This window comes from Excalfactoria chinensis, chromosome 1, assembly GCF_039878825.1.
Source record: "Excalfactoria chinensis isolate bCotChi1 chromosome 1, bCotChi1.hap2, whole genome shotgun sequence".
NCBI classification, from domain to species: Eukaryota; Metazoa; Chordata; class Aves; order Galliformes; family Phasianidae; genus Excalfactoria; species Excalfactoria chinensis.
Genome location: NC_092825.1, coordinates 35,918,207 through 35,989,472, shown reverse-complemented (window position 1 = coordinate 35,989,472; position 71,266 = coordinate 35,918,207). Strand labels below are relative to the sequence as shown.

Genomic DNA, 71,266 nt, shown 5'->3' with positions numbered 1-71,266 from the left:
GTAATGATTCACCCAGGGGATGAGCATCCAGCAACAAGCTATGAGGACAGCGAAGATCTCCGGTTGGTCCTGGGCTATCTCCAGGCCTATAACAGAGGTGTGTCCAGGCAATGACCCCAAGCAGTCAGTGAGCTGAGCAGGAAAATCAGACAGGGACAGAGGTGTCCACATGGCTGTTTTCTCCAAGTGTGCACACTGACATTGATATAGGCTGAATGCTCCGCTCCCCCTATGCTCTTCCTCAGCAGTTATTTCTCAGCAGGCAAGCTCAGCTGCCAAATGAGAATGAATGAACGTTACCCTGAGTGGAATACTTTCGGGCCCTTAAAAGCCTGCTCCTGCCGCTTTCACTTACACAAAGGCAGCGGGATTAGTTGTGTGTCTGAGGGCTGTCAGAGCAGTGCTGGGCCCCTCCTGTTGTGGCAGCGTTGGAAAAGCAGGCACTGAGTAATTAGTGCTAGGACCAGATCTCAAAGAGGGAACGCAAATGAATTGCCTGGAGGATAGGTTAGCCTGCACAGTGTGCTTTGGTAAAGGGCTGTAGGAGAATGGAAGGGGTAGTTGTGAGGGCTGCATGAACGTAAAGTAGAATGGGTAAGGAAGAACAAGGCTGTGAGGAGCTGGCATGGAAGAGCTGTGCTGTGCAGGCAAGCATGCTGTGTGTGCGAGATGGGGAAGTGCCAGCACACGCACTCTGTTCCTTTTTGTCACATCATTTATTCATCAGTAAGTGCTGTTCAGCATCTGCCTCCTAGCTTTGTGGGAATTACCTTATAGCACCTCTGGACTGCTTAAGTAACACTCGTTTCTGCTGGAAGGGTGGCAAGGAACCGTGCTGTGGGGAAGGCTCACGCTGTCCCCCGCCATGCTGCTCCTGCTCCGCACCATCCATCTCCAAAGACACATCCCTCCCAGTGCTGCTGCTGCCGCCGCTGCAGGATGATGTCCCCCAGGAGCAACCCGCCTTATGGCCTTCATGGGAGAGCCCTGGGCTTGCTGACATCCCTGGCAGTGCTGCCAGCTCCTCAGCCACGAGCATCCTCCTTCACCTCCCTTGCTTCTGAGGCTGCGCTGTACCTGGTCACGTTCAGCCAGCCTGCCCCAGCAGAAACCTCTGGGAGATTCCTCTTGTCAAGCTCTTATTCCTCATTTTGTATTTTTCTCTATTCATGAAACGAAAACACCAGCAAAATCAGCTTCCTTGGCAAAGGAGGAGGGAAAAGGAAGAAAGGCCAATGGGGAAACTGACTTGTTTGGTCTGGAGAAGAGAAGGCTCTGCGGAGACTTCACTGAGATCCTCCAGTGCTTGAAGGAAGCTAATATAGAGGAGGGAGCCTGACTTTTACACATTCAGATGGGGATAGGACAAGGAACTAAAAGCAGGGAGATTTAGGAAATACATTCCTTGGTTGAAATGCTCATGAATAAAGCTTATAGTGTGGTATTAATCACAGGAAATTGTCTAATATCCGTGCAACTTTCATTCAATTACCAACCATGACGTTTCAAAATCTACGTTCTTGTGTGGTTTTTCCGACCTCAGTTGATCTGAATCACTGTCAGCAGCAGGGAAGGGAAACAGTAAAATGGAGGAGCTTCTGTGGTGGAGCTCTCCTGCTTCAAAATATGCAAAAAGGAATAAAACACTGGAACATTTGCAAAGCAGCTTTCATAGAGTGAGCTGGTCTCCACCAGGAAAGAGCTTCTAGCTTAGGAAGGGCTCAGGACCCACAAGCGAATGGGGACGTATGGAACAGACTGTGATCAAAAGCCTTCTAGTTCTGTGAAATAACTCCCCCAGAAGAGAAATGGTTTGTATTCAACCTCACATTCTATCAGTGTCGCTGCAGTCTGAACACTCAGGTCCTCCTGGCAAAATGGGGTGGAGCTGCCAGGAGTGGATAAATCCCTGCACTCTCCTGCATGTCCCTGGGCTTTCTGGAGCTGGCTGTGTGACCGGGCCATCCCAGAGGCCTGCTTCAGTGGCCAGCTGCCCCTCCTGGAGACATCCCTTCCTGGAGATCACACCTGTCAACTCTGCCCTTGGAGTCAGAAAATAAACTGGAAATGCAGTGGCAGCAGATAACTTCTGCAAACTACAGAGCTGGCAGATATGTCAAAAGCATTTTGTTATTGAATTTTCACTTGAAATCAATGATCCAAATGGAACTTAACTTGCTCCTTATTAAGGGCTAAGGGCAAATTTAATATTTAGGTCTTCATTTGCCCACGAGTTGGACAGAGTTTATGATTAATAACTGTAGCACTTTCCTGCATCCTGCATTATTAAAACCCCAAATCTGAAGGAACAAATACGGATGGGACTTGTTCACATCTCCTCTTCCAGCTCCCGGGCAGGATCTCTGCACCCTCGTATCCCTGCATCACTGCATACAACATCACCATACTTCTCGGCATCTCCGCATTTTTGCATCTCAGCAGTTCTACCCCAACCTCTGTTCCTAGCACCCTGCCCTGGTCCCTGCCACCCACCTGGTTCCAGAGGTGCCATCTGAGCCTAAGCCTGCACCCTTGGTAGCACAAACCCATGCTGCCTGTCCTGCCTATGCCTGCACAGAGAGGACTCACATAGCCACATGACAAAACATGAACTGAGAAGGGCACACTGCACATGATCTAGCCTTGGGCAAAGCCCAGGCAGGTCCCTTGCTGTGGACGAAACCAGTCCCAGCAAGGCTGGGTTCATTCTCCTATCACAGGATCACAGAATGGCTGAGGTTGGAAGGGCCCTCTGGAGATCTCGTTCTTCCTGGACTCCCTCCTCTGCCTCCTGGTCCTCCCTCTCCTTCACTACTGACACCTATCAAAGAGGGGAGGCAGTCATCGCCTTCTCTGCCTTTGATGTCTGGAGAGAGGCTGAGGGAACCTAACAGGAAGCCAGCATTACTGCAGCCACAGGTGGTGTTTTTCCTTGTCAGAGTCCTTCAAAACAGAAGATAAGGCTGTGGAGCAGCTGAGCAAAGTGGCAACTCACTGGAAAGCCCTTTTCCTTGTGGCCAGTCCTCAGGCATACAGAGCACAATTTGAGCCCTGCCGCTTGCACAACCTGGAGCATCCATGGCTGCACCGCGTCCAGCCACAGAGAGCCACAACCCCACAGAGAGGTGTGAAGCAACCACTCCCGCCTCCTGGCTTCACCTCTGCTGTCAGCAAGGGGCCAGGGCTGGAAATCCAGCCACACCAAAGGAGGGCACCCAGCTGGCATTGGTCAGCTCACCCTGAAGCAGGTGGCCAGGAGCTTTCCCCAGCAGAAGGGGCAGGTGGAGGACATGGCTGCCACACCCCCACTGTGGCCCCAGTCAAAACACCTTGCCTTTATCAGCTGAGGGAAAACAAGCAGCTGGTGCAGCCTTTCCCACAACATGTGTTTAATGGAAAGGCACGGATTCGATCTCTGTAACATATTTTCTTGTAGCTCCTTTGAACAACAAAATACCTCCAAAAAACCTCCTGTTTAGGACTGACAGCTTTCCATCTGCATAGCAGAAGGAATGTGCCATCTCAGCCACTCACTGGTAACCGCTGCAACAATGTTTTGCAGACCCATGTCTCATCATACAACACTGCATTCCTGGCATTACTGCAGCCCACCACATCTCTATCAGCAGGGAGCCACTAATTGCGCTTCCCTTTTCAAAATGTTACCAACGCTACCGTAACTGGATGGAACTTGATGGTCCTTGGGGTCCCTTCCAACACAAGCCATTCTATGATTCCATGGTCTTATCACGGTTGGATGTTTTCTCTCCCCACATTTAGCCTTTAGGCCATACACGGCACATGCACCCTCAGTAGCGGGTTGGGGTGGGACACATCTGGCCCTGGGGTTACGTGACACAGCAGAGCAGACCTGGCAGCTCGCAGCTCCCAGGAGGGCTGGTCCTTCACAGGCAGACCCTCCTGAAGTTCAGTTCCCTTGGCAGGATGTTGGGGAGAGATGAATCATGCCCTAGGAACATCTCCACTGCTTCAGATGATTTCCACCCCTGGTTTGCCTGTCTGGCAAATTCTACAAAGAAAACAACAGTGTCACAGCCTCCATCACCACTTGCTGTCTCAGCAGAGCTTGCTGGCCTTCTTTTTGCAGTCTTTGTGTAAACCCTCTGTTCATTCCCCACAGTTTTGTGCTGCAGGGATGTTCTGAGAAATCAAAGAGTGCAACACTGAAACTGCTTCAGAAAAGCTGCTCCCGGCTGTCCTGTGACCCTTCTCTGTGGAGTACAGTTAAACCCTCTGTGCAGTTTTACATTTCTGGGGTGCCTAGGCTCTGATGTGTCCTTCTCCAAGTGCCCTGTATCCCCAGCTGGAGTGTTGGGGGGCTGCTTTTTCTCTTGATATCACAGGGCATTTAAAAGCCACTTGAACAGGATCTCTGCCTGCACCAGACAAGGCGCAGCTCCCCATGTGTGGTACCTCTCTGCCATCCTTGCTCTCCCAGCCCTCTCTCTCTACTCCACGTATTTTCCTCGTTAGCTTAACTAGAGCTGCTATATGGGAGAGCCTACTGTGTGCAGAAGAGCAATAGATTAAATATGAATTGGTTTCTACAGCGGAATGGTTTCTTTTTTGGAATATTTTCCCCTTGAGAAGCCCCAGTTTCTGCTGTTTCTGCAAACCTGCAGCAGGGGCAAACCCAGGGCACCAGGATCTGCTGGAATGCCTCCTCACAGGCTGCCTGTACCTGGAAGTTCCTGCCAGAGACATACGAGAGCCAATGTGTTTTCCCTCACACAGCAGGTCACTGGGTATTTGCCATCACTTCAATGAAAAAAAAAACCAACATGAAATAATATCTGGAAGGGCACTGGGGGCAGAAATGGCTCTTGTTGGCTACAGAAACTTATTTTGCCAACAGCCAGGTTCTCCTGTGTTAAAGAGATGCGGAGCTAAAAATAAGCACGCAGCCCATTAACCTTCAAGTACCTTGCAGCAATTGCCTGGGGAAAAAAGACAGGAGAGCTGGGTAGAGCCTGAAACAATAATTAACTGTGAATAGAGGCTGGAAGAAAAACCAAGGATGATGTGGGAATTACAGAAAATGTCTTTTCCCAGAGGGGCTCTGCTCATCACCTTCGGGAGCTCAGGTGTATCTCCCCAACAGAAACTTGCAGCAGGAATGGTTTCTTCAGAGCAAAACATTTGTAGGAGGGAAGAGTCCTCCTTTGCCGTTCTGATCTGTGTGGGTAATGGCCTGTGCTTTGGCTGGCAGCTGGCTTTCTGTGCTCTTAGCCTGACAAGACACCTGCAATGTATTGCAGAAGGAATACCTCCATTGCAGCAGGAATGGTGACCTGAAGCCCTCTCAAGAGCACGGAGAAGACATTTGAGCTTAATGTGGCCTGAACCACTATTCCGTGCTGCACTCAATCACAAAAACATGGGGAAAAAAAAGCTTTTTTTTTTTTTTTTTTTTTCCATGTGAAAAGGTTTTCTTACCCATCTGTGTCCCTCAAGGAGAGAAAAAGGGCTGTGCACTTTGTGGCTGGGGTAATCCACTGTGTCCCAGGCTGCACACAGCTGTGGGGCATCTGGTGCATGGCTTTGGTCACTGCCCAACCCTTGCCATGATGCTGGTGCCCATACCCAGGCTCTGGACAAGAACAAAGAGCTAACTGCTGTCTTTGGCTGAACAAGATGTGCTGCTGCTGCTCCTCCCACCCTATGCTCAGTATAGAGGGGGTGTGGGACTCAACCCTGAACCCCTATGTCCTCTGTGCTACTTGCAAGCCAGCAGCACTAATAGTACCCAAGGATCGTGCTCCCAGATAACAAGTTGCATCTGCAAAGGGCTTGCAAGCTCCCAGCAGGAAGGTGCATGGAGGTGTGGCATTGTCTTCTGCATCCAGAGCCCACACAGCCCAGAAACACCGGAATCTGTCACACTTCATTCTACTCAACCCAGGTCTTAAATGCGTTAAGCAGAAACTGGAATTTCTAATTAAAAAATAGCAAAATAGCTCTTTGTAAATGAAGAACAAGTCGCTTCTTCTTCTTTTCTTTTTTTTTTTTTTTTTTTTTTTTTTTAAAAATTAAAATGAAATTCTAATTGCATCTGTGCAACTCAAGGCAATTTTCAAGTAATCAGGGAGTTTTTGTTCCCCATTCTGTGGAGCCCTCGCGATTCAGCATCTCTCTTTTAAATGCATCTGGCATCCAGTGCAAAATAATTCATGGCTATGATCATTTCATTAAAGGTGCTCAGGAGGATTTACCGTCAGCATTACTGAAAGGAGTCTCTTGTAAGATCAAATTTCCTACAAGTCCCACAGCTACTTCCACATTCTTCTGACAACTGGAGTGCCCTGTGACTCAATAAAGCACACAGAAAAGCCTGGTCTCTTAACTTAAGAAGTGTAACCACTGTTTCTAATGTCTCTCTTGGAAGAGAGAATCAGCCCAGGACCGCTGCACCTCTCAGGAGTACAACAGCTCTGTTCTTTCACCTCCTGTGTCACCAGAGGGACGTTGTTCAGTCCTGTCAGAACAACAGTGACCTTCTATTTGCTGTGGATGAGTGACTCTCCAGCAAAACAAGCTCGTCTCCATCTTTTGACACTTCCCCACCACATTCAGGTGGCTCAGGGCTGCCGGAGGGGAACAGGCCCCAGGCCTGCCCAGTGCTCCCAGCCTTGTCATGGCCGCTCAGCACAGCTTTCCCTTGCAGCATGGAGCGGTGCTCCCACTGCTAGATCCTGGTTTTCTTGCTTTTCTTTGCCTTCATTTCACAAGCACGTGTTTTCACCACCCTGAAAGCCTAGGAGCATCAAACAAGTGACATACCCAGACTGAAATGCCGGCATCCCGGTGTCTGTGAAAAGATCCCTATTTTTGTTCATCTTGTTGGAAGTGATCAGTCGCTGAACATTAAAAGACATGAGTTTTGAGTTGAGTGTAGACCTTCATTTCCCAGGATGCAATGCCCCTTCATTTAACATAGGTATGGGAGAAGCTTTACTTGGAGGAAGCTCCCTTCCAATAACAGTAGTGAGGTTCTTTGTACTTTATTAGAAGCATCTGGCCTAGGGAGGGGGCATTATTTCAGAGGGAATACCAGTTCCAACTAATCCTCTGCTTCCTGCTACTCTCTGCTCTTTTATACTCCACATTCTGATTGCTTCCTTTTTATGACAAATCAAGCGTTTATGGTAGATGCTTTTCCCCACTAGGTCTTTCAGTCTCTTTTTCCATCCATCCATCCTTCACCCCAAGCCTCAAACCATAGAAAAGGTCCATCCCACCCCACTGCAGCCCCCATCCCATCGCATCCTATCCCATTTGTTCTGTGCAGCAGCTTCCTGGTGATAACACTGAGGCAGATCCCAGGATAACCCAGCCTCAACTTGGCTATCAGTAAACATCAGCTGGGCTTCAGGACAGGAAGGCAGATATATGGCTGCCTGTGGAAATACTGCTGCAGGCCAGCTGGTGAGCCTGGTCACCACAATCACACTGAGATCACCACCATAGCTGTGTCCACTGTAGTGACATGAGAGCGGGGCTGTTGGGCAGGCAGCACAAGAACGCCGCGAGGGGCTCCATTGGTTTCCACACTTCATGACATCCATTATTTATGCTTTTCTGGGACTACTTCAGGTAATCTTTGAAATATTTCTGCAGCGACTATTTGTTAAATTATGCATGGTGTTTACTTCCATTCTTCTGCAGCTCTGCTGCCTTTCATGAATATGAAAAACAGGAATCCAGAGAGCTGCCTTTCTTTTGATAACAAAATTTTCCAGAGCGATCTGCCCAATTGCACAAACCCATGTCCGTGCATGTCAGCAGGATGTCTCCAGCAGCGGGGGGTTACCTATGCCAAAAGGGGACTACCTGCTCTGACTGGGGGGGGGATGAAAGGAGGGCACTGCCATCAGTCCATGACTGTAGCATGGGAGGCACGAAGCCTGTGCTGCCCGCGGAGGCTGTGCATGCTTGTACACCCTTTTGCATCAAGCGATAGTGTAACTGAAACAGTGGTGAAACCTCAAAGCAATGGCAAGTCTCCAGGAGAAAGAGGCTCCTGGGAGTCAAAGCTGATGTACAGACCACGATGCTTCAGCACTGCCTTGCTAATTTAAGAGACAAAGCTGGCATTTCAGCCCAGATAGAGGAAGGGGTGTGCTCACAGCCAGAAATGGGGATCTGCCATGAACACACCCTTCAGTTTGCCAATAAAAAATAGTGCAGGCACATCTTCAATCCTTCTCCAGTCCCCAGAAGGCTGGCTGGATGCTCCCAGATTTGCTTACTATGGGGAATTTACCTGTAGGTGAGAACCTGACTTCCAGTTCACTGAGGGGCAACATCACTTCAGGAGTGCCCATGGGTAGTGCACCTTCCATCAGAATCAGGATTTTCATCCCTTATAAGAGACAGATGAAACAGCAACCGGATTTCCTGTAGCTTGTGTGGATCCAGGACCAATGGAAATCCAATCCTTTGGAGATGGATTGAGGATTGGATAGAGAAGAGCCACTAAGATGATCAGAGGGCTGGAGCACCTCTCCTGTGAAGAACGGTTGAGGAAGTTGGGCTTGTTTAGCTTGGAGAAGGCTCCAGGGAGACCTCATTGTGGCCTTCCAATATTTGAAGAAGCATGTAAATTGGAAGGACAGCTATTTATGAGGGTGGATAGTAATAGGACAAGGGGGAATGGTTTTAAACTGAGACAGGGGAGGTTTAGGTTAGAGATTAGGAGGAAGTTTTTCACACAGAGTGTGGTGATGCACTGGAACAGGTTGCCCAAGGAGGCTGTGGATGCCCCATCCCTGGAGGCATTCAAGGCCAGGCTGGATGCAGCTTTGGGCAGCCTGGTCTGGTGGCTGGTGACCCTGCACACAGTAGGGTTGTGAAACTACGTGATCATTGTGGTCCTTTTCAACCCAGATCATTTGATGATAAAGTGAGATCCAAAATCTGAGTCTGAGATGCTCATAAACTAAAATCCAGCTTGCTAATTTGGGTCAAAGCTAAAAATCTCTTTATTATTATTATTATTATTACTATTAACTCTCAGTTTTCTATAAACAAATGTACAAACCGAGCAAGCAATGAAAAGCCTTGCTATAGTTTTGTTTGTTTGTTTTGAAAGAAATGCAGTTCCCCAAGAGCTTCCTGCAAAAATATTCAAATGAACAAGCATTTCAGTTGATATTTGCAGTTTGAAGATCCGAACACGATAAATTCACCCTTCAAACCTACTAAGTAACACCAAACAAAAATATAACTAAGCAAATAATTCCTCCCTCCAAAAAAGTAAATAGAATTTTTGAACTACTTCTTTATATACCAACCATGCAGGGGAATGTGCCTGTGGAGCAAAACCTTCCTGCAGTCAGCAGAGCAACATTTGCATGGCTGAGCTGCCGGCTGCAGGCTGGGAGCCACGGGAGCAGATGTGGCTGCCTGGTGCTGGTGTGAAACAGGCACTTCCAGGTCATGCTGTGTCACCTCCCAGAGCAGCTGGCTGAAATGGATCAGCTGGACTGCAGCTCCCCGAATACCTGCTCCTTTCAGCTGGTGGGGACAGGCTGTGATGGTGCATGTGAGGCAGAGCCTGGATGGGAAGAGGTGGCCCTTTGGCCTCAGTGCTCTGCTTTGGTGGTGGCCGTGCCAGGAGCAACACTCTAAAGGCAACATTCAAACTCAGTGTATTGATATTTATACAATATTTATTGTATTCATAATCCCTTTTATTGAGCAATTATGGCACCTGGAGATAGCCACTGTCTCACATTCCCCTTCTCCCTCCTGAAAGCAGGATCACCTCCCTCAACCCACTTTTGATGCAGCTCAGCATACAGTTGGCTTTCTGGGCCATGAAGGCACATTGCAGGCTCATGTCCAGCTTCCCATCCACCGGTACCCCCAAGTCCCTTTCAGCAGGGCTGTGCTCTATCCTTACATCCCCCAACCTGTACTGATAGTGGGAGCTGTCATATCACAGGTGCAATACCTTGCACTTGGGTTTGTTGAACCTCATGAGATTCTTGCGGTCCCAGTGCTCAAGCCTTTCTAGGTCTCTCTGGATGTCCTCCTGTCCCTCGCACTGGGATATTTTATGCAGCTTTACAACCCACCACTGTTAGCTGAAGGGAGTAGATCCACACCCAGTTTAGCTCCTCAATGGAAAGGAAGGATGCTGCACTTGCAATAAGCTTTCTAGTGACCTCTGCCAGAAGCCAGTGGTTCTCTTGCTAGAGAAACATTAGAAGAATCTGGAAGAGAAGTGAGCTACTGGCAAGGTGAAAATGGTACAAGGAAATGAGACTCAGCAGTGAAAGAGAAGAACAGTGAGCTGCTGGGGCCCGTTTGTCTTCTGCCCAGCAGCCTTGCATCAGGTTAACCCTCACAGTCTCCAATGAAGCATGTACAAGGGTGTAAAGAAGCTTCCAAGTATCTTCTTGCTTCTGTCTGTTCTAATCTGAGTATTTGCATTACAAAGCAAACACTTGGTTCTGCAATTTGAGCTCTACCTATGTACTTCCTGAAAGCAATTTAAGAACTGAATTTAAGAATCATCCAACAGGCACTGCCAGTACCCAGGAGGCACTGATATTTAAGCGTGTGAAGGCAAGATAGCTGCTCCCCTGTCAAACTGCAGGGATGGAATTAAAAGTTCAGGAAATCAGTCTTGGATAACAGAATCAAGAACTAAGTCCAACACATCCCCTCCCAACATCAGGAAAAACCTGATTTGCCTTGCAGGCACCAGGAAGATAATGAAGCACGAAGATGTCACCCCTTGGGCCGTTCTCATTTCTCATTCTCTTCCAGGAATATAAAAGTCCCATTAGGAGGAATGAAAATGATTGCCCACAGATTTGCCCTGATCCTTGGAAAGTTGCATCCCTGCTTCCATGGGCAGCCTAAGCGCTGCCAATGGGGTTGAGCTGCAGAAGCTGACAGGCAGGAGCGACCTGCAGCCAACATTTGTGCTGCTGCATAGAGGGCACCTGGAAAGACTGAGAAAAATTCAGCTATCAATGGCTGCCATAATCCTTCGTTGGCAGGAATGACAGACCAATGACCTAATAGGTCTTTTTCATCTGGAATATCTATGAACCTGAAAATGGCGCTGAATCGATTTCCTAAAATAACATCGTCATCATTGGGCTGCATCATTTCTTAAACCGGTACCTCAGAACCAGAGCATTTCCGTGCTAACTCAGCTTCTTTATTTGTGCCCTGAGCTCCTCTGAAATTGCCAGCATCTGAAAAACAAAAGCCCCTCAGGGTGAATGGCGACAGAGCTGAAGGTGCGGGGACCACTGACGGATTTCTGTCCAGTGTCATTAAAACATTAGATAGCATGCTGTGTATCGCTGTCCTCTATTATGAATATAATAACTGATGGATGATGAAGCAAAATGCTGCAGGCTTTTGATAAACACAAAGCAGGTCCTTGTTTACCCAAATGTAACCAGGGCCTGTGATCTCACTGCTCACTGAGGAACAGCCTCTGGCAGCCCTGCAGCAATCTGTGCTGGGGCAATGAGGATGCCTTGCTATGCAAAAGCAGGAAGGAGCATCGGGTTTCTTCCTTTGAAGGAACCATTCAGGTTTCACAGCAGTGGGGTTGTTAGAATAATCAGGAAAACAAGCTAATTTCCAGGCCTTAGTGTGGGGAAGAGATGGACAGCAGGAAACGGGGCAGTGAAAAGCAAGCTCTGATACAACATGATGACAAAGCCTTTCTGGCACAGGGCCTTCTGAAAATAGCACTAAGGCTGGCTGGGGGACACCAGACTCTCCAGTCTTGTTCACCCATATAGTTATCTCTTGACTCAGAGTCCCGTGGAAGCAGAAGCATGTGCTGTCCTCAGGTTTCATCTCCCAGCCCACAACACCACACACTGGGCTCAGCTGCCTGTGGGATCTGCCATCGGCTGTGGGCCACAGGGCCTCATGCTCAACACAGCTCAGCAAGAAGGCTCCTCCTGGTGCTCTGGACTCAGCCAAGAACTTAATATGTTACATAGGATGGGCTCACATGTTCATGGCATGGCCCAGCAAAGGGTTTTCTCCAGCATGGAAGAGAGCACCATGTCAAGGAGTGAAGAGTTCAGGTGGGAGCCTGCTGAGCTGCAAGCACAGCTGGGATACTATGGGAGGAGAGGCAAAGCAGCTGCACTGCCAGAGCAAGGTCTGGATCATTTCATTCATTTGAGCCCTTTTCAGCATTGATGAGATCACACACACTTCAGCTATAGAGGAAGGGCATTTTATCAAACTACGTTTTTTTAATGCAAACTAATCAATAAATGATGTTTTGATAGTAACTTCTCTACATTTCTAAGCAGGTAGCATCCCTGCGGTCTGATGTTAGCAGAGCCATTGACGTGATTTGCAGCCTTGTGCTCAGCCCAAAACCCATCTGTCATCCTGCCTGTAATTTAGTCTTGCTCTGAAGATGAAACATCTTCTCAAAATTCATCACGGTTAGTGAAATGGAAATAGCCACATTTCTATTCAGCCTCTTTTAATACTTTGGCTTTTCCCCCTATTCTGAGAGCATAATAACCACTAGGAAAAGCTGTTTCAACAAACAACTCCTGATTCTCCGGTGTTCAGTTAGGACAGACCTCTGCTATTTCTTTCTCTTCTCCCTCTTGTGACCAGATGAAGCACTTGATTTTAGTATGGTTTTCTAGAGATTTGAGGTTTCTGTTCAGCACATTCAGCCCTACTAAAATCAGACACTTAGATGGGAATGATTTTACTGAAAGTTTCTTTGTGATTGAGAAAAATAAGATAAAACCAGTGCTTACTCAAGAAAGGATCCTCCCTTTGCTCTCACTCCTGGGAACACTATAAAATAACAACAGTGTAATCCTACTTATAGGCCCACATATTGTTTACTAGCCTTGGTGAAGCTCTGCGCGTTCAGCAGGGATTTGAAGCCAAAGTAGGCACAGATTTTGCTGGATTGGGGCAGGAGAACATGCCTCCTCTCCTTTCATCTATCCGTTTTTACCTGCGGTTTTCTTGCTAAGCTCTGCAAACCATCAGCACTTGGTTCACCGTCTCATCTCCCCCTCTCCACTGCCCACTGCCTGCCCTTGCATGGACCCTTTGCCTCCACCTTCATCCCCCATCAGCTGCCTCCTGCAAGTTTCATCTCTGCTCTTCCTCTGGTGCAGCCTCAAAGAGTTTCTATGTCAAATTTTGTCAAGGTCGTACAAGCACTCTCGAGTACAACTGGAAACAGAACTTGATTGTACTGTCCTCAAGGTCCTGCTTTTATTTATTATTAGACTTTGCTAACTGTTTGGCTGCAGCGTTTGAAATGTGAACACATGCTAGCTCCACCTCAGCTGCAACAGTACACAAAGCAAATGGAAATCTACTGATCAAAGCTCCTATCTATTTCAACTGGGTTAGGATTTCACCTAGGTGTCTCTTTGAAATACCAGTTTTGGTACCAAACCCTTGCCTCGCAGCTCAGGAGAGGTCAGTCCTTGGGTAAGGTCACTGGTGTTTTCCACCCCACCCATTCTGTTGTGTTTCTCAAGTCATGTTTGGACAATGCACGAGAGAGGGTATGAAGATGATCTTTGCCTTCAACCAGTATCCTGCAGTGAATCTCTGACTTGGAACGTATCGCTGGGTTTTAGCACGGTCAGCACGTATAGGGAAATTCCCACATGAAGGTAATATATAAGTGCAAGTTTAGGTGTTGAAGAACGTGGCATTTTTGGAGGGCGTCTTTCACAACCTCAGAACCTTCCCTGTTTGTGCGGCAGGCACCAGCCCCCTCTGAGCTAGGTGAGAATTTTGCTACATTCCACTTAGCTCTGTAGCAGCGACGGTTTGGAAAGATCTGGGTCAGAATCAAAAGCAAAGCACTTTTGCAGGAAGAGCACTATTTTTCTTTTTCCAGAATGTGCTTGTAAAAATGAAGCAGAATATGCAGCCAGAGAAAGCGTCCACTCTGTCCTCAGCAGAGCACACAGACCTGGGAAAGGTCTGCCCTATGCAGGCACTGCAGCTCAGAGCCGCCCCAAGAGAGGGGTATGCAGAGACCCAGGTGCTTTTCCCAGTACACCCGGTAACCTCAGACCTCTTGAGTTTCTTTCCTGTAGCTGCTGTAGCACAGCCCCTATACAGTCATGGACCTGCTTTAGCCAAGGCCTGTTGGCCTGAATGAATCATCCGTGTACATTGTTCCTATGGCTCCTCTCCACTTCTCAGTCCTATTTCCTTCTTCTACCCAGTGTCAGCATCTTTCACAGTTTATGCAGCTACTGAAAGAGCGTTGGCCTATTTTATTTTGTCAATACAAAGATAGAAGCAGTGTTTATTATCTGAGCTGCTGCAATGACTTCTGAGATATCTGCGGGAAAGAAGACCTGGAGGGTCTTGTGTTTTTGTACTCATACAGAGACATAAAAAGGGAAGAGTAAATCCTGGGAAGCAAGGGCACAGTGTGAACTAAAACTGAAGTTTGCTCACCAAAGGTTAAAATGTTAACCATACAGTGACACAAAGAAATAAGTAATGAGGTGGGGTATTTCATACAGTGAAGCTGCGTTAGAACAGGGCTCTTCAAAACAGCCCAGATTAAAATGGGTCAAGACAGCCCTGCACAAGGCTGGTAGTTTGTCTGGGTAAGATCAAGTAAGGACATATGGATCAGGATCCTGACTTTACAGGTCAGTTCCAGCTCTTGGAAATACAGGCAAGGAACACGACACCTGGCTGACTCATCCACGCCTGGGATGAGGCAAAGATATAACATCTATTTATCCAGCAAGGACAATTTATCTTTCCCCCCACTCCCAGGGTAATTCTGTAGGGAACACATTCAGCTGTGTGCTTGCAGGTCTGGGTGGGCCCTGATGCTTCTGCCTGTGAGCTGAGAGCTGAGAGCTGCAGCACTGAGCAGGTCAGCCAGCAGTGTAAGAAATGTAGGGGTTTGCCTCCCAGGGAAAAGGAGATGCTTAGAACTGAGGTCCAAGGAGACAAGTGTTTTCATAACAAAAGCTTTTATTTCGCATGCTGTACTTCTTTGAGCAGCCCACATTTTGCCTTTCCTATTTGCTTGCTTGCCAGGCTGTATTAGTTGTTAAAAAGCCCTTGCCTCTGAGGCTTTCTGTGCCCACTACGCTGCTGCCCAGGACAGCAGTACTCTTTCTCATTCCTGAAATGTCAAAATGTATTCTTCTCCCTGGGATAAAAAGCCATTTCTGAACAATAGTCACTTAAATTCATAGCGAAAGCGTTTTCACCACACTGACCAAAACAAACTGCTGTCTCCTATTCCTACCTTTGTTTTCATGTCTGTATGTTGCATTGTAAGCTGCAGCATGGATTCCATATGCGGTATGATAAGGAAAAAAGAAACAAACAATCCTAAAAAGGTGGAGTATTTCTAAAACCAAACTGTTTCATATCAGATATGTTGAAATAGCGCCCAATACTTTAGTCCCATATGTGCAGTCTGATATTCCTGTGCCCCTCAGTGTCTCCTCCTCTGCAAGTTTCTCACGGAGCAGTACATTTCTTTCATTCTCATCTACAGATGCTCCTGACGTAATTCTTGTGTGAGTACAGAATAAGAAACAACAGCAGTGGTTCTGACAGCTTTGTCCTTCTGAGATGCAAATTGCTGGGGAGAAAAGAAAACTCCATCTTTTCCACAGCTGTTCTGTAATGCCGTCAGGTATCAGCACACTTGGGGACAGAGCAGCGGGGCTCGGTGAGCTACAGCAGACCAAGCTGGCAGGAAGCAGTCTAGCCACTACAACATGGCACTTGGATCACAGTAATTTGTCCTGCTGAGAAGCATGCATTATATATAAAGCCGAGACAGGACAAAAAAGAGTGCTTCTGAACGCCTTCTCACTTGGAAACTCACCGCCACATCAAGGCGGCAAAATTCAGTGGAGCTTTGCTAAGGATTATTGCCTTCTTGCCCTCCTCCCCATTCTGCCTCTGTCCCAGGAGGTGTTCAAGAAATATTTATATACAGTACTGAGGGACATGGCTTAGTGGGGAAATACTGGTGGTAGGTGAATGGTTGAACTGGATGATCTTGGAGGTCTTTTCCAACCTTGGTGATTCTATGATTCTATACTGTGTTCAGTTTTGGGCACCTCGGTACAAGAAGGACATGGAGGTACTGGAGCAGGTCCAGAGAAGGGCGACGAGGCTTGTGAAGGGCTGAAAATCAACCCTATGAGGAGAGGATGAGGAAGCTGGGGCTGTTTAGTCTGGGAAAAGGAGGCTGAGGGGAGACCTTATTATCTGAAAGGTGCTTACATTGAGAGTGGGGCAAGTCTCTTCTCACTGGTGACAAGTGACAGGATGAGGGGAAATGGCCTCAAGTTGCACCAAGGTAAGTTCAGGTTTTCATTAGGAAACACTTCTATACAGAAAGGGTAGTTAAACACTGGAATAGGCTCCCCAGGGAGGTGGTTGAGTCACATCCCTGGATGTGTTTAAGAGCCGTTTGGATGTGGTGCTCAGAGATATGATTTAGCAGAGGGTTGTTAGAGTTAGCGTACTATGGTTAGGCTGTGGGGACTTGATGATCTTTGAGGTCTTTTCCAACCTGAGTAATTCTATGATTCTGTGCCTCTTTGGCCAGAGATTTTGCAGGGGGAAACAGTCCTCACTTAATCCAAGATGCCCTTTGCAAATGTCTAATGCTTATGGTGCCCTACCACCCATGAACTTTCCCAACAAAATCCTACACAGTAGTGATGAAAATGCAGCAGCCTTCAGAAAAACAGAGTTTCCAGTGCTGCCAGTCTGGCACCTCTTCTGAGCTCTAAATTCTGCTGAGGATGTAAATGGGGGTGGTGAGTGGGAGAGCTAAGTGCAGAACTGGTATCTTTACTTCCCATCAGCATGCTAAAATTAAATCCTTTTTAGTAAGAACTTCCATTCAAGAATAGTTCCAAATATGAGAGACAAGTATGTTGTTACTAACAGAATAATTTATCAGGTTCTTTTTGTTTTTTTTCTTTCTCTTGGTAGAGAAAAAAACAACTGGTGAAGAAATTCTGGGATGTCTATTGAATTCAAATACAACATGCCAAATATATTTTTCTCTCTCTTTATTTATCTTGTAAGATGTGATTGGGATGCTTCCATCTAAACGTTTGGCAAGTTATAAGTAAACAGATCATGGTGTTGCAGTTTCTTTCTTCTTTGGGAGTATGTATAGAAACGGCAGTCTAAGAGGGAATGGGGACACAAAGATCTCTACGGTTGCTGCAAGCGCTGCCCGCTCAGAGCTGGAAGCATGTTTTTTTAATGCAACATCCGATCCTGGTCATTGAATGGATGAAATGAAGCAAAAAAAAGGAAGATAGAACTCACTCACTTATAGCAATAATTTATAGCAACAGCATGCAATGTGTGATGGTGTACTAGCACAAGTAGAGGCATGTGATGCTTGTACATGGGGAAAAGAGTTGGGTTCTTACCTGGGAGTCCTGCTGCTGTCTTTCCTCTGGGTCTGACCATTGCCTGGATAAGGACAGCAGAACCAAATGACTCACCTTTCTACTCCTTCTTGCCAGAGAGGATTTTTCCCAGTGTTTACTTGGAATCAGACCTCATAAGACTTACTGAGTCTGAGAAATCTTAGCCATTACAGTCTAGATGAAGGAAAGGTAGAAGAAGGGAAATTTAATCATTCCCATTACAGAGACAAGGAAAAAAAAAGCCCAGAAGGATGCAGAGCATGCAAAATTAAATCTTGACTATTTGAGTCCCATCCCATTGCTAAAATACCCACTCAGTCTTCCTCTCTGCTAAAGCTCTGTTACTTTCAGCTTTAAGACTCCACAACTGAAATCTGCCAAGGTTTTGTGGTGTATTTGTGTGTGAACAGATATGTGCCATGAGCAGAGAAAACAGGAGGGAAGAGAATGGAGTAGGAGACAGATAAGGAAATCAAAACAATGTATGTCACTGCCATCAAAATATCAAACCTACACATTACATTTTTTTCTGTACAATACAGGAATTTGAAGGAGGATTTCTGAACCAGCACAATTAACACTGAACTTGAGGAGTTTGGTTTCCTATGGACTCGCTGTAACTGCAGGCACTTGCTGAAGGCTGTCTCAAAACATAATCATTCCCAAGCTCTCTTCTACTTGGGATGCTACCTTACCTGATCTGAGAGATGGCTCTTTCTCTGGTCTTGCTTATGTACCCTTGTGTCTGGTTTACAGAGCTAGTAGGAACTATACATCATTTTTTGTTCTCCTCTTTACTTTCAACTAAGCTGAAATCCACCAGTGGCTTACAGCATGGAGTGGGAGGAATGGCACAGGCAAGAAACAGACTGGTAGGAAGGCAGACAAAAAGCATGAGCTCATAAGTACGAGTTCCTTCAGAACAGAAGCTAAGGGTGTCTGGATAATTTCCCTAACATTAGAGACCCTGCAAATGAAGATTTAAAATAACTGACATGAATATCACATCTAGGAGATGGTATGACATACTTTCATATAGCTCCTTTCCCTCCCTCCCTCCCTCCCTCCCTCCCTCCCTCCCTCCCTTCCCTTCCCTTCCCTTCCCTTCCCTTCCCTTCCCTTCCCTTCCCTTCCCTTCCCTTCCCTTCCCTTCCCTTCCCTTCCCTTCCCTTCCCTTCCCTTCCCTTCCCTTCCCTTCCCTTCCCTTCCCTTCCCTTCCCTCAGCTGAAAGAAATGAAAGGCACAAATCTTTACTGCTTAGAGTTACTCGTTGTTTCTCCAGATAGCTGTTACTCCTGCAACTCATCCTGTTGAAGTTTCTTCCTGTAAGAGTGGACTGACTGTGCAAGCCACTTGCATTGTGGATCCCACACTGGAAGTGGTTTCTCATGCAGGGACATGTGGATACGCAGCTGTAAAAAAAGGAACATAAACAAAAGCTGAAGTCCAATGAATTTCTCTGTACTTAATTTTCAGAAAATGTGTAGCTGTGAACAATTATGTAACAGAACTTTTTTCTATTGACAAGGTATAAAAAAGATCTGAAGAAACATGAGTGAATAGCAAAAGCAGTGACCTGTGAGAGCTCAAAGGAAGGACCTGCTCAGTGTGATGATATCCTGACTTTAAGGGCTAAATGCCCATTTTATTTCGGTTGCTCCAGTTTTTTTCTTAAATAGTTCTATTGCAAATCCTTCTTCTTACCTTTCTTCAGTTCTCACATAAGGCCATGAATTCCATTATATAATTAGGAGGCTTTTGATCCTTTCCAGGATAGGATATTCCTTTGAGCAGAAGCAGGTACCACATCTCCTTCCCACAACCCTCGTTCCTGTCAACTGTTTTTATAATTAAAATCTGAAATATTTCGGGGCTTGGCTTTCCAAACCCTGCTTAAACCATATTAAATTAAAGATATATATTGAATAGTATCTAAATTCAAAGTGAAGGCAACTCATTCCCTCCTACTCCCCAAAAGCAAGTTATGTGTTTGCCTTGAATGTCTGGGAGGAGATTCACTCCTAATGACACTCTGATCCCTGGGGCTTTGGGCTGATAGAGTATTCAGGCCATGAACACCCCCTCAGAAAGAGCCGTGCAGAGGAGAGAGGGTTTGTGATGTGAGTGTTCCTCTGGGATGTCTCTGCTGTTGAATTGGGAATGAAGATAAAACCTTTGCATTGAGGAAGAGTCAACACCTTGTGTGGCTCACCCCACCGGGAGTCCCATCTGCACCAAGGCCTAGTGGCTAAGTGGATCTCATAAACAAAGAGTTTTTACACTGGCAACATCAGGCCTCATTTTTTGCTCATCAGCAGCTTAGTGCTATTCAGGAGCCAAGTATAACCACTAAGAAGCCCAAATTTAAGCTACTAAAGACAGAATCCAATGTGTTGGTTTTTTGTTTGTTTGTTTATCACTATGCTTGAATTAATTGTAATCCAGCTATAAACCATGAGGTTATTTTAGCTGGTTTATAGCTTCATGGAGAGGTTTATTTAGCAAAAGTAAAGAGAGTGGCCCCTCCTCCTCCTCTCTGTTTGGAATCTGAAAGACACTAATCCTGAGAGTTCTGAAGGAGGTGTAAAAAGCAGAGTGGAGCAAGGGAAGGGAATTCTCACGTTTATTTGATCAGCCCACAGAATATTTTGTTCAGATAACATCTGCCTCCAAGTCACTGCACAACAGTTAATTTTCCCCTGATCTTTGAGTAGAAAATGTGACACATCCTAACAATTGGAAGGGAACTGTTGGATACATTTCTGTCCTTTAGAGCCTTCTTGAAGTTTTTATAAGACTTTTGACCCAGCTCCTCACACTGTTAGCAATATTATTGCTAAGGAAAAAATAAAAGAAACAACTATAAAACCAATAACAATGATAATACTATTAATAACAATTAATAACAATGACAGTGCCTCACATCTCTGTCTAGAAAACTAGATATCAGTTTTCTCTTTTTATTTTCGCCCTCACATTGCTTTCTGACTTTTTATCTATATTTTCTTCATTCATCTACGTACTACCCCTGTCACCACCTTATCCTACCACCATCACGTCTCATTTCACTTGTAACTCAAATAATTGTGGTTGCTCTCCTTGATCTTTGCTTCTCACACCAGAAACAAAACATTTTTGTTCTTCTGAAACTTACTGAATCATAAAACCATAGAATGGCTTGGGTTGGAAGGGACCTCAAAGATCATGAATCTCCAACCCCCCCCCCATCACAGGCAGGGCCACCAACCTCCACATTTAATACTGGACCAGGCTGCCCAGAGTTCCATCCAACCTGGCCTTGAACACCTCCAGGGACAGGGCATCCACAGCATCACTGGGCAGCCTGTGCCAGCTCCACACCACTCTCTCTGTAAAGAACTTCTCTCTGACATCCAACCTAAATTCTTAACTCCTTCAACTTAGAACCATTTCCCCTTGTCCTGCTGTTATCTGCCCTTCCAAAGAGTTGATACCCCTCCTGTTTGTAGGCTCTGTTTAGGTACTAAGAGGCTGCAATGAGGTCACCCTGCAACCTTCTCTTCTCCAGGCTGAACAAGCCCAGCTTCCTCAGCCTGTCTTCACAGGGAAGGTGCTTCAGCCCTCTGATCATCTTTGTGACCTTCCTCTGGACCCTCTCCCCGTCTTTGTTGGCTTGGGAGTCCCAGACCTGGATGCAGCACTCCATATGAGGGCAGAAGACCCCAGTATGCTCATCTTGGATGCAAAGATGAGTGAAAACTTTGATGATGACAAAGCCTGAGTTTGTACTGTCTTGTGTCTCTTGGTTTACAGGATGTGTTACTCCCCAGTGGATTTTCCTATATGTAATATAGGAATGTAACAGTTCTTTGTTTCATGCAACCATTGCCCTGTCGAATCTGCAGAAAGAGCACTGATTTAGGCAGGGGTGTGGAAAAGGCTGAGTTTTCTTCTCATCAGGTTATGAATCTTGCAAAATGGGACACACAGTTAGGAAAAAGATATGACAAAAACTGATCATGTTTCCCTACTGTCTTTTTAAAAGGGTTGGAGCTGTCTTATCTGCTATACATTTTGAGCTCTCCTTGCACAAGAACATGAAACATCTTTATTATCCTAGGAATTTTTAACTTTTTATGAAGATGGGATCTATTTTCATTCTGAGCGACCAGAAAAGGCAAAACTGGACTTAAAGCTGAGTCAACCTGAGTCAGCCTGAAGTGCACGCAGTGCTAGGTGTTCCTTAGCCTCCTTTCTGTCACTGTGTTTGAATTAACAGGAGGATGAGCTGGTTACTGTCAGGTCAAACCCTCCTCGTGGGTGTTAGCCATAGCGAGGCCATGTTAAATCCACAAAGATATTCTCAACAGAAATACATGAAAAATATGGATATACATATTAAAAAATAGTAGTAAATAAAGCAAGAAAGCAAAGATCTTGAAGGATTCTTATTTTCTAATGCACAGTTGTTTCACTGGAAAATTCCAGATCAGTCATAGCATATGGAAAGACAAGGTCACCATGACCCAGTGTTGTCATCTCCTGCTCTTTGGAGGATTAATATGGATCAGTAATAACTGCAGCAACCAGAACAATTAATAATTGAAAAGGTGCTAATGAGCGCATCCATGAAGTCAGCAGAGTCAGAAATTTCTTACCCATAGTATTTTTGTCTCTTTTTGATCCTTTTCACACCATGTGTTTAGGAAAAAAAACAAGTTTTACTGCTTATAAGATCCAGCCATCCTTTAGTTAATGGAATTACGTTTGATGGTACCATGACTGCAAGTATCTGCCTGGCCATTAGAATCCTACCTGAGTTTCCCATCTAACTGCAACCTGTGCTTCTCTTTTGAAGTTCCATGCAGCTCATTACACTGAGGGGTCTGAGACCATCTGTAGTCTGGGCGTTACTTTATCCATGAACTATGCAAGTCATCAAGGAGGTGGAACTGCACTTTCACTGTGCATGGCTTCCTTCTTCCCTCAGGCTGAGCAGTGCTAACCGGCTTGCCCTTTACAGTGCTTGCGTGGCACCAGTAAGATCATGAGCAGACAGAAACCCTACTCTCTATGCTCATTTACTAACTTCATCTCTGACGTGAAGTCAGCTTGAGCTGTAATCCAGACAATCCTTGCTAGATGATCAGACAGATGCTCTGTGCGGTCCTTCTCTACTGAAGGCTCTGAGCTGGATTCTGTCATAATGAAATGACTGTGCTTAATAGGGGATCTCCTACTTCTCAGATTCATGCTGCAAGGGGACAGAATAAGCTACATGACAAGTACTGAATTGCTGTTTAAGGGCATAATAAGGAATGATAAGGCAAAAGAAAATCAAGAACAAGGAAGCAGTTTCATTTTCACAGCAGCCTCAGCCTTTCCCTTCAGAAAACCTTGATAACAATATTACTTTTACCCAAAATATCTAAAGGGTTTAACTGGAGATACCTTAAAATAGAGCTTGCCCCTTGTATATTTTTCACCATCGTACATTCCATTTATGGCACCAGCAAAACGACCCTTGTTTTTCACAGACAGCCTGAATGTAAAGTACAGATTAAATGCAGGATCAAGAGACTTCTAGAAACTGAACGGTTCTAGGAAACTGTAGGAAAAGCATGTCATGCTTATTGAGTTAAGAAAGGGATACACAGCCTATATACAAAACATTAGGGTGGCCATTAGTAGCCACCTGTCTACTTGATGACCTGAGGCATACCAGGATACTGCAGAAAGGAGGAGGAGACAGAAGCAGTGTCAGCTGAAGTCAACAGGGCAACAAGCAGAAATTTTATTTCTAGCAGGGAAAAAACAATTTATTGAAATAATCTATTATATAAGGTAACACATAACGTCTCCTGGTAAACAGAAACACTGGAGCAGAGCAGCACTTGTGATCTGCCCACGAAGATAAGTGCATCATTGTAGTCAATATGGGAGAGAACTGGGAAGAACTGTGTGTGAGTAGCTGATGGCATGCCATTACTTAGTAAGGTGCAGTGCATTTCTGCTCCAAGTGACCCACTTAATGACTGTGTACTGCCAGCAAACATGACTAAAGCAGATGAGGCAGATAAAACAAACACAACCATACTAAGGAAGAAAAAACTTCAATTATATTGTTCAGTGGCATTAAACAATGGCTGCATATGGATGAGCACCACACAGCTGTTCACTCACTCCTCTCCTTCCCAGTGAGATGGGAGAGAGAATGAAAAAAAGGGTTGAGATAAAACTATTTGCTAAGATAGGGAAAATGAAAAGGATAACAGTTACGACAAATATAGCTACCTATAAAAGTGTACCTAACAAGTTATATGGCAAGTGATGCACAAGCAATTGCTCACCATCCCTCCGGCCATCCCCAGCTAGAGGACCTGAGCACCAAAAGAAAGGCAGATGCACTCCCACCCCTTCAAAAGTCCTTCTGCATGATGTCACATGGTATGGAATATCCCTTTGACTAGTTTATGTCAGCTGTCCTAATTCTGTTGCCTCCCAGCTCCTTGGGCCCTTGCTGTGAAAAGCCTTGGCTCTGTACAACACTGCTTAGCAGCAGCTACAAACATTAATGTGTTACTGACACCGCTTTTCTCCTAGAACCAGAACATAGCATCATATCCGACACTCTGAAGAAAGCAATTCTGCCCCAGTTGAAATTAAGACTAAGCTGCAAACTAACAGGATGAAAAGTCAAAGTAGGGAGCAATTCCAGGTACCACTGAAAGACAGTGAGCAGTTCAGTTCAGGATCTATGCAGGAGTGCATCTAAAGATCAGGGCAAAAATGCACCACTCTCTCCTTTGCAAGGCATCTTCTGCCTCCTGCTTGCTGTCAGCCTCTGACAAATTAAAGTTCCCTTTAAAAACTGTTGCTGTCCTGTGCCATGTGTGTTTACCTGTGTCAGAAAGCACACACTGTTAGAGTGGGAAAGAGCCATGCTGAGTCCCCAGGCTCCTGGGTGAACTTTAATTCTGGAGGATTTTGTCCCTGTGCAATGGCTGTGTGGGATGTTCGGTGCTGCCTTTTTTGCAGGTCCTCTGGAGCATGCAGACACCTCTCCCAGCCCATCAGCCAGTCTTGACAGTATCACACCTAGCTGAAAGCAACACGGGAACGACATTTCACAGTTCAGGAGCCAGCTTCATTAATTTTTTTTTGCTGAGCAACGTACAAAGAAGGACAGCAAGCCTACAATCATCCATCACCGCCTGTGCTTCACAGCTCTTTCCAGAACACTCTGAAGGCAAAAGAACAACAAAACAAAACAAGCAAGTAACCCCACAAAGCACAGTGATGAGTAAGGCACTGAGAGTAAAGAAGGTATGTATATGCACATAGGGTGCAAGTAGTAGTTGCAGCTAGTGAATTAAAATTCAGGAGGCCACACATTTTTACTTCCAGAGAAGCTCTTCTCCCATTTTAACTAAGTCTAATGTGTCCTTTATTATGACTACTGAAGTACCAGTCAGTAATTTCCAATGTTTAAATACTTGTGCCGCTGTATGACAACCTGTGGGAGCTTCAGAAGGCTGGGCATTTTCCTCTGGAATCATTTCTTGTAAATACCACGTGTGCTGCCTGCTGCCAACAGGGAGTGCTGGGAGGGGTGGTTGCTACCTGACTGTGTTGGTTTAATGGCAGCAGAGGTGCTCTCTGGACTGCCTGCGGCTCTCAGGAGAAAATAATTCACGTACTATGAAGAAGTAAGCACTTCTGTGAGAAGATGCCTTGCCTTCCTCACAGAATAGGAGACAAAAGAGCTAGTAAAGAGATTCAAACAGAGAACGGTTATTATTTTCATGTTATATAAAACTGCACATCTTCACCCACAGCCCACAAGTCCCTGAAGATGCACTTCAATGCCTCGGCCTTCCCAGCCTCCATCTAGCAGATGTTTTCAGTTTGACTGTAGGACTATAAACTATGTGTAATTGTAATGAGGTAGTCAGACCTTGGAAAACTGATCTGTTATTGATTAGAGGAACTGAAGGCCAACTGTGTTTGGAGCTATGTGTCGAGATGGACCGAGCTGCAGTGCAGAACCAATGCCAGCCCCTTGGGACAGAGGTCTGAGCTGGCTCTCAGCTGTGGCCACCCCACATTCAGTGGCACCACAGATCAAGAGCAACTCAAGACTGAGCTCAGAGGCCAAGCCAAGATCTGGAGGTGCAGCAGTCTGTGTTGCACATTTTGTTCCTAGACAAAACACTGCCAGGGCTGGGCTCAGAGCACTGGTTAGGAGTGGGAATGTGAGCAAAAAGAACAGGAAAGTGGCTGGTGTGCTCAGCAGCTAATGAGATCCTCAGAGACTGGGAAGCATCCAGGTGGCAGGCTACTGCCTGCCTGCCTCCTGGGATTTGGGAGGAATAGCTGGAGATTCAGATATTTTTGGAGTAAGCAATAGCAGACTCAATTTAATGAAGCAGGATTCCTCCAGTTCATTGAATGTCAAGAACGTACGTTTGCAAAGCAGTGTTTTGTCAATTAGTATTTTACCATTCAGACTGAACTAGGGCTGGGGGCATTCTAGACATCTATAAATATCTGGAGCAGCGCATGCCTATGAATTTATATCCCATTAATATGTGGTTTATTTATTGCATTGCTATCGCTCTGACACAAATAATTCCACTTTGATGTTGCAAACCATTCTGTAATGTGACACATCTGCAATACTCATAACTAAACATCAATAGGGAACAAGGTAAAAAAAATAAAGGACTGTAAGGTGGCATGATAACATGTATAGCATATAGAAGTTTGTAGCAGTGCGTGTTTATGTTACTATTTTATGGTATCCAATATATCGATCTATGGAATGCCACTGATAACATTAAAATCCTATTTATGAACAGATAACATTAAAATAACACGTTAGTCTAAGTGTCACAGCTCAGGAATGCAGTTTATTTCATGCACAGATTAATAGATTAGGAACTAAAAGAAAAAAATCTCTATATTTCTGCAATTTACTGAAGGCTCGTCATATAATTCATTTATATAATCCTGCATTTACAGAGAACATCTCACTTTTATAGAACAAATTCCATTATGCCTGTCCCTTCCTAAATTGAAGGTGGGAATCATTCTTAACCACGGCTGTATTGTTAGTGATGGCTGGTGCTTATAAATTATGTATGTTGAAATCAGATTATTATTCGCTGTGCATTAGCAGTGAATTCATGACCGGCTGATCAGCTATTAGGAAGTAATCAGAGAATTGGTACTTGGGCTTGCGACACAAAGGAAAAGTTTCTCTCAGAATCTCCTTAGGGATTTGCAGAAAACCACTTTTCACCACTTTGGAGCTCCTCGTTATTTTACCCACAATCACTTATTCCTTTGGAGTTGGAAAACAAGCCTTTGCAAAATGATTTTTTCTTTCGATAAGTTTTTATAACAAGTACCTATTTGGATTATCAAGTCTGGTTTCTGTCTTTTCTCTCTGCATAGCTTCACTGATGGATCAGACCACCTGTTAGCCCCTGTGGCATCTCATTTGGATGAATTCTCCATGTTTTAATGATGCTATATAACAAAGTTTTCCTAGCTTACTACAGCATGCTCCCCCCCAAAACACATACTCTCTATAGCAGCCAAAGGCTGCCTTCTAACCCTTTCAGGAACCTTGGTCATCTTTCTTGCCTTTCAGACATTTATAATGTTAAGGTTTGGAGCTTCTGGCATGCTACATTGACAAGAAAAGGTATCATGAAGACCAGGACCACATCTACTCCAAAACAACGGAGGCAAAATGATGCAAAGGAAAGGAGCAGCACATCTGACAAGATCTGCACATCTGGCCACGCCAGGAATTTAGCAGCTACCATCAGGTCTCAGCAAGTCAGTCCAAAGCATTTTAGGAAAACGGGGCCCAAGTGGTCACTGAAGGCAACCAGGTGACCTTGGGAGTAGATGCCACCTTGACAGGCCCAAACCTGAGCCAAACAACCAGATGCCATATATTCTCCTAGCATTTCAGATCCAGGCACCAAAATACAAAGGAAAAAACAGCACTAGCAAATAGCATGCAAAATACAAATAGTGGGTGATCTGAAACAACTGCGTTCCAGATGCTCTGTGACACCACACTGTAGGCATGAGCTCTGACAAGTACAAACCACCCAGCCTGTTCCTGCTGTTTGGCTTCCATTTCAGGTGTTCAAAACACTGCTAGAGAATTTGTGTAGATTCGGTAAATGGACACACATTCATCCGAGCCAGTCTTTTGTATTGTTAGTAGGCAGAAGAAGGCATTCCTAGTGAACAAGCCATCTCACTTTCAAGTAGACAACTAGAATAGGCCAGGTGAATGGCACTGTATGAGAGCTTATCTTCGTCCACTATTAAGACCAGCCAAGGAAGCTGAGATACTGTACCCGAGGACATCTGAAGTTAAGTGGAATTAATTCCACCCCTTATTTTTCAAGGCGTTTCTTACTGTGGGTAGCAAATCCCAGAGATCTCATCAAACTTCCTCTCTTTGCTCTTCATCCATCCTGCGCAACTTCCCTGTATTTTGCTGCCCCATTTCTGCCCTTCATCTTTTTTCATCTAATGAAGCAATATCACAGAGTTTTTAAGACTGGCAGGTCTGTTTGTCATACTGGAAGACACAGAAAGATGAAAAGGAAAAGCAGCAACATTAGGCAACAAAGCAAGGCCACACATAAACCATTTTCATCAATACTTTTAAATGGTTATGCTTTGTAAGAAAATTGCTGAAATGAGCCTATGTATATGACACAAAATGCACAGAGATGATAAGATTAAATGGCGCAGAAGCAATCCGCTCTTCTGCAGAACACAGAAGTGCTGTATTTATAACTAGAAGCCAAATAAATAAGCAGCAGACAACTTAGCCAACTTTCACTTCCCCAGATAGGAAGACTTTTTGTCTCCATGCAAATCTGCCATGCAAATCATGGAGAATAATTTAGGTCTGCCTTCTATGTGAACATTTTGTAATTACTCAGGCAGATGTGTGAGTGCTGTTTATGTTATACGTGCTGTGTCACTGTTGTAGCAGTTTAAAATTAATGGCATTACATTGCATTATTCATTGCAATTTAACTGGGATGTTTTTCATAGCTCCTTAACTTTACCTCCCCAAGCATCAAATGCAACAAAGCTTTTCCGTAAATATCACAGAAAAGTCAAGTCTGGAAGGGAACTTGGAAGAGTTTCCTCGAAGCTGGAACAGTTAGAAAAGGCTGCTGCAGGCTGTGTCCAATTGGGGTTTCAATGTTTCCACAATTGGAGACTCCATAATCCCTCTGGTCAACCTTTTCCAGTGTTGGATCACTCTTAGAGTGAAGAAGTTCTTCATATGTTTAAGTGGAATTTCCCTTTCTTCAATTGGTGCCCATTACCTCTCTTCTTTTTACTGAGTGCTTTTGAGAAGAGTCTGGTCTATTTCCATCTTATGTTCACAGACTTTGATAAGATTACTCCCAAGCCTTCTCTAGGTTACACAAACTGAATGTTCAACCCTTTCTCCCAGGAGAGACACTTCAGTGCCTAGCCTTCTTTGTGGCTCCTTCCTGGACCTGATCTGCTATGTCTGTGTCCTTCTTGTACTGGGGATGCCAGATCTGGACTCACCACTCCAGCCAAGTCTCAGATGGGCTAAGCAGAGAGGATCTTTGACCCTTCAAAGATGATTGAGAGTGGCCTCACAGCACTCCACTGGGGTCTTCATGCCCTTGCCCAAAGCAATGCTTAATAAACTCCAGGTCTCCCCAGAACATCATTGGTGAGCAACAGAAAATAGTTTGACTGTCAGACCTCAGCAGCATCCTGGATCTGAGAATCACCAAGCAGCAAACCTCCCTAGACATGAGGGCAGGTCACTACATTGGGCCCTTTCTGCCCAAGGACTGAAGCAACAGGGTGGGATGGGTCAAGCAGAGAGAATGCCAGATACTGCAGTGTTGACAAAAACTCTTAGATCTTTAGCTGAATACTCTTCCCTTTCCTCTTTCTACTGTCCAACTCCAGCCTAAGGTTAATGATATAGAGGAAGCCGTGCAAGATTAAAGATAGAAAATGACGTTGCAAAGAAGATTTAAATATCTACCTTCTCTTACAAATTTACTTCAACATAATGGAGCTGGTTCATATCTTTTCCTTGACATTCTTCAGACAGCTTTAGGTATGTGAGTGATCAGTCTTTGAATGTCAGCCACCTGAAGTGCTGCAGTGTCTCAAACTATAATTTTGAGACACTAAATTATATAAAGCCTTAAGATTTTTGCTGACTGAAGTTGAATATCTGCAATCCTTTCAACCTGTACTCTGTGATGTTTTGTGATGTTTAGTCTTTGGGCAAAAATATTGTCTGTGTTGATGATAAAAAACCCAAAGTCTTACAAAAATATACTGGGAAAAGTAAGTAGCCTGCTTTTGTGTCTGTGTTTACTAGAATTCACCATCTTCTGAAAAATCAAGTTGCCAGGGAGGAAGGAACTAACTCTCCTGTGTCAGATCGTGCTGACTAGAGCTGCTGAGAGTTTTTTATTGAAGGGCAAGGTCAGAGATTAAACCGGTAATTGCCAATTCATTGAAAATGAAATTGCTCATCCAAAAGAGTTAGTCTTGGTGAGTGTTTCAACTGGATTAAAAAAGCAGCGTGGGACAAAGTGTCCTAAAATTGTCAGGGTGTCATTTCGACTTTTAAAAATAATAAAATGCAAGGTTTGGGATTTATCTTGATTTTTAATTGCAAAAACAGAATGAATGCAAGCAAAGGCATATTGAAGTGGTAAAAAGTCAGAATAAAGCAATCAAAGTTGATATAAATAGAATGTTTGGATTTGTACCATCTGTGATTTTGTGGAGAGAAAGGGAAGGGAAGGATCACAGCCCATGGATTAGGATATTGTCTTCTCCTCCCTTCTTGGAACGCTACTTTTTCCATAGGGCTCAGAACTGTTCATGGCACAGGAAAGCCATTTCTTGCCCAAACCGGAGCTGAATATATATATCTCATTCCTGCCAGGGGTTGCTTCTGTGGGCATTTTTAGCAGTAACAGAGAGTTCTGGCAGTGGATAGCACACTCTGCTACCCTGGAAAAAAAGAAAAAAAGAAAGAAAAGGAAGAACTCCAAACCATGAAATCTACAAACACCAAAGAACCAGAGAACTTTAAGGGAGTGACCTTGAGCTTTTCATTTATAAGGTAACCACGGGGAAGTTGTGCAGACTTTGGGCAGTATATCATATCTTTACAAGACCACAGCAAAACAATCACTATATGAGACTTCATGGCATTTTATCAAGTGAAGTAACCAATGACACTGTAAACAGTCACCTGCCTGAATAGAGTTTCGCTGTCATATTGTAGTTACGATATGTTAAGGCTGGCCTTAACAAGAACTGTAAGAGACTACATTCTTATACTTAATGTCTTTTATGTAATGATTTAACTACTTTATATGCATTATGAAAAGATTTGCTCCAATGTAATAAATTAATAATTTATCAGCTTCCACATACAACTTATTAAATAAAAAGTCAATTCTACAGTAATATTTCAGTTAGCAGCATTGTGTATTTCTCCTCTCCTCTCCTCTCCTCTCCTCTCCTCTCCTCTCCTCTCCTCTCCTCTCCTCTCCTCTCCTCTCCTCTCCTCTCCTCTCCTCTCCTCTCCTCTCCTCTCCTCTCCTCTCCTCTCCTCTCCTCTCCTCTCCTCTCCTCTCCTCTCCTCTCCTCTCCTCTCCTCTCCTCTTTTCTGTCAGAATTATTTCATGATGAGCAAAATATAATAATTTTAATAATGATGATGATGGTGATAATAATAATAGTAATAATAATAATAGTAGTAATTTTCAGCCCCCAACAATGACCCTAAAAACACCAGGTACGCTGTACTTGACATTTTAACTTCTGTATTAGCTCTGAAGTACTTATTCATCCATATTGTCACTGATTTCAATATATCTCTACCATTTACCTTTTTCCCACAGTTTATCTCTGCACACTGTACCCCTATTTCATCGGCTGTCTTGTTGGGTTTTTTTCCCGCTACTTTTGATTTATACCCACTGGATCTATGAGCAATCTCTATAATGTAAGACAAGAGTCACGATTTAATCCCTGGAGAGTTAAAAATATTAAGGGATGAAAGGTGCTGAAGGTTTATTATGTCAAAAAGCGCATCATCACATTTCAGCATTTTTTTCCAAACCATGTCATTTTTATTTGCCATTTATTACAGCATCGCAAACGTTACCTACAATGGATTTCTTCAGTTTGCTGCTACCCTGCCAGAAAATACATTCCCTAGGGAAAAAAACTTGCTCTCGTATCACAAAAGTAGAAGTGAGTGCAAAACAGAAATCAGTGAGAGGTGTTCACTCAGCTCTGCGTGGGGATTTGCATGACTTGCCATGCGACAGTTCAGCAGAACTTCCTATGCTGTCTGTGGCACTGTTTAAAAGCTATCACTTGCTTTCTGGGCTTACGTGCTTTCCTTTACAAAACAAGTAGTTCCTCAAAAAAATGAAAGATACGTGGAGGAGATAACAGCAGCTTTGTGCTGTGTCATTTATTGGTTAGCCACGTAATTTGGAATTGTCATTCTCTAAGAGCTGAAAAAAAATGCTTCTTGCAATCCAGTGTTTTCTAAGCAATATTTTGGATTCACTGTTTTCATTGTGCACTGGTAAATCTAGTACTTCTGCACCACATTTCGTTGGGTTTGAAATGGCACTGAGGAAAAGGCATTTCTTTGTGGCGCTTGGGGAACCTCAGGCTTTTTGCTCTGTAAATAGTTCAGTGAGCGCATTCTCATTTCCAGTGGCTGATGATAAATTCCATGGCCATCATAACTAAACGAGCTGCCACAGACAGAAGCAGAAAAGGAGCACTCACACCATCCCTCACTGTAACTCAGTACTCACATGAGGTGCACTGCCAGCTGGTTTCCAGAGAGGGTAACTTTGGGCAATCTGTGCTGTGTAGAACTGTTGGGGTGAGCTGATCTGAAATCAGCTAAGGTCAGAAGTGAACATGTGGTCATAGCCTTTCCTGCATCACAAGTTTTCAGTGCTGAGCAGGGCCCCAGTCCTGTGAAACTGAACCTTCGTTGGGTGCCAGGTGAACCTAGTACTCAGAAGGGATAACAAGGTATCCATGTAATCAGATCCGGGTCCATGCTAAATAACTTTGCATATTCTGCTAATATGAGGGGCTGAAAACAGGTTAAATGATAAACAGGCCCCTGTCACAAAGTTCTTGATAAGAAGCATACAGAGCTCCATGACCTACACATTTTCCCTAACCAAAGCAGTGTAGCTTTAGCTTTGCTATGGCCTGACTACTATAGTTCAAGGACATAGGATGCACGCTGTGCTCAGGAGGATGGAGCCTGGATGCGAGTGTCAAACCTATTTCCAGTGACAGGCTGTTAGACAAATACTGATGGGCCTTCTGCAAAACTTCAGAGCTTGATATTCTCCAGGCCCCTCCAGGTACAAACTCACGCTCACACTCTGTCCCCAAGAGTTCTCATAGTCTCCTCCTAGAGACAAGTGCTGCTGTGAGCCTCTACCCACAGCAAATGTGCAAGTCAGCGATGCGAGCTGCAGAGAGAAGAGCTCAAAAGTGAGCACAACTGATAAGGTCTGTGTACTCAAGGGACAGATCAGATTCCCTGATATTTAATAGCTCCATGAGTAAGATACTCAAGCAGTGTGTGGATGAGACAGCTCAAACTCCTCTTCTGATTGGCACCAGAGATTTCACCTCCAGTCACTATCCCCAGGAGCCCTGCTCTAGCAGCCACACTATAGGGACTGTCTCTTACCAAAGCTTTGCAAGTCTGTGAAAATCGCTGTGAAAATCGCTGTGTCTTTGTTCATTCAATGCATGTTTCTCACAGATGTGTATTAAAGCTTTAAAAAAGTTTACTTACAAGACATAAGAAAACCCTCACTGGCATCTAGTGCATTCTCAGGTGATTTGAATTCCTTTCCCTTTTTTGTCTTTCGGTGCAATACTGAGACAATACTCAGCTCTGAGTTTTGGATGAAAAGGCCTTTCCCTCCAGCCTAGAGGTAAGTTTTAATCTCTTTTGAGGGCTTAGACTTGTCCTTACTCCTTGACCTCTGCTGTCAGCTAGCTTAACCTCTGCTCAATGCTTCTGGCTTTTGTGCATCTTATCTCTAATGTACCCCACTCCATAGAGGGGTCACGGGCTTGCCTCACTGCTCTGAAAGTCATGAGGTGCAGGCTGCTGGAAAACAAGCCAGGCCAGCCTTCCTGTGAATCTAACCCTTCCTGCATTGCTTGTTTACAGCTGATTGCCACTTTAGCTGATTGCATAAAGGGAATGTCTGCAATGAAACATAATCAGTGTTGCAATAAATACCAATCGTTTGTTTTTATTAAATGCTTTCCGTACGTTTCTGTTCTCTTCATATTAACAAGCGTTGGACACCTCAGACAAGCAAATTAGCAACTGGCATGGTTATAAAATTGGAGCTACAGGAGGCTACAGGTACTTTTATTTTAGAACCACATGTTATCTGAACCTGTCTCTCACTTAGACTATGCTGCACAACCTTGTGCCTGGATCCTTCCTCTGACTCCTTTCCTTTCTGTGGTTTCTTCCTATGGCAAACCGTGTGCTGTTACAGTCTCCCCTCCTCAAACTCACTGTGCCGGGGAGCAGCATCTTCTGCACGAACCTTGCTCTTGAAGATGGGCTATATATAGTTTTATTTTTACCACGTCTGCTTTTGGGGCCTGAGATTTCACTGGAAAACACTTCAGCAAAACTGGTGTGGCAGCGTACAGTGAAGAAAGGATCCCTCATCTTTTGCAGTCGTTAACACAGATGGCACTGTAGCGATCAGGCAGATCACGACTTTCTCTTCTTTTGCTGTCTGTTGCAACTTCCATTATTTCCAAAGCTCTGTTTAGACTGCAAACTAGACAGGTGCCAGAATTCAGTACAATGTAGGACCACACGTTAAGCATTTGATAAGTGATTCATCCTTACAGTTCTTCTGCCATAGCCCTGTGTGTTCATCCATCCCGACTGCCCCCAGTAATGGCTCAACTCATAGGCTTGTCCCAGCCGAGTGAAGGTAAGAGGCTCATGGATGACCAGCTCAGAGCAGATGATGGGTGCATCCTGCAAGTGTGCCAAGAGATGCTGTTGCTCAGGTCCACACACGTGGAAGAGAAGCCCCAGAAAGAATCGGTTTCCATCGAGGCTCCGCTCGGGGTCAGCCATTCGTTTAGGACCGGAGGGCTGTGCTCCGGTTGCCCCCGGCAGCCCAACTCGGCCAAGGCCAAAAGCGACGAAGCAGCGTTCGCGCACGGCAGCTCCCAGCTCAGCCTTTCTAGGCAGGCTGCCGCTGCCTGCGGTGCCGCAAACCGCAGCCTTTGTGTACAGGCTTTTACCTGCTCTAGCGAACCCGCCCCGCGTGACAGAGCACCGCTCTTCGCTGCCTTCGGACGCGCCAGCCGGGCGCGCAGCGGCACAAAGAGCAACACCCGCACTGAGGGGAGCGCCGCGCACCCGGCACGGCCTCGGCCCGGGCCTTCCCTCGGCGCCGCCGTGCCGTGCCGTGCCGTGCCGTGCCGTGCCGTGCCGTGCCGTGCCGTGCCGTGCCGTGCCGAGCGGATCCCGGCGGTGCAGGGCAGGCCCGGCCACAACCGCCTCGGCCAACGGCCTGCGCGCGCCCGGCGGGCGGGAGCGCGAAGAGGGCGCGCGCGCGTTGCCAGGAGACCGTGGCGCGCGGAGGAGGGGGAGGGGGGTGACGTGGTGACGTTAATTCTATATGAGCGCGAGCGGCGGGAGCTCGGGTCTTTTTACCGCCAGCCGCGCGGCGCCTCCGCCTCGCTCCTGAGTCACCGCCGGTCCCGGCCCGCGCAGGTACCGCGTGGGGGGGCGCGGGGAGGCCGAGGGCCCGGTTCCGCGCCGTGCGCTGCGCGGCCCGCGGAGCGTGTTGGCGGCGCCGGCACCGCTCGGAGCGCCGCCCGCCTCCGCCTTCCGCGTGCGGCTCCGCGGCCCGCGGAGGGCCGAGTCGGGCCGGGCCGCGCCGCTCGGCGGGAGGCGGGACCGCGGCGGCACGTGGGGCGGCGGGGCGCCGAGCGGGCCGGGGCGGCCGGGAGGGATGGAGGCCGGAAGGGAGGCAGGGCGGCGGGCGCACATGGCGGCGGCGGGAGCCGGGCCCCGCGCCGGGGCGGGGGCTGCCGCGCGGTGCCGGGCGGGAGCCGGGGCCGCTCCCGCCGCTCGTCCGCGGGTGTTGCTGCTGGCCGTGCCCGGGGACCGCCGCCTCGGCCCGGTGCGCCTGGCGCTGTCGGCAGGCGGGTGGTGGCCGAGTGGCGAGGGAACTGCCGTAGGGAGCTGGGAGCTGCGGCTGGGCTATGTTTCGTATTCATATCTGTCTACCTGTGTGTTTCGTATTCATATCTATCTACCTGTGTGTTTCGTATTCATATCTATCTACCTGTGTGTTTCGTATTCATATCTATCTACCTGTGTGTTTCGTATTCATATCTATCTACCTGTGTGCCACGCAGGTCCGTCTGCTCCGCGTTAAATGCTGGGGGACGTTTGCTCGTGAGGCTTTTAGCATTTCAGCTTTTTTTCTGTCTGTTGCCCAAAGTGAGTGCAGACCCTCTGCACGCTGATGCACTGATAACATGGCAGCATCTGCACAGTTCATCCCCAGGCACGCTGCAGTTCTGTGCGTGTCCATTTGGCGTTTGGAGCACCGTGCAGTGTGCCAGCAGCCCCTACTCTGTTTTCCCTCGAGGAAGGTAAGAGTAGAACGCAGCTATGTGATGCGCTGTGTCCCCGCACCCTGGGCTGGAGTTCGGTATGACAGTGGTACCGTATCTGTTGGACAAGAGGTAGTGCCTGATTAGTTTCCACTGCAGTCATGAAATAAAGCTCGAGAGAAGAGCAAAGGCTGGAGGCTGTGTGCAGCCATAGGTGTGTTCTGCTGTAACCTTCTTAGTGACCTGCTTAATGGATGAGAATGAGCTTGAATGGTCTCCATTCTCTTGTGAGTCTTCCAATTGTCTTAACTTTTAGGTCAGAATAAAATTCGGAGCCTGCACACGCTGGAATTGGGTGATGTAGATGCTTCTACCAGGCAAAAACTTAGTACTCAAGGCTTGGGCTACCTGAGAATGCTGTTACCAGTGCTTAGAACGAACCCCAGCTAAACCTGTGTTTGTGTGCCTTCCCTGCTGTGTGGGAGGTACTTACCGGCAGTCTCCTTTCCTGTATTGTGCACACTGTGTGCTTTGGCTTCTGGTGATCAGGGACTGTTTATCTGCGGATGCAGGAGGGCCTTGTGCACGTTGCTTCTTAAAGCACCGGTCCTCTTACATTTCCAGGGCAGCAAAGTGTTGGGACTGCTGCACACGTGCGGAAGTAGCGTGCTGCGGTTGTGCCGTCAGCCTCGCGCTACAGGAAGCGCTAGCAGCAGCCGTGGGCTGGCTGTGCTGTTGCTCAGACCGGGGGCTCCTGGGAGCAGGCAGGGGAATTGTTATGGAGATGTGCTTAGCAAGCGCACTGAAGTGGGTGGTCTGGTTTTTCTTGGCTTCTACCTCACATTCTCATTGTCAGCTGTTCGCAAGTGAAACTGAAAGCGGAGCATTGTAGGCATTTATTTACACTGTGAAGCTTTTTGTAAGAATTTCCAGGACGCTGAGGGAGACCCAAGCCTTCCAGGCACACACCATTTCTTTTAAAGTTCCAACAGAGCTGCAGATCTTAAAGCAAACTTTGGCTTACTCTTCTGTCGCTGGTGTTGGCGTAAAACATTCACTTAGCTCCCAGAAATGGAAGCACTTGTAACGGGGAGAATTTAATTCATTGTGACAGAGATTATATCCCTTCAGGGGAGTGAAATAGCTTCAGGGTTTGAGTTTCAGTAGGGGAAAATCTCTGGGGAAGTAAGACAAGGATCTTCTGTCTGCAATTTTTGTTCAGAACTTTTGTTGAAAGGCGGTTTGTTCCAGTGGGCCAACAGGTATTATGAAGATGTCTATAGTATCTATTTCTTTTTGTTCTTATGACGGTAACCCAGTTCATCGTCAGAGTCCTTTTATCCAGCTGCAAACATGGTGCGTCTCAAACAGAACTGTCGAAGGTCTGATTCTTGTTTGCAAAGCTTCAGGAGTTGGACAGGTTGCTGACAATGGAGATGTAGGTGTTTCTGAAATACCCATTAGTTGTTCTGCATTTGTAAAAACATTCAATGCAACTTCAACTATGTTTTTTACTTCCATGAATTAATGCTGCTTTTGTATTTGTGGAATAGCAGGCACTTGTACAGAAGATTCTACTTCGCAGCCGGAAACAAGACTCCTCAATGGTGACTGTGTTTCACTAGAGCTGTGGGGTCTTCTGAGTTGGTTTCTGGCTGGGGGCTGCCTTCCATCTAGCTTCCCTTTAGGAACCAGTTAGTAAGTAATAGAGCAGAGCTGTGTTGTACAGGAGGTGTTTAATCTGAGAAACCATTGCAGTGACTAATATTTGTAGGTCACTTTTCATTTGTAAATTACTTTGAGCTCAGAAGTGATTATAATGTAGTTAATGTAATCTATCTGATCCTTGCTCCACTCAGAGGTCAGTGCACTGCACCACCTGACTTTGTTAACCTGGATAGTAGGGTCGATGTCTTGGTGTGTTTGTCTAGAAAACCAGGTGTGCCTGGAAGGTGTCCCAGAAGTTGGTGGGTGGTTCCTATGAAGACCTTCTGAAAAATCAGTGGTTTAAAAACAATGCAGGAAGATGCAACAGGATAGAATCATGAATATTTGCCTTTTCTGAATCTGCAGTAAGATGTGTTTCAGTCCACGGCTTTGTTCTAGATGGCCTTTAATACTAGCTCAAATAGTGGTGGTTTTTCTATGCTTCTTGGGGGATGACTTTGTCCGTAAGGGAAACCTTCCTTTTAGTTACGTCTCTAGTTTGAAAAGCTGGCTTAAGCATTGAGAGATTAAGTTTGGGGGTGGGGATGGAGGAAGAAAAACTCCATCAAGAAGAAGAGAACAAAACAACAAACCATCAAAGACATACTCACAATACTTATTTACAGCCACAACAGCTTTCAGTCTGTTTGCTTTTAGCTTCCACGTGTATTTATATGTCACTTTTCATTGCTCACCTCTGAAATGCTCTTAATGTCCGATTGAAACTATTTCTCTTCTTGAGATGTTCATGTTGCTAGGCCCTGAGTCTGCCACACTGTTCAGCAGCAAATGCAGTCTTTTTATGAAGGATGTATTGCTGTAAGTCTGTAATGATTGTGGTTTTTATTGTTTCTGTCACCAGGAATCCAGTTCAGATCTTGACTGCTTTTGCATGTTGAATAGAAGTCTTTAGTGGGCTGCATGCCATTATACTTGCATCTTTGCAGAGCAATTTGTTAGTCTTTTGAATAATGCGATCATTTGAATTGCTTCTAATGCATGGTACTTTAGATTTTAGTACTATTTCTTGTAACTACCTCGCCTCGCCTTTTTAAACAGTTGTTAATTCTGTGATATTCTGCTTCTTGAAATTACTAATCTCAATTCTGGATGTGAAAGATGTGCCAGTCAGAGTGCTTACTTCTGTTCCATGTGTGTACTAAGCAGTGCCACCAGGAACGTGCTTGCCTCTGTCAGGTGAGATCATAGTGACTTGGGCTCTTGGCTGTCGTATCTCCTTCTTTGCTGTTATGAGTTGGTTAGGTACTTCTGCTGCTGCCAGAATCACAGTTGAGTGAAATTCAGAAGAAAATGCCTTTGAAAAGCTTATAAGTAAGCTTTGAATTCCTTGGCCTTCTACAGGTGTGCCGTATGGTTACAAACACCTTTTAATTCTTCATCGGTATTCATTTGCCCCATCGTAACCAGTTGTGTGTATATACTACATGTGTGTCTCAATACTGATTGTAACATCTAGATTGTGCACTAGAATGTATCAAAGTTGATTATTGAGCTCTTTCTTTAGTGAGTGCCCACTTGATCCTTGAAAACTGGTTGTTTGGGGGGTTTGCAATGTGGGGATGGCTTCATTTGTATGGGGAAAAAAATGGAGCTGGGGGTAGCAAGGAAGCTGCTAAATATATTTTATGAATTCCAGCGGCTTCTCAGAGTGAATGGATTTCCTACATTGCATTCATCAGATGTTCCAGCAAAAAAAACAACAATGAAACCATAAGTAGTTCCTTTTTAACTTCTTGGATAAGGCTGGAAGAATGTTTTCTAAATCAAATTTGTCAAAAGCACTAGTGCTGTAGTGGGGAGTCTTGGAGATAGCAGAACTGCCAATATGGTTGTGCTTGATTATGTGGCAGCTTCAGTAGTCAGCTGACCCTCTCCTTTAGTTGATGCTTTGATGTATGCAGGTTGATCTTGCTCAGCTGTTAAAGTGCTCTCTGCCACCAAAATACTTTGCTTAAACCCTATTTGTGTATTATTTGTTTGGCATAGTTAAGAAATTGGTATTTGTACCAACATAGAGAAATACTCTCTTTGGAATCATAGAACAGTTTGGGTTGGAAGGGACCTTTAAGATCACCTGGTTCCAACCCCCTGCTACAGGCAGGGACACCTCCCTCTAGGACAGGTTGCTCACAGCATCAACCAGCCTGGCCTTGAATGCCTCCAGACAGGGGCATCCACAGACTCCCTGGGTGACCTGTTCCAGTGTCTTCCTCACAGTAAAGAATTGCTTCCTGATATCTAGTCTAAACCTACCCTCTTCCAGTTTAAAACCGTTTCCCCTCATCCTGTTGCTACCTGTGCTTGTAAATAGTCCCTTCCCAGCTTCCCTGTAGGCGCCCTTCAGGTACTGGAAGGCTGCTATAAGGTCCCTCCGGAGCCTTTTCTTCCCTAGGCTGATGAGCCCCAACTTTAAGAAGCTCCAAATCTTTTCATATATAAAGATTCCATTTTTTGCCTTTCAGCATGGGAGGTGGTTTCCCCTTAGCAGTGATGGAATACAGGATACTGCAACAGGCCACACTGGTTAGTTTGTTTAGAATAAATCCACCTTCTGATTTTTGAGATATGAATTTAAACATCTGGGTTACTTTTCCAATAAGGGAAGATTATCGTAAACAGAAATTAGTATGTTTTCTGCTACAGAATCTTGGCATCCAGAACAAAGACTGCATTGTGTGTTAATCTCCTTTTTGAACGTGATCAGGGAGTTCAGATCGGTAGCAGAGACAAACAGGAGATATAGTTCAGTTCTGACTTCAAATTGTATTTCTGTATTTTGTTCTTCTTGTGTAAACTTTTTGGTTACTTGTATATTGGTATTTTAAATAACAAAATGTTACAGAACTAAAGGATTTCAGTATTTGTCTGCTGACTCTTCTTTCATTTCCCAATTTACAGACTAGTTAAGGTGAAAGCTCTGAGAAGCGTTACACACAAATGAAAGGAAGCCCTGCAGTTACTATTAACAAATTAAATGAGTTATGTATGTGATCATTCTGCTTTATTTTGAGGAATTAATTTTCTCATCATGTAACTGGAGTTAACATTGCGAACTTGAGTGGAAATTTGCTTGCGTGCTGCAACATGTATTGTGCAGAGGCTTGCAAGCACTAGTGAAGTAGTTGCAGTGGCAAATGGCTGCAACTGGTGCCTTCACTCGTAGTTATTAGAGCAAAAATGGCAGGTTGAAGGGCTGCAAGCAAGCTGTCACAGTTAATTGGTTAATAATGCTGTGCTGCTTGGTTCAGCAGTATCATGAGTATTTTTTTCCTCTTGTACAGAGTTCCAAATCTTGCAATGTTAGTCTATCGGGAGGGAAGATGCTGTAGTGTATGTTTTCACAGTAACTCCTAACTTGTCTTACCCGATTCCTGAGTTGTTTTTAAAGGTATCTCACTTGTGGTGTCCTCCTCCTGACCCTGCTTGTGCACATACAGCTGTAAAAGAGAAATACCTGTCACTTCTAATCTCCCAGTTACTCACACATTGCTCATGAAGGGAAAGGGGGGTATGCGTAGCTGAGGAAGAACCAAAGCCAGCTTTTCTGGCAATATTTGCTAACTGTATAGCTTTAGCTAACTGGAAGATTCCATAGTCAGCAAAGAAACTTGTTTCTGCCATTGACAAAGACGTGCAACTCCCTTGGGACTACCTGAGTATTTACCATGTTAGTCAGTGTAGCAGTTACAAGTTAGAAGTTCTAAGTCTGTTTTGTGAAACACAAATGCTCATTTGAATTTTTTGCCCTTTAATTCTGACTGGTCTTACTCAAGATTCTGCTAACAGTTCCTGTCCAACCCTGTGGCAGTGAGAGCTTCTGGCTGTTGAATACGCGGCTGTTTGGACATAGTGGACGAGCCTGTTGTTGCATGATAAAATGGAACAGAACAGATGGGTTTGGTCTGACTGTAAGGGTCCAGTGACACCTTGCTTCTCTGAGGAACCTAGATGCCTTGCTTGCACTGACTGCTATCTCCTTGGGTCCCTTCATCACACCTTGACAGTCTTTGTAATATGCTAGAGCTTTCTTGAGTGTTTTCCCATACTCATTGTTTTTCTCTGCTTGCATTTGGGTAGGCAATCTTAATTATCTACTCTAGCTTTTAGTTTAAATTAAATTAAATGTCTTAATTGTTGTTCTCCTACAATAACAGAAATATTCCCTAGAGAGCTCAGTGGCTAGTAATGTCTTTCATCAAACAGATGGGTTGTCTTGATGTTCTAATGCAGGGCTCCCCATCTCAGTTGAAACTGGTATTTTTTTGACCTTCAGCTTTCCCAGGAAGTCATTTTTCTGTAACATGAATAATATCATCTGTTTGTAATAAGTTTGTATGCCATATTAACAATGTGCATGGCATCCCCTCATTTCATTGCCACTTTCCATGCTAATGAAAAATGGATAATAAATACTTCATGAATTTGATCACAGAAGTACAGAGAAAACTGTAGCATGTACTTCTTAAACTGGTCAGCCAGTTCTGTATTGGTGTGAATGAAAAAGCACTAGGCATCTGAGGTCTGCAGAGTTACAAACCTCTTGTAGTGATGAAAGCAAGCTACCTGAAACCATTATTTGAAACATCTAACAGTCATGTGGTGGAACTCTATGCTCCTATAGGTTTTTTGGGGGGCTAGTTGGTTCTGGTTTAAGTAAAGAATAACGCTCAAGTTGTTCTGGGCAAGAACGGCAGCCTGAAAGAACCACCAGGGAATGTATTCTTGTTGAGTTTCCCAGTCTTTAGTGAGTTGAACTTGGCTGGTATGATGTAATTTGTCTGGCACCTTTGGTTTCTGCACACACTGCAAATAGCAGCTTACAGGACTTAATCCTGACTTTTTTTTTTAAATACAACTAGCTGTCTTCCAGCTGGACCTCTTTTCTTTACTGACATCTGACTTAGTCCACTCAATTTGTTATTTTTCTATTGCACCTCCTTAATTGCGCACAGAGTTCACTTGTTTGAGGTTTTCTGTTAATGCGTTGCTTTCAATTGCCCAAGGCTTGCCAGAGACAGAAAGAGGCTGTGGCTGCTGTACTATGGCTGGACTAACTGACTTGCAGTACTCATGAGTTATTGACTGTTGAGGAAATTAGTTTGGCAAAACAGTAGGCTTCTTCTAAAGATGTGAATAAACAAGGCTTGTTTGTAGCGTGGATTCAGTATTCTCAAAAAGCCTACTTGTGTCCCATGAACTACTTGAGAAACTCCTCATTTCTGTTGCAAGCTAATTGAGTAATTCCTCTAGAGGGGGGAAATGAGGTTCCCTGAAAGAGACAGAGTAGGTACCGTGCGCAGTCTGGCACCCACAAGGATGCTAGCAGCTGAGGACTGCTGGCACACTGGCAGCCTTCAGGGCTATGCCCTGTCAGCTCGTTCCCAGCTCACCTTGCTGGGACTCACTTCCCTGAGCCTGAGTGGATGTCAGGTAATACAATAGCTACGTGCTCTCTTTGGGTGCCCAGAACTGACCTTCAGAAAGGAAGGGCTTCTCACCAGGACGTTCACTCCTAGCTGTAACATGGCTGGTGCTGTTGTGCAAGCTCAGGCTTTCTGAAGGTAAAGGGAGGCTGGGGCAGAGAAAAGTTCATGTGGTTTGCCTGGGAAGGACTCAGTGTTTACTGAAGCCTCACTTGTGCAAAATCACTTTCTGAAGAAACAACTTTCAATTTTTAGGTTACTAATGTGGACAAACACATGACGATGCCATTGTTAGTTTGTACATGCATAGGACTCTATTTTTTTTAGAAATAACGTTATAACAGAGGTTAAAAGTAAAGTGTACTTTAAATGTTATGACAAACAGTGAACTTTGGTGTTTTGATAAGATTTGAGGTTTAAGGAGGTTCTAACTTTGAGTACATCCTATAGAGTTACTAAAACTGGCCAAGCTTGTGGTTGATTATCAGTCTCCTGACCTTTCAGTTTTGAGAAAGAGTACGTTGTGAAGGCAGCTCAAGCCATCTGTATGGAAGTTTGAAACATTACCCTTTAGAAAGCTTGTACTCTAGTTTGTTTTTATGTTTTCTTGCTTCCTTTTTGCAAGGTTAACTTCCCATGTGCTGTCTTTAAAGTCCTGTGGAGATAAGATCAACATTTCTTATCCCCATTTCTATTTTTATAGTAGGCAAGTGGAGCCTTGGAGCGCCTCCGTATTTCTTGGTAATTCAGTGTTTCTGGCAACAGCAGTTCAAATAACAGAGAAATAACCTTCTGATTTGTATTTTAGAAAAGTGCGTGTGTGATTGTATGTTTTATATATATATATACATATATATATATATATGCCATCTGGATTTAGAGAAGTGGAAGCTGTGCTGTTAGTGCTCATAAGCCTTCCCGTGCATCTCCCAAGGGCAGCCTCAAGCAGTGATACCAGTGAATGCCTCTTGCCACACATGTCAAGGTGCAGCTGCTGTTCACAGTCTTAAATCTACCCATGAAAAAAAGGTAGAAAGGAGGGCTGTGTTGACATTCCTGTGTAGAGACAAGTGATAGGAGTACTACATTCAAAGAGTTAGCTTTGGAGAGATGTCTGCCTCTACAGCTTTTCACCAATAGAGCTGTGTCTGTAGAGAAGCTTATGCTTGTTTAAGTAAATGACAATAAAGTAAATGTGATGCGGCTATATATCCGTGCTGCTGGGATGCAGAGATTAGTCTAAGTGTCTGCCAACATAGTTCTGTTGGCATAGTGCCTTGTAGCCTCGTAACACAAGCACAGTTGTCTAGAGCTGACAGATGACAGTGTCATGACAAACAGTAGTACCTCCTCAGTTTGGGGAAGAAATCTCCAACTGCAACTGTTTTGATACAGAGCTGTGTAAGCAGAGGGCATATTGAAGCATGAGGTATGCCAAAAGCCAATGCCAAGAGAGTGGAAAGAAAAATAGGTGAAGAAGATATGAGCACACTGAAGGGAAGTTCTGAAGTTGATAGCTGCCATATATCAATCTATTTGAGTTTGCAAAGAAACCTGAGAACATTTTCAGAAGTCTTGGAATAAACTAGGCCATTGTTGGTAAAGGTACCTGCATACAAACTAGGGAGTAGACAGCACTGCAACTGCCCCTTGTAGATAAAAGGTGAGATTTCTGTAGGGTTCTGTGCTGCAGTGAATGCTTTCAGTGTGGTCAATAGCATTGGCTGACACTGGTCTTGGAAAGAGGAATAGTGAAAGAATGAAGGCTTTTGATGCTAGATGGTAGTTCAGAATTGTAAAGACAAGGACCTGCAAGGAAATTCAAGAACATGGGCGCTGCTGGTGAAACTTCACTTGCCTCTCTTGTCTAGTATTGGAAAATCATTGAATCACCAAGGTGAATCACCCAGCTGTCCATTTACCACCATTGTTTCCCACTAAACCATATCCCTTAGTACAACATCCAAATGCTTCTTGAACACCTCCAGGAATGGTGATTCCACTACCTCCCTGAGCAGTGCATTCCAGCGTCCTCACCACCCCTTCTGAGAAGAAATTCTTCTTAACATCCATCCTGAATCTTCCCTGCTGCAACTTGAGGCCATTCCTTCTCATCCTATTGCTAGTTATGCAGGAGAAGAGACTGATTCCCCACCTCACTGCAGCCTCCTTTCAGGTATTTGTAGAGAGTGATAGGGTCTCCCCGTGTCTTCTCTTCTTCAAACTAAACAATCCCAGCTCCCTCGGCAGCTCCCCATAAGACTTGTGCTCCAGATCCTTCACCACCTTCACTGCCCTTCTCTGGACATGCTCCAGAGAATTAAATTAAGAGCTCTGAACCAATTGTTGCAACAGAAAACCAGGATTTTAGTGTTTTATTTGAATGATAACATCAGCTCTGTTGCGTGATTTTAGGGGAGGATGAGGACTGGTTTATGAAATAGAATAATTATAGGGTTGTTAAATATGTGTACTTCTGAAACCTACGTGTTTGTTTCCTGAACATAGCTGAAGGCTGGAAGAATGGGGGAATTTTTGCCATGTCATTCTTAAGTAGGTATCTGCTAGTAGTTGCTGTTGGGGGTGATATGGGTACTTAGTATAAGGTTTTCTGAGCCTGATGTGTTCATAGCTAATCTCATGATATCTCTTTAACAAAAATAAAAAGCTTAATTGAACTGTAGTAGTCAACCTGTTTCAGCAGATGTATCTACTTCTGTATCTGCTTCTACTGCCATTTTACCTAGCCTGCTGGCCTTGGGGGACCAAATGGGCTGTGTGGTATATGGTACACCTTTGAAAGATAGAAGGTGAGGCAATGTCTTTATGGAGATGGGAAGCATCTATGTGGAACAGCAATAGTTAATGTGATTGTCTGTCACCTTAATATCGGAGTTGGGAGGAGATGATGCTCATGTTTCACTTTTTTTTTTTTTGGTCAGTTCAAACAAAGCAAAACCAACCTACTTCAATTAAAATTCTCATTGGAATACATGATAAGGAGCTGAATTTCTAGGAAAAAAAAAATTGCAATTCTCTGGGTATTTTGAAGAACTAATTGGATTGGTTTTGTAAAGTTGGGATTAAAAACGAGTTTGCAAAAAGACATACTTAGTGCTAAAAGATGGCATCAAGAGTTGTCTACAGTTAAGTGCTGAAAATTAGTAAAGAGTTGCCAAAGGGTTTCTAGCATCCTTGTTGCTTCACTTCTTTCCTCAGATTCTGTTTCATAATTCTGTTACTCTCAATTAGACAAGACTAGCTTTCAATCTGTGATATTAATACAGATGCAAGATGCAGTGTTTCGTTTTGCTGGTATTTAAGTTAGTCAGTAGATCCATTGGTTCTAAACCACAGTGGCATTTTTCAGATCTTCTGTATACACTAGACTGAGCTCCAAACATTTACACGCGAGGTATGCCACTTTTTAGGCTACAATACTTATGTTATTTCTTAAAGCTAACAGTTTGTTTCTTTTTCCAGTGTTATGGCACTTGCCTGTAGGCTTTGTAAGTGATATCTAATACTGATTTTGTATTTTTTTTTTTTTCCTCTAGGGTTTGAAATCTGAGAATGGCAGACATTGACAAGTAAGTAAAATATGTAGGTTACTGAGTCTGTGAATGGATGTCCCTTCCTATGCTTCAGGTAGCCACAGTCTCCAGATACACGATGGGTAGAGTCTATTCTAATGGGGTCTTGACATTGTGGCAAAATGTGTAGTTTAGAGCGCAGGGAAAGAGCTTGGATTCCTCGTGCCAATTAACTTAATAATTAGTTGGAATTCTGGAGGGAAAATGTATCATGCTGTTTGTTAATGTTATTTCAATGTAGCTTTGTCTGTGCTTTGCTTGTATTTTATGGTGTTTGAAGTATTGTTTGGGTGAACCTAATCTCTGTTCTCAAAACCTGCACCACTTGACAAAGAGGATGTTTAGGGCAGAAGTGGGGGGGGAGTCTTGAACTTGTTCGTGCTGATAGGAACGGAAGGAATTATTTTGTGAAAAGGAATCTTCAAAATCTTGAAAAGGTGTTAGTTCATACGGAGTCTGAAAGTGACACTGAATTTATAAAGACAAATTTGTCTTTAGCTATTAAACCTTTCCCAAGCACTGTTTCCTTCTACCAACACGATCTGTAACTTGAACTCTTTAAGCTTATTGTAGATAAAAAAAAGCCACAAACTTTTCAATCCTATTATTGAATATTCCTAACAGCAAAGAACAGTCTGAACTTGATCAACAAGATATGGAAGATGTTGAAGATGTGGAAGAAGAAGAAACTGGTGAAGATGCCGACAACAAAGGTAACATTGAAAAGAAAGCTTTTTTCAGTTGCTGCGGAACTGGTTTCTAATCAATGTTAAAAGGATTTTATATTTTAAAGGGAAGTGCTGAATCATAACTACCGATACATTACTCTGTTTGAATTCTGAAGCAATGGGTTTTTTCAGTTTTGTGATTTCTGTTGTCTCAGTTGCATTTTAGTCATTGTCAGTAACAGTGCAAGCAGTGCTGGCCACCTATAAGGGCATATAACTGGAAAAGAGAAGATCATTATCAGATGGTTTCAAATCTAATGGCAGTTAAATGCTTTAAAAAAAAATAATCAATTGCATATATGTATTATTTTGATCTTTTTTCAGTAATTGGCTGCTAAATTTTTTGAGAGCAGAATTAAAATGTTGTTACTGATCTTATAAATAATAAATCCTTCATCTTTCCCCTGAAGAGCAAGTACTTGAAAGACAAAAGAACAGTTTGTTAGGAGATGATGATAGTCTGTATCATTGATCATGCCCCTTTCCATGATTGCTCAAGCAGAATAGTGACACTAAAAAGGTTTTCTGCAGGATTAGGTTAAGGGCTTTGTATCTGCTGAAAGTGCTTTCAAAACTGGATTGCAAAATTTTGAATAACACAGGGCGGCTAAAGAGAAGCTTTCACTAATTAAATGGTAAGTACTCAAGTGTCCCAAAGGAATCTAGAGATGAGTAATGTGTATTTTTAGTAATTAATCCCAGCAATTGTATGTGAGGATCTGAGGGGAGTAATTACACTATATGAGTCCTGGAGAGAAGTTGGGTTTTGTAAGTAAGAAACATGTTTCAGTGCTATGGAACTTAATTGACTTGCAAAATGATGTTATCAAGCAGTTATTTTTCTAGTTTTCTAGTAATGTTTTTTGCATGCATAGAAGAATGTTCATGTGGTTGCTCTAGCAAAGGGCTTAGAAATAGAGAATCACATGTCAAAAAATGTAACTTCAGGAAGAGCTGAAAAGCTTCACTTTCAAATAAAAGTATAATTTAAAGGAATGTTAAACAAACAGAGTAAAGAATACAAGATGCTTGTTTATGTACCTGAAAATGTTGAGGATGAGGGAAGAAGGCAAACATGATTATAAATGATTATGAATTCTTATTAAAAATGAATTTAAGTTCCTTTCTGCAGGCTACTGAGGTGTGGACTTTGAGCTGAAATGCAAGGGTTGATGTTAATATGGGCAATGGGAACACTTAGCCTAGCAATTTGCGTTTACCAAAATGTACTTCTACCATGTGATTTGAAACAAGTTTTCTGTTTGGGCAAATTACATTCAAAATATGTAGATAATAGAGATCAAGAATTTAGCACGGATGTTGTGTAATCAAGAATATGTCAGGCTGAGCTGACTGGATTGCTGTGCTATTCCTTTGGAGGGGGAAAAAATAGCTCTAATGAACAGTTATTATTTTTGCAATTAAAAAGTATATAAGCATAGACTTGTAAACCAGTTTAAGTACCCAGGTCTGAAGCAGTCTTGTTTATCAAAAATGGAATGACAATTCCAACTCTAGTGATAGGGTAGACTTGTTTGTAGTAAGGGGGCATGGTTTAGTGGGAAGGTGTCAGTGGTAGGTGGATGGTTGGACTGGATAATCTTGGAGGTCTTTTCCAACGTTGGTGATTATGTGATCAATACATCTGAAATGGAGGTGCTTTAAAAAAATTCTGCCTGTGATTCCTCTTAGAATAACAGTAAATTCACTTCATATTTTACATCTTAGTATTTAAATCTCTTTCAAACCTTGTCTAGAAGATATGCTCTGCACTTACAGAACTTTCATTTTAATTTTAGCTCGACAGTTGACTGTGCAGATGATGCAAAATCCTCAGATTCTTGCAGCTCTTCAGGAAAGACTTGATGGTCTGGTAGGAACATCTACAGGATATATAGAAAGGTAAAGTATTTGTTCTAATTCAGTATGAGCAGAGTGATATAAATGTGCTTTTCCTTCCTGAACAATATTGTCTTTAAGATTAATCATAAACCACTGTGCTGCCTAGGTAGCAGGAAAGTAATATAATCAAGAATTAATGCATTTCAAAACCAAAGGCTTTCTGTTTGAGCCTTTCTGAAGAAAAGAATGCAGAAATATTTAGTGGCTGATAACTTCTTGTGCAATTGCAAAATGTCATTCTGTCCTGCTTTTATCAGTATGTTCTTTATCGTGACATCATGCAGCAGGCTGCTGGGTGCAGATGCACACTGCATTGCGGAGCTGTACTTCCTGGTTCACTATAGCAGTCTCATGTGAGTTTTGATACTCCAAGGGGAAGATACTGAGATGTACTGCATTTTCCCAAGAGCCTCCACATGATTTCCAACTCTGGGTGATGGGGAAGAACTCTCTTGTCTTTTCTAGGAGGACAGGCGTGAGGGTCTGCTGATAAGGACTCTGATTCTCTCCTCCAGTTTTATTTTGTGTTTCTTTTTGATCTACTGCTCTTAGTTATTCTGTATTATCTCATGCTCCTTTTAATAAATTTGTTTCTCTTATCTCAATCAGATTTTTTTTCCCCTCTTCCTCCCTCTGCATTTTGCCCAAGGGGAGGAAGAGGTGTCACATGGATAACTCTTCAAACCATGATACATAAGCACAGATATTTTCCCAGTGTGTTCTCAGCTTTGCTTTAATTTGAAACATGGGCAAGTACGTGGTCACTTGTGGTCATACTATAATCATAAATTGGGAATGTTGTATCAATACTTAATATAGTCTCCTTATGTAATTTGAAACAGTCTGTTGCTTACTGAAGTTTTCTTTACTGCATCTGCTCTAACAGATTTATCTATCTCCTTCGTGTAATTTCTAATTGTGTGAACTTCTCACCATATGCACATGAGTTGTAAAGCACAGAACTATCTGACCGTGATAGGATCCTGTGTCGCTATTGATGTTATCTGAGATGGCTACTGAATGACAGGATTTGTTGCTGCTACTCCTACCGCTTTCCTGTATTACAGGCAGTAGCATAGAAGAAAATACAGGCAACTAATAGCTTACCCTAATAACTACAGGCCCAGGAAGAGCATGGAGTCAAAGGAGTACACAGGTTCTCTCTACACTGTGTTTTATATGCTGTACACTAAGGCTTTCTGTATCTAATACATTGGTTTTTTGATAGATATTAATTCATCTCTACTAATCTTTCAAGTTTTAGATGTAAGAAGTGAACAGAATTCATAACATGGATTTACTTGGCATTTTCCCTGTCAGCTGCTCTCAGAGATATTGCATCATTTCTTCATCTATTCTAAGCCCCGTAGTGCTTTTTCTTGCAAAGCATTGCAGCTTTGCCATTAATATCAAGAGCTTGCGAAACTTACAATAGAAAAAATACCTGGAAAATATGTAACTTGACTCTGTGCTTCCTTAACATATGCATGCTGATGTAAGCATGCTTTACAGGGACCTCTTACATGTCTTACCAAACGTTCTTTTAAGTTTGCTTGTTTAAAAAAAAGTCTTCATTGAGGTGGCACAGGAGTCAGAAGGAATCAGATCCTAGAAGCTGGTTGTGTTGGCTCTTAAAGGACTAGGTGCATAAGCTGGTGGAGGAGCTAAGCATGTTCCAGGAGAAGATAGATCTATCTTGGACTTATAATCTGCAAATTGTTTGGCTGATCTCCAATGGTTTTTAATGAAGCTTTCTTTCCTGGAGTAGGATTCTCCTCAGCTGTGAGCTGGAGGTTGGATTCTGGTGTGATTGTAGCATTTGCTAGTGACTTGTATTCAGAAGAACACATTTTATTTGCCACTCTTGTACTTAAGGTAGCCTGGTTCAGATTTCATGATCTCTTCTGCCATATCGTCCTTAATGTTTTTCCTGAACTAACTGAAAAAGCTATTTAACCTGTGTTAGTGTTCTGGTGTTGTCCTTGAAGCTAAGATTACAAGCAGTAGTTAACTTGAGCGAATTCTAGAAGATTGTGGGAATAAAAGCAATGTTGTCAAACTCTTTATGTAGATATATGACTAGATTTAAGCTTTTTGGGTAGTTTGTGTAGCGTATATAATTTTGCTGAAATCAGGAGGTTAAGGGAAATCCTGATTCACTGACTGTCTGCATATCATTGTCTTAGTAACCAGAAGTAGAATATTCTTGTTGACCCTAGTGCCATTATGGGGAGGGATTCTGCATTTTAAAGTGAACCCGGATGTTAGAACATGTGCATATCCTACTTAGGTGGAGATTGGTAGCATTAGTAATTAATATGAACTTGCAGTATTTAGTTAACACCTTCTTGGTTGCTTCCACTAACCTGAAGCTGATCCTGACAGTTTTTCACTTTTCTGCAGCTGTTTGCCATTGTGTTCTTAATGATGTGACCCAGTTCCTTAAATACAGAAGGTTAACATGGTAACGTGCTGTAGCTATATGCTGGGCACTGCCTCACATCATCAGTGATAAAGGCCATCACCAATCTACCCTATGAATTTCACTAACGGCCTTGGTGCAGGTTAATTTCTGTCCCAGCTGTAACTTTGTTAGTGTGGTCTTCTACAAGTCAGGTACAACTTTAATAAAAGTTTCACAACAGCTTATAATGAAGGCCGCACTAATTGTTTGCCTGTAACATGTGTATAATATGGTTTTGGCTTATTCTGGGAGACTGTTAAGGGACAGCAGTGATAGCTTGATTCCTGAATAAACAAAAATAATGGTTTTGAAGCTTGACTTCCTTAGTGAAATAATAACTCAATTATCTTAAATGTTCATAAAAACAAACAAGTAGTTAGCTCATCCTTGATTGTTCTCCATGTTATGAATTTGCCATGCTGCTTGGGTGGTAAGGTAAAACTTGCTGTCAATGTGAAGCTTTATACAAGTTTGTGTATTCAGAGACTTGACTTTTTTTTTGTTCTAAGTCAGGTTATACCTGTTTTAAGAGTCTGTGTTAAGTTTATTCCACATGGTACAGTGGGTCATAACTTTGACTTTTTTTGCACAGTTTTCTAATGTTTGAAGCAGTGTGAAATACGTTTTGATACGTGTTGGTGGAGGGAGCTGGTTAAGGAGAGGTCAGCATGTGCATAGAATGTAATGTTCGTAACAGTTCTGTCACTGTATTTTTCAGCTTGCCTAAAGTTGTTAAAAGACGTGTGAATGCTCTCAAGAATCTTCAAGTTCAGTGTGCACAGATAGAAGCAAAGTTCTATGAGGAAGTTCATGAGCTGGAAAGAAAATATGCTGCCCTCTATCAGCCCTTATTTGACAAGGTATTTTAATGCTTGTCTTATTTGTATTTAAGAGCTTTAGCTAAACCAAAAGGGAATATAAACTGGAAGCTTATTTATGTGTTCTGAATTACCTTGGTCTCTAATGTGCCCATTCAACTGAATTTACACTATTTCACTGTCCATGTGACTATCAGCTAAGATGAAGTGTTGTCTATTCCATAGTTAACAAAGTCACCTTAGTATATTAGGCCTCATTGTGTTAACCGAGCAGATGTTAGGTTATGTGGTAACCATTCTGGCATGTTGGTTCTTTAGTGTACTGAAGCACTGATAACTGCTGAGTCTTTCTAGAGCAAGAGGAAAGTGTTTTGGTTAAGTAGACAATACTTTATATGATAGCAGAATCAGCAATTTATTGGTTAGAGTATCACTAATTGCAATAACTAGAACATGAAAGTATCCTTGGTTCAATTTTTCAGCGAAGCGAGATCATCAATGCAATCTATGAACCTACAGAGGAAGAATGTGAATGGAAAGCAGATAATGAAGAAGAGATTTCAGTGAGTATCATAATCAATTCTCATCAATATCTCCACCTTTAGCATGAAACTAGATTCAATAGAGTAAATACATTCTTCTCAAAGGGAGAATTTTCTTAATGATTGGCTGTGTATTATTAATTGCATCCTTAAATCACGTGCATGAAACTTCATGTGCACTGTTATCAGCTGAAGACAGTTGAACTTGATGGAGGATGATTTTTAAAGTTTAGAGAAACTAACATTTTTATTCTATCAAGGAGGAAATGAAAGAGAAAGCCAAGCTTGAAGAAGAAAAAAAAGATGAAGAAAAAGAAGACCCTAAAGGAATTCCTGAATTTTGGCTGACAGTATTCAAGAATGTGGACTTGCTCAGTGATATGGTTCAGGTAGGTAGTAGTCCAGATTGCTTTGATGTTGCTGTAGTATTAAATCCAAATGTGCTCTACAAGGAAGGAGAAGGAACAGTTATAGTTCTTGATGTCCTTTAGAGAGTAAAAATTGAGCTGGTACTTGGATGTCATCTGGTCACTTATTCAACTCAGAGCAGAGAGCACTCTGAAATATCTTCTTTTGTCCTTATTTGTTGAAGTTGTAACTTTACACAGGAAAGTCCATTAGTAAGATATATAGGAATGTTTGCATGAAATATGTACTAGCGCTGAAATTTGTATTTAGTTTGCATGAGAACTGAGCTGTGAACCACAGTGGAAACTGAGCTGCTGTTGTTGCCATCTGCTGGTTGTATTAGTGGAAAAAATATTTCAGTGCTTGGACAAGATTCATGTTGAGATTCACTGGTTCTTCTAAATACACCTTTTTATCTCTGTGTCTTAAATCCGTGTACAATTTAACCTTAAAATTTCATTAACTTTTCTATTTACAGGAACATGATGAACCTATCCTGAAACACTTAAAAGATATAAAAGTGAAATTTTCAGAAGTTGGACAGCCTATGGTTAGTTTAACCTTCTAAATGAGTTCTTCTGTGTTATCTGAAGGCTTGTATTTGTATATCTATAGCACCATCTGTAGTAAGCAGTTGTCTTAAGGCAATCCTGAGAAATGCGTGGCTAGCTTCTTGTCCCCTGAAGAGCCGTACAAAGACTAATCCTGAAGTACCGTATGAATGAATTAAACTTAATTTAACTTTCAGATTCTATTGAGTTAATAACTTGACCGTAGTATTTGATTACTTGGTTTTACCTTTATATTTTGACAGTTTGAGGCACTTTTTGTGTAACTACTATAAGAGAATATCACTTCCTTTCTAGAGACCAAATAACTTGCTAAGATATATTAGTTTTATCTCTATAACATAGCACCAGGAAATCTGTACATAGTGTGAAATCTTGTGCTCATTTCTTAATATACTGCTTGAATCAATGACACAAGGTCAGCATAATAAATGTAAACATCTGAATACTCAATGTACAATTTAGGCAGCAAATTCTAGGGTAAGTTGTGCATTCACCACTTCAGTGTTCATAGAGACAGATATGTTCATTTGCATGTTTGTTTTTGATCTTCAAGTATCTAGAAATTAAAGGTATGTTTTGCTAGATTGCTTATATTTTCTCTTTGCAATTCTCTCTTAAGAGCTTCATATTAGAATTTCACTTTGAACCAAATGACTACTTCACAAATGAAGTGTTGACGAAGACATATAGAATGAGATCAGAGCCAGATGATTCTGATCCCTTTTCCTTTGATGGACCGGAAATCATGGCCTGTACAGGGTAAGTGCTAATGAATAGCCCTAAGGTAATACAACTTTTTCTTCCTTATCATCCAAGTGTAAGCTTTTAATTACCTAGTGACTTGTAAATAGCTAGGCTCAAGTTTGAGGTTAAAACTTAACTGTTTTGAAAACTGTTATAACTTCATATTAGTTTGAGACATCAAGAACTCTCTTCCTCATGTATCCATCTAGTGTTACTTTTAGTTTGTTGTCATGTAATATATACATATAAAAAACTATATACTGTGTGATCTAAACATTGATGCAATTTATAAGTACATAGTATCTATATGTGCATACAATTAAGTTTAATACACTTTGTAAGTTGTGTTCTGCAGCAACTGAAGCTACATAGTATTTAGTGGGCCTTAATGCTTTTTAAAAATCTTGTTTGATCACATTTTGGAAGCCTCTTATTTCTGATATACAGTTATTAGAGAAGGCAGATCTGTTTTTATGTTCTGTATTGCTGTTGTCCAGTTTATAATAGTTGAGTGTTTTCCTCTCTGAGCACCTTTCAGTTAATCTATTTGAGAAGTAGAGAACAGTTAGATGGGACTCCAGTTTTCTCGTGATTTTGAAGATGTCACATTTGGTGATTTCTTCTGTTCTAAATTAGCTATAATTCCTTAGCTGGTTTTACCCATGCACTACTGTGCACTTACTGATACTGATGCTTGCCTCTTCGTTTCCCAGTCACTTAATGTAATGCCTTGCTTCAAATGTCCTGTAGGAATTAGCCTGCCCGAGTACATTTGATCAAACTGTATTGTCTCCCATAACTTGGACTGTTACTGAAAAGCGTGTCTCCTGGCAGAGATCCCTGTGAGATGACTCTGCCTTTCTGCACATGGTTCATGCAAAGCAATGACTGGGAATGTTAAGACAGCAGCTTTTTATCCTTAAACATCTCACTTCTTTCCTTTGAATCCATAAAGGATCTAGTCAAGAAACTTCTTCCCCCAGAAGACTTTGTGAGTGTCAGTCAAGTCTGTGGTTATGATTCTTTTTTTCCTCTGTAAACAGCAAATAACCTGATATTTCACGTTCAGTATATTCCTTAAAACTGTGATAGCCTCTGTAAGTACTGGTAGTGAGAGCAGGTATTCTAATCTACGGCTTCTTTTTGTTCTTCCCCAGTTGCCAAATAGACTGGAAAAAAGGAAAGAATGTTACTTTGAAAACAATTAAAAAGAAGCAGAAGCACAAGGGTCGTGGAACAGTTAGAACAGTGACAAAAACTGTTTCCAACGATTCCTTCTTCAACTTCTTTTGTCCCCCTGAAGGTAAACAAAATATCTGTGTATTTGCATTAACATTAAATGTTGTGTATAATTCATTCACTTGTTTTCTTTCTTCTTTTTTTTTTCCCCCTCACAGTTCCTGAAAGTGGAGACCTGGTAAGTTGCCTTATCGGAAGTAAAGAGTTTGGGGGTGAGGGAATCGCCAGTGAAAGGCAGTTATATACAGTGTGCTTTCTGAGGTTTGTTTGGGAATTTAAATTGTTTCAGTTGTAACTTGGGAGCATCTGTGATGAATAGTTTTTCTTTGGTAGAAGGGTGGCAAAGTTCATTTCACTTTAATAGTGTTTTGTGACTTAGAGCATTTTTCAGGTGTGCAAGTGCTTTACATTGGGTTGATTAATGAGAATCATGAAGATGCTTACTTAGAAAGCTTCACGTGGTTAGTATTTAGCTCTCAGTGCTGTGCATGCAAAATGAAAATCTAGGGATAATACTGTGTTTAAGAAGAAAAATAGTTTTAAGTTATTATGTAGAGGAAGAAGGAAATTTGAACTCCAAGACTTTGTATGGCTATGTTTGCTGTAGCAGCAAACGATGAACTCCATAATGTGTGTAAATGCTTGAAGTATAAAGCTTGATCTCATAATCTCAATTCTATAATTGTCTTGAACCAAAAACTCATGAGATGGGGATTTGTGTATGTCTGGCCATGTCAGTATTTGTGCAATTTGTGTTTTGGTGTCAAATATAGTTACCAACTTATGGTTTAGAACATAAAATTGTTTTATGCAGGATGATGATGCTGAGGCAATCCTTGCTGCAGACTTTGAAATAGGTCATTTCTTACGTGAACGTATAGTCCCCCGATCAGTATTGTACTTCACAGGAGAAGCTATTGAAGATGATGATGATGATGTAAGTAAAGTTCTTTTGAAGTGTTAAAAGCCTCTATAGAAAGTTGCTTAAAGTTTTTTGTTAACTTCTGACTTCTATTGTTACTGTTAGTATCCTTAGAGTGGGGAGGTATCAACATCAGTTTCGGATGGATTTCCTAGGATGTTAATTACCTTCATGCTGCTCCTTATTTAATCTTTCAAGTACTGAATTCAGTGTTCTGTGGCAAAAGCAGTGATTGGTGACCACTTAGAGTGATGTCTGAATAAAAGTGTGTGTACAAGTCATTCCTAGAGTGATGTGCACAATGCTTTGATAGAAAAATGAGCTGCCAGAGAACAAATTAGTCCACATATGTAGCTACTCAGCCTGTTCATTACACTTGTATGGCTACTGAGTTCTTGGGGTTCAGGTTTGATCCTTTCAGGAGAGCTCTCTTTAGAAAATGGGAGAGAAATTCATTCTAAGTGTGCAAATTTCTTTTCAAAGCATGTTCTTCAGAAGCTTGAATTCAGTACATTAAAGATGCTAAAGCTGAAAAACAAACTGCAAAACCCAAGAACTATAAAGTACTTTTTTCCCCATCTCCTCACAAGTTAGGATTGCTTGACAAATGTAGCAAATCTATTGATTTAGCTAAGCTAAGTCCAGTTTAGAATGTAGAATAGTAACCTTTAGTCCAGAACTGTGGCAGTCGATGGATAGAAGATGGAAGTGACTGTATGGACTGCTTTATACTTCAAGACACTTTGTTGGACAGAGATATTACCAGTTTAATAATCTCTTCCAGTGTTGCACATAAGGAATGCAAGGCAGGAAGTGTTCTCTGCCAGAGCATAGTTTGAGATTGAATGTTATTCATGCTGATTCATAGAGCTATTTCTAATCTGTCAAATATAGGATGTTCTCTTAAAGCATAGTACCATGTGTATGGTTCCTGGCATCAACTTCACTTATCTTGAATGAACTGATGCATGTAATGACTATGTTTGACAGTCAAAACTATTTATTTCTTTCCTAGTATGATGAAGAAGGTGAAGAGGCAGATGACGAGGTAAGTTGACAGATTGTCTTGATTTAAATAGCTTCCCTCCTGTAGTCTGCATGGAATAAATTCCTCTAGTTTTTAAATGTGAAAGCTAAGTTTAAGTTGTATGTATGAATGTAAGATGCAACAGCTCGTTGTATTCTGTGATCTGGAGTGAATATTTAATTGCAAACAATATAACAACAAAAATAATACTACAAGTCACATTGCAACTGATGTCAAAAAATGTGCTTTGTAGATGGCCCACAGTATGCATTAATTGAAGTGATAGTGAAAGTATTTTGGAGTGCAACTTAATCAGTGTTCTTGAGAATGGTTTGGGAAGCTGAATGTGGATAAGCTAGTGAAATGGAAACAACTGTTTTCTTTCAGGAGGGGGAAGAAGAAGCAGATGAAGAAAATGATCCTGATTTTGACCCCAAAGTAAGAAATTAAAAGAACATTTCAAGTGTGCACATGCATTCATTATTCCTAATATTTAATGAAGGCAAAATATCAAGTTTTAGTTGAACATTCAGTAGCTCTTACAGTAAGTGTTTTTTGGCTGAGACTGTTTTAGTTCCAGTTTGCTTTTTTTTTTTATCAACTTGTCTTAAAGCAAGTTTCTGGTTTAGTTCAGTGATGTAAGCATTCTATAGTAGAACGCAGAAGAGTACAAGTAATAAATACCCAGGTTTGGGGAACTTGCCACAGTCTTGTTCTTGTACTGTGTTGAGGTGTTATTTCTTGAGGCAGCAGATGTCAAGCTTCAGGAATGCATCTACAGCCGAGCACTTGAATGTGGGCAACTAAGAGCAACGCACAGCTTTGTTTCGTGTTTAATAGTCGGAGCAAATGAGTAGTTAAGCAAGTTTGCTGGGAAAGTGATTGTGAGCAACTGAGTTCTTAGCTTTCTCTTAGTTGTGGGAAAGACATCCTTAACCAACTAAAAGCATCTGATAGCAGAGGGAAAGCCATAGTCAGAATCTGAAGCTGTGTAAGTTGAAAGTGTGCTGCCTTCCCATTTTTAATCTGGAGGCAGTATATTTTTCAGTAGCAATGTTTTGATCTAAAAAAAAGTAGTACCATAATTCTAGCATTGTCCTGGAAGAGATGTGGGCTATGGAACTGCTAATAACAACATATGACTTCTTGGGGGTGTTTCATCTGCAGTAGAGCATTCCAGTTGTTCAAGAAAGTTCTGGAATCACAATGAAACACCTGCAAATTGGGCTTCTGATTTCTACCACTTCAGTTGTTTTTGCAAGTTAAATGACTGAGGGCAAGATCGTGTGCTCAGTTTCAGAGGGAACTGCTGTGGGCTTGTAGAGAGGGCAGACAATAGTGGTACTACAGTGTTTTGAAAAGAATAGATGATCATAAGTTAATTACAGACTAGAAACTAGATAAGTTTATGAAAGCACTGCAGTCTGAGAATAACTATCAACAAAAAGTAGTGGAGCAAAACTTGCAGCTCTTCACCCTCAAAGGCCTTTTCCGTAAATTCCCATGTTACTGTGAGCTATTGTTGATTGCCTGCTTCCGTACGGAGCAGTTGGTAATATCTATTTGGAAGTTTTCTAGCAACTAGAATTTATTTCAAAACAAATCCTTCCAGAGTGCTAAGAACATACCTTGACTTGTTTCATTGCACTGCTGTACACTGCTCCTGAAGGAAGGCCGGGCCCTTGGCAATCAAAATGAAGGCTGTGTGGTTTATTTTGTATCAAACTGTTTAGAAGGTGTGGTTGCCTCTCTGCCAGTGATTGATACTGATTATTATTGCCCTTCTCCTTTGTCTAGTTTTGGTGTCATCCAGGGTTATACCATTTTACTTGATTCTGAACAGACTTCTCTCTCAGTGCATATACACTAAGAAAGAAAAAAGCATTGAATGTTACCACGTGTAAAGGCATTAGTCATACTGGGCAATTAGCTCAGTTAAAGAGAAGAAGGAAAAACCTGACTTTTGGAAGTTGACGAATTATGTTAACAGTCTGAATAATTCCTGAAGTATTGATATCTGTAAGCTGATATTTCCTTTCATTTTTTTTTCCTCAACAGAAGGATCAAAACCCAGCAGAATGCAAGCAGCAGTGAAGCAGTGTGTATGTGGCCTTGAGGATTACCTGCACTGTAATAGCCTAAACACAACTATTAGTTACTTACAGCCTTATGTTTTGTATCTTGGTAGAATTAAGTAACCAATTTGTTAAAAAAAAAAAAAAAGGAATCAAACACATAAGAACCAGTTTAAAATGTAGGTTCAATCTACCTAACATTTTAACAGTCTAATTTTCTGCCAATATGTAGAATGCAGTAAATCCCCTAAAGCATGAATGTTAATTCATTGCTACATAGTTTGGTTCTTGTGAAGTCTTTGTCATGTAGCTATTAGACTGCAGCTGTGAAGATTATCAGAACTGTTAACTGAGACCAATATTTGTTTAGAGAAAGCTCTCTCCTGAAGAACCAACCAAAGTATTTTTCAGCCCAGTAGTCTGAACGGGTTTAAGTCTGCTTGCACTAGCTGTGCCTTCATTACTTTGTTATAGAAATGGCAGTGACTTGTACTAACTAGGAGATGATGATGCATTTTGAATTTGACTACTTGAGGAGACTAGTATAACTTGTTTAATTTCCAATGAGACCACATTAAACATTCATAACTGTCAGCTTGTTTATGCTATGGGTTTTGTATTTTATGTGACATAGTGATCTACAAAAGAAACCTAGCCATCATATTAAGGTTATTGTTTACCACGGGGTGTGAATAAAACCTAGTATTTTCAGAAGCTAGTCTTGTTTTATTATGGTGTGTATCTGCATGTGTAAACTGATAAGGCATATTTCATGCTGCAGTTAGTTCACTATGCTAAAACAAAAATTGAGAGTTATTGAAAAGAAAGGTCTTTATAGCATCTTAAAAACAGTAGTTTGGATAGATTTTGATCCATACTTTTTAATTGCAGTGTGACACCTGTGAATCCGAGCTACATGTTTCAGTGTTTGGTCATCTCTGCCATTTTGAGAAGACAGTTGTTTTTAGGAGTGGAACTAGATCTGATAAAGGACTTGGATATTGCCATGCCCTATTCTAATAGAGAATTTGATTATTAACATGAAATCTGGGGCAGAGAAGGGAGTGTGGATTTAGAGTCTGCACAGACAGAGCTACGTTGTCCTGAACAAAATCTTTGGAGCAACTTAAGAGACTGTTAGAACATTCTCATTTCTAGTTGTACTCAATGTTAAGCATCTAAAGAGGAGGAACCAAACCCCAAGGAATTTTCCCTTCCTCATCTGATGTTCTGTTCCCTGTGTTTGTTTGCATTATTTGGCTCATTTGGTGTCTGTACTGGATGCTCTCTGTCAGTTGAGCCATGGGCTAGACCTTTCTCATTAGTTTTGTCTCTAGGTGTTCTCAATGTGAATTTGAATGCATTCAGCTTGAGGTGATTATGAACTGATGTCTTTCATGCAAGCTTTTCCCAGTCAGTAGGACACTAATGAACCCTAGATTCTTTTTCATTACATAACTGTAGAAGTTCTGACTGAAACAAGTATGCGGATAACTTTTTGTGGAATGGGAAGGTCCTCAGGCCAGTGGAGCAGTGTCCAGCTAGCTGTGGATGTGGTTGTACAGTAGCTACTCTTTGCTGCTAATATACTGAGGTAGGCATAAGGGGTTAAGGGACTGAAAAGAGCAGGGCAAGTAAGAGGCAAGCAGCTATGTGAGAATGAGGTTGTGGAGGCCAAGTTAATCTGGCAAGTTTCTTGCTTGGAGGATAAGCAATACATAATGCTATAATGCAGCTTATCCCAAGTGCTCTTAATCCTCAGCCCCTCTGAAAGGAAGAAGGTCTAGTGTGCACAAAACTATTTTTTTATTTTATTCCTTGGTGTCTTGAATACTCTAGTGATTCATGACTGAATTCTTGTCAGATGTCATCTTTCTCCTCACCAGATACCTATGGATTTGGGAAAAGGAATCCTTGTTGTCTATAGCTGTATAGAAAATGTCAAAGCTGTGCTCTTAAATGTTTTTCAGATAACCTGTACGTCATAGCATGGAAAAATGTAATAACAGGAGGTGAACAACACTATCTCTAGTAGTTGTGTCTTAAAGTAGATGTGGTTGTTGTCTTGTGATAAAATTAATCCTGGTAGAATATACTTATCCTTTGAGACACTGATGCTGCCAGGTGTTTCTCTTGGCTAGCTCTTTATCTCCCAGGATCTAGTTAAAACCATGTACTGATGGTTTTGAATTTGAACTTCAGGGTGTGCAGAGACCAAACTGATACTTAGCAGTTATCAAGGCAGGGCTTTGGGATTTGTGCTTCTGGACCTAACTATCTGAAGTCCTTACTTTCATCTAGCCCATTTTTCTAACAGTATCTATCAACAGTCTCCCTAAAGGAGAAAGTGCTGTAAGAAGTCCTCCAACACACTTCAAGCTACTGTTCTTATGAAATATGGCTTGTATTTACATTGCTTTCTTTTTTGATCTTTTACACAATGTGATACAGTATTTGAAAAGAGGAGTTGATAAGTGTTAAAGATCATCCATGGACTGCAAAATCCAGAATGATGAATCCATCTCTGTGGGGCAGGTTTTGGTAAGCTGCTCTCTAGACTGACTAGCGAGTTCTGGGGTTCAAGTTGAGGGTGTCAGTCCCTGATTTAGTAACTGTTTGGGTGCTTCACACAGTTTCATGCCCAACAAATGCTCCTGTTTAGCAATTCTGGAAGGCAATATGGAGCAGGAGCATTGAACTTTCCACAGTGCATTGTGACTCATTCTTGTCACTTCCTGTGCATTTATACCAGCTGTAGAGAATCTGTTTATTTAGTACTTCAGGAGATTACCTTGTTACCTAACTAGTTCAGGTTATGGAAATGTATCACCAGAAATCGACTTTCTTGATGAGTTGCTGCAGTACTACACTAGAACTTTATGTAAATAAGCGTTTTCTGTCCAGTTCTGGTTGCTAAGCGGGCTGCTGCTCATTATTTCTACACTTCTGGCAACTGTAAGTTAGATTGTTAACACTGAAAAGGGTCTGACTTTTCTTACTGAACTCTTTTGTGACTGGCTTGGTAAGCTTAGATTTCTTAGTTGGATTATTGGAACCAGTGCTTCCCAAGCTATGTAGCAAATAGCTTGACTTTTTAAGGTTAAGTGAAAGAAACATAGCAGAATGTAGAAAACTGTAGGGATGTAATGTGTTCATCTTTGCCTTCAAGCTGATATTTAAGCTTTCCCTCTGTTTTAAGTCCCATTGTTGTAGACTTTGTTCATAAATCAGTAGAGCACGAGAGCTAGTTTGTATGTCTACCAGTAGTTTTTCTATTGATAAATGTCTATGTGATTGTTGCTTCTCAGATACCTTGTGTTAGGAGGGAAAAGTACAGTGTGTGCTTCTCAGTGACAAAAATGCTGTACTTGGTACTCATTGGACAGTCTGATAATGAAGACATATATATATATATATGCGCTTTGGCCAATTGGTTGGAGCTTGAGCTGTGTGTGCTTCTGAGGAGGTGGATTCAGCTGTACAGCAGTTCCTGCTTCATTTTGTGCTAACGTAGCTACTTTCAGTTAGGGTACAGCCCTGTCAAAATCTTTCTTGCACAGTCTAGTTAAATAATTGCTACCCACCTAGCCTTCACTTTCACTTCTGAACTGCTCAGTTCTATTTAGGATGCACAGATTCTCAAATTTTCAAGCAGATGTCAAAGTAGTGACTTCTACTCTCTAATGCTTACCCAAAGCAAATAAATCCATTTGTTGGAGTGGTAAGTCCCACCTTTGTGCACTCACAGATCAGGAATTGGAAGCTTGTCTGCATAACCAAGTCAAGTGATAGCTTCCAAATCATTGCTTATCAAATCTTCTGTTGAACATGTTAGCCTTCTGCATGTAGCCTGCAGCCTTCAGCTTTTGCAGGAAAACTAGAACAAGGAGTGCAGGGCAACACAGAGCACACCAAGCAAAAGGTAAAGCTGTTCTGTGTTTGGATCTGCTTAGAAGTGAGTGTGCGTGGAGTGTGAGGGTTTGGCAGAAGAGCTTTTTTGTTTCAATAAATACCTAAACTAAATAACTACAGTGTACTGAGGTGGGAAGAGTGGTCTCCCCTGCTTCTTCCTTATTTAGCTATTGTTTGATATACTTTTGTACGTTCAAGTAAATGTTGCAGCTATCCACCTAAGCTTGATGTTTAATCCTAGTGTTGATGAAAAGCAGACTGTTCTAAATGCACAATGTGTTTTACTCACAGCTCTAGGTGCTCAAATCTGAGAGACTTCTTGTCACTGAAACCTCTTACAGTCTGGCTTTGCTCTCTAATGTGCACTCAGCCACTTGGTGACGTGTTTGGAAGACAGCTGACTGTGAGTTGGAAGGGGCTCTGGAAAAGTCAGGCCTGAGCAGCTGCAGTGCTGGTGGTCTGTGTCTAGGTGCTACTGTGGGTTGCAGGGAATTGCCTGGGGCAATACAGTTGGTAGCTTTGGTCAATATTTCATCAGTGTGTGAGCTCTGTAAGGCATGCATAGGTATCAGCAAGGTGTAATTCATAAAAAGAAAAGACTGCCACCAGATTCCACACTCAGTGCTTTGGTGTTCCATCAACAGAAAGTTCCTGGAAAATAACTTGGAGATGGTAAAGGTCAGAAAAAAATGCAAGTAACCGCTTGTTGTCTCATTGTTTTAGTGGCGTACCACAACGCTTCCATCTGTCTTGTGTTTCTCTACAGCTGGCTGTTCTGGCTTCCTTCTATTTAGCAGTGACTGGTCCATGCTTCCTTTAGGTTTCCCTTTTTGCTGTTGTAGGTATTTACTTCTCTGTAATAGAAGGAATGATGTTGAGGGTTATCACTCCGTGTACATTTAACATCCTTCCAAGATTAAGAGTTGATGGTTGATGCTGAGCTGCTGCTGTCTGCAGTTCCGTTATCCAGGAGAACACTAAAATTACATGTTGATAGTCTTCCACAGAGGCTTCCCAAAACAGTTTTCATCTTGCCTGAGGGTTTAAAAAAACAACCACCACGCTTTAAAGAATAATTACGGTGAGAGTCATTAAAGTTCACACACACAATTTATTCTGCTTGAGCCTTTAAGTCAGGAAGTTTATGATGCAGGAGACCAAGTATACCTAACAGCCAAGCGTCCCTGTTACCACTGCTTAACTTTGTATGTAAACAAAGAAACAATCAGGAATAAGTGGCTGTTGGGTGTAGGTTCTTTCAAGGAAAAGTGGTTTGTTTCCTTTTTTTTTTCCCTTCTCGGATGGTAGTACTTCAGGTTTGGCAGTAGGAGGCATCTCTGCATCAGCTGTTCTCTAACTGGGGAACAGAAGCAGAACAAAACCAGTAGTTAGTATTAGTTGAGGAAAGGCAGCAGGTCCAGAACACATAATAACAATTGCAATGGTTTGAAAATACGTTTAAAGAAAAATAAAACAAAACCCCGTTGGGATGTATAGTGGGCTTAGCCGTGTTGAACTGGGGTTTTCAAAACAGGAGTTCTAAGAAACAGCATTTCAGGAAGATCTGTTTTGAATTCTGCCTAGGAAAAAGACTTTTATTATGCTCTGGTAAATTCTGCATGGTAAAACTGGGATATTGTGTTCTTTTTGCCACAGAACTCTGTCAGTGTTTCCTCCAGCCCAAGTCCCTTACGTTCTGACTGCTCTGGTGTTTGTGGTCAAATGTAGCATATTTTCAATGGCTGTTAATATTTGTTGGCATAGAGAATACGAGTTGAAATGGATGTTTTGCATGTTTACTTCTGATCACATGCTGAGGTGAACTTCACCAGGAATAAATGGTCGTGAGTCTCTGTATCAGCAGAGTATGTCTGTCAGTGTTTAGAGCTGGGTTAAAAAGCTGACACTCAACACTTACTGCAGTGAAACTGACAACTTTATACCATGGAGGAACTAGGTGGAATGAATGTAGTCCCGTTCTACACAGTTGATGAAATCTTCAGCCTTCTTCAACCATCTCATTTTTTTTCCCCCCCTTTGAATAATTACGGATTACTGCTGAGAACAAGTGATACCGCTCACATAAAAATGAGAGAGATTGCATTAATGTGCTTGAATACTGTGGTGGTGCAGCGTTACAGGGGAGGAAAAGTTCCTGAATGCCTGCTGCAGAAATAATGCGTAGGGCTCTGACCCCTTGTTTCTTTACTACTGGCTTGGGCACTTGCTGGGAAGCAAATGACCATGACTTGTAGTAATGAAGAAGCAACCAGAAGCATGTAGGGGGATTGTTAGGAACTTGTGCTTTGTGGGTTTAGTTCAGTGTCCCGTGCCTTCACATAAACTCAGTATGAAGCTGTAGTTTGTATATGAATACATTTTAACTTGATGTAAGACTGATTGTATGTTAAGGTCTGACAGTTTCAAACCTAAGTCCGTGTCCATGCAGCAGTCAGGAGAGAAGTAGATGCAGAGCATATGAGAAGCATGGAAACTCTTATAGTCTGTGCAGGCTGTGTGTGTGTGTGTGTGTGTGTGTGTGTGTGTGAGCAGAAGGAGCTGAAGGTGCAGATCCTTGCTTGGGGCATTTGGGTTCAGGTGGCAATGAGCCGCAGATAGAGACAATTGCTAATGATGTTTGGTTCTTCTGAACAAGTGTGTGCCTCTGTTACAGTAGCCATAAAGTGGTTGTGAGGACAAACTCCATTCTTTAGGGTACATACTGAGCTGCAAGGAGGGAGCACTGTCATCCAGTTAAGCAGGCCTTTACATTTACAGTACACATCCCCTTTCTTGCTCAAAGAAGCCAATGTGTTATCTTTGTTCCTAACTTGACTTTCTTCCTAGTTACCACAGGAAAGATAAAAACAGCTAGAGGAGTTGGTTTTAATTGCTTTTACTACCTTAATTGTTTACCTCTCAGCTATTTATCAAAATTGACTTTGAACTTCAAGAGGAAATTACTATAATTAGCAAGATATGCAGGAGAAAACTGTAAAGAGCCTTATCAGAGAGAAACTCCATTAAAACAACCATTAATAGTGAGGGTTTATTTTTTCCTACTGTGCTTCTACTGACCTGTGCTGCATGGGACCTGCTTTCTGCCTCAGATCAGTGTGAGGAGGCAGTGTTTACTATTGCTTTTGTATATTATTTTAACAGCCTTATGTTCAGTAGCACGCCATTTCCAGCATTCGGTTTGTGGTGGTGTTCTCAACTAACTTCATTTACACGAGCTTTTGATTTATACCTAATACCAAAGGCTTTTAAAATAGGTCATTGCTTGCTGTAGGTCACTTGGCTTTTCTACTCACATGGTTTTGAGGAGCTGAGAGGCAATTCACCCGCTATGGCGATCTGTGCTAACAGCAATCAGAAATATCTGATCTTCTCGTTGTGAATTTGGACTTCTTTCTTGTCTGTTGTGGAAGTTTTCAAGGACGGGGCTTCCCCTCGTTCCTTGGGGGGGCAGTGAGAGGGATGTGTGCATGCCATATGAATCATATATATAAACACATCTACACGTACCTGCTGTAAAGCTGCTTCTCCCACCCCAAGATCAGCTCGTAACTAAACCAACACTAAAGGCTGTGCGTGAGGCTCTCTGCTTTCTTAGGGGGCTGTAAGTGTCGGGGTGCTGCTAGCAGCCGGCGCCGCTGCTCCTGGCCTCCAATCAGCGCCGCCCGCCCGCGGCAGTGGGCAGGCAGCCCCGCTCCCCCGGGGCCGGGCTCGGCCGTCGCTCTCAACCGGCAGCCGCGGAGCCGCTGTCGCTGCGGGGCGGCACGGCGCGGTACGGCTGGCCTCGGGGCTCCCGGGCGGCGGCTGCGGGTCGGGGCGGTGCCGGGCTCCTCCGCTGCCGGCGGGGCCGCCTTTTCCGCTGGGTGTCACTCTGGGGTGGGAAAGGCGCGCTCAAAAGCCGAGGGGCGGGAGAAGCCCTCCGCCACAGCTCCGCTCCGCTCCCACAGCGCTCCCGCCACGCCGCGCCACGGGCGGCCGCCGCTGCGCTCGCTGCGGGCCGGGGCGCTGCGCCTCGGGGCCGGCGCCGGGCGGAGGGTGCTGGGCTGGTGCCGGCTGCGCCCCGAGCGCTGCCCCCGCGGGCCGCCGGCCGGGAGGATGCTGGAGAGCGGCTGCAAGGCGGTGAAGGAGGGCGTGCTGGAGAAGCGGAGCGACGGGCTGCTGCAGCTCTGGAAGAAGAAGCGCTGCATCCTCACCGAGGAGGGGCTGCTCCTCGCGCCCCCCAAACAACCGCCCCCACCGCAGCAGCAGCAGCAGCAGCAGCCGCCGCCGCCTCCCGCAGCGCCCAGCACCGAGCCCACGGCCAAGATTAAGGAGCTACACTTCTCCAACATGAAGACGGTGGACTGCGTGGAGAGGAAGGGCAAGTACGTGTACTTCACGGTGGTGATGGCCGAGGGCAAGGAGATCGACTTTCGGTGCGCGCAGGAGCAGGGCTGGAACGCGGCGATCACGCTGCAGATGGTGCAGTACAAGAACCGCCAGGCCATCCTGGCCGTGCGCTCCACCCGCCAGAAGCAGCAGCACCTGGCGCAGCAGCCCCACGGCCCGCGCCTCCGCAGCGCCTCCAACTCCGCCTAACGCCGGCGGCACGGCACGGCGCCCCGCTCCGCTCCGCGCTGCTACGCCGCACTGCGCGGGGCAGCGACCGCGGCGGGACCGAGCGCGGCCCCGGAGAGCATCAGCCTTTTTATTTATGGACCTCGGGACGGAGCCTCGGGTGTGACGGGACTTCGGGGAGACGTGATGTACTGTAACTTTATTTTAATGTGTTTTATTTATTAGGTTGTGGGGTTTTTTGTTTGTTTTTCTGAGGCTTGTTTGCAAGGCATTTCTGAATGTAGGCCGTGGCCAAAAAGCAAAGGAAAGAGCGATGTGTGTGTGCTGGCTGCCTAAGGAAGCTCCGTGACAAAAAGATTTCTTCATTTGTGCCCCGAACACACTGCATTGAACACGGGGCATGCGGTGTGTGGTTGGAACATGGCTGGGTCCTGCGATGTGTGTGGGAACTCTTCTCTCCAATGAGAAGAACAATTAGGATTTAATAATTTTCTTTCAAAACATATAAACGCGCGGTGGCAAATGACAGCGCTCTGTACACGCTCGGTTATTCAGTGAGAGTCACGGGTGGTGGTTGCCAGGAGATGAAACCCATCTGATGGGTGTGTGATCCATTGGGGCCCAGCCCCATCTCCATGGTGTGGGCTCACAGCTGGGCTCTACCTGAGGCTGAGCATTAGGAGCGTCCCTTAGCTCTTGGGGCTCCCTGTGAGTGTGCTGCAGGCTTTCCACCTTGGTTGGATTCTCATGGCAGTGTTTAAATGTCTTGTGTTAAAGCAGCCCCTAGTTTAAAATTCATCCTCTGTATGTCGTAGTGATCAAACGGATTATTTCGGTCCCCGTTCCGTAAGGTGGAAGTCGCTCTATTGGTATTTAGAGCTGCCAGGGGCGTGTGACCTAAAAGCGCTGACGAAGCCATAAAGTTGGAGAACAAAGGTGCATCCCATAGGGTCTGTTGGCAGCTGGCTCTGGGGAGCTGCTGGCCCTGGGTGCTGTGCAGGATGGGGCTGAGCTGGGGAGCAGGGAGCAGCATGGCCTGGCCTTGTCATGGGCTCAGGGCTATTGATGGTAACTGATGTGTGAGGAGAACAGCAGCGAGCCCCTTTCTGAGTGTAGTAAATGTAAACAAGAACTCTCAAAGCCATGCATCCAGGACTTCTCTGTTTGTGTAACTGAGACGCGGTCTGTGTATAAAACCCCGCAGTCTCGTGGTGCGAGCTGTTCTCTGAGCGCTCAAAGGCAAAACTCTGAGGTGACACAGGGAAAAATCAGAACCTGCTGCTGCACAAGGTGGTCCTTTAGGGCCCACTGCGCACCCTCAGCTCCAGCTCAGCCCCGTAAGGAGCCAACGGCTATCTCTTACTGTCCTCCTCCTCTACCCCTTGCCCCAGGTGTGCACATTGCATCCCTGAACAATGCAGACCTGGTTCTGAGTCCTGCCCGCTCCTCTGTGCTTGGCCCTGCGGTGGCCTTGAAAACACTATGGCCAAGCTGGGGGGGCAGGTTACAGCTGTCCTAACAGAGCTGTCACTTCGGGACTAATTGAAGTCGAAGGTGCCCTGCATCTTCTAGGATTAGAATCGCTGTCTTGGCAGTCACAATAGCCAATTTCCACATCTCTGTACATCTGCCATTATCATTCTGCTAATGCTTGGATGTTAGAGCTGCGAGGGGATTCTCTAATGAGCTACTCAGAGACTTAAAAATAGGCTGTAATTTGTAATTTGGCTCCTCTCTTCAGTCGTTAATTACGGTGTACTGAGCAACTAATCCACCTTTCCAGATAGACGTATTGCTGGTAGCTCACCTACTAAAATGTGTTAGCCTCCTGAAGAATAAACGTACACGATGAAAAAGGTTCCTACGTGATCAGAGACATGCGCGTTTCTCTGGTGGAGGCAGGTAGCCGTGTCCTGGGTGGACACAGACCATCTGAGTTCCACCAGAGGCCATAGATCTGCTGTAAAGCTGAAATTTCATTGCTCTTCTGGAAATGTTTGTAGTTTGAAAGATGACAATTTCAGTGATGTAATTGAGACTGAAGGTTGAAAAAGCCAAGGAAATTGAAAATGTCGAGGTTGATGGTTCAAGGTTAACGTTGTATTTCACCTCAGGCTTCCTGTTTGAAGTTGCTTTGAAGGATGTTCTCCGAAAGCCATTTGGACTGGCGAGTTCACTGACAGACTTTTGCCTGTTGCCGTTGCCCACTGCATTGCCTTTGTGAAACTCCGGAGTCAGACAGTCACATCACAGCACCCACCTCGAGCTGTGCCTGTGTCTCAGCCTGAACCAATGGGCCAAGTACACCGAGTGTCTCCTGGCAACTCCACTCCTGCTGCAAACCAAAGGGAAGCAGATCAGCCAGGGTCCCTTGGGGACAGCTGCACTGTGTGGCCGTGTCAGCGTTAAGGAGGC

The 71,266-nt window shown here is 43.5% G+C and overlaps 2 protein-coding genes across 4 annotated transcripts; both read left to right on the top strand.

Annotated features, from left to right (window-relative positions):
- Nucleotides 1–35,189: 35,189 nt before the first annotated feature.
- NAP1L1 (nucleosome assembly protein 1 like 1) lies at nucleotides 35,190–66,133 on the top strand. Of its 3 annotated transcripts, none has more exons than XM_072328930.1 (15): nucleotides 35,190–35,328; nucleotides 46,888–46,920; nucleotides 47,548–47,636; nucleotides 49,451–49,553; nucleotides 52,736–52,877; nucleotides 53,318–53,398; nucleotides 53,641–53,766; nucleotides 54,264–54,335; nucleotides 54,977–55,116; nucleotides 56,259–56,404; nucleotides 56,499–56,518; nucleotides 57,155–57,277; nucleotides 58,278–58,310; nucleotides 58,677–58,727; nucleotides 60,348–66,133. In XM_072328930.1, exons 2-15 carry the CDS (start codon nucleotides 46,904–46,906, stop codon nucleotides 60,381–60,383), a joined length of 1,179 nt encoding a protein of 392 aa, XP_072185031.1. In that variant the 5' UTR covers nucleotides 35,190–35,328; nucleotides 46,888–46,903; the 3' UTR covers nucleotides 60,384–66,133. The 3 variants fall into 3 exon arrangements, with proteins under 3 accessions (XP_072185031.1, XP_072185013.1, XP_072185021.1); XM_072328912.1 differs by having other exon boundaries at nucleotides 53,638–53,766; XM_072328920.1 differs by lacking the exon at nucleotides 35,190–35,328 and adding an exon at nucleotides 37,858–37,877 and having other exon boundaries at nucleotides 53,638–53,766.
- Nucleotides 66,134–68,040: 1,907 nt separating this feature from the next.
- Nucleotides 68,041–70,861, top strand: PHLDA1 (pleckstrin homology like domain family A member 1). The gene has a single exon (XM_072356241.1). It carries the CDS (start codon nucleotides 68,390–68,392, stop codon nucleotides 68,870–68,872), a length of 483 nt encoding a protein of 160 aa, XP_072212342.1. The 5' UTR covers nucleotides 68,041–68,389; the 3' UTR covers nucleotides 68,873–70,861.
- The last annotated feature ends 405 nt before the right edge of the window (nucleotides 70,862–71,266 follow it).

Coding starts and splice junctions, on each gene's coding strand:
- NAP1L1 (XM_072328912.1), top strand. Junction 49,554..52,735: donor TCTACAGGATATATAGAAAG/GTAAAGTATTTG, acceptor TGTATTTTTCAG/CTTGCCTAAAGTTGTTAAAA. Junction 52,878..53,317: donor ATCAGCCCTTATTTGACAAG/GTATTTTAATGC, acceptor TCAATTTTTCAG/CGAAGCGAGATCATCAATGC.
- PHLDA1 (XM_072356241.1), top strand. CDS start 68,390: ATGCTGGAGAGCGGCTGCAAGGCGGTGAAGGAGGGCGTGCTGGAGAAG.